This window comes from Chiloscyllium plagiosum, unplaced genomic scaffold (assembly GCF_037043375.1).
Source record: "Chiloscyllium plagiosum isolate Xiang-an unplaced genomic scaffold, Cpla_swu_hap1 HiC_scaffold_18, whole genome shotgun sequence".
Classification (NCBI taxonomy): domain Eukaryota; kingdom Metazoa; phylum Chordata; class Chondrichthyes; order Orectolobiformes; family Hemiscylliidae; genus Chiloscyllium; species Chiloscyllium plagiosum.
The window spans coordinates 119,872,474-119,944,562 of record NW_028270156.1 but is presented as its reverse complement, the minus strand read 5'-3'; the positions used below and the strand labels follow the sequence as shown (position 1 = coordinate 119,944,562).

General features: G+C 41.7%; 1 non-coding gene across 1 annotated transcript; it reads left to right on the top strand.

Moving 5' to 3' along the window:
- Nucleotides 1–34,423: 34,423 nt before the first annotated feature.
- trnar-acg (transfer RNA arginine (anticodon ACG)) lies at nucleotides 34,424–34,496 on the top strand. Its single transcript has one exon. It is a non-coding gene; the product is annotated as a tRNA-Arg (tRNA).
- The last annotated feature ends 37,593 nt before the right edge of the window (nucleotides 34,497–72,089 follow it).

The following is a 72,089-nucleotide window of genomic DNA, read 5'->3' as shown; positions in this document are numbered from 1 at the left end:
CCACTTTACGATCACATGAAAAACCCAACAGTAAAAGCAATAAATGCAATGGCTGAGATTGGCGAGGAACAGCACTCCATGCACAAGAGGACAATGAACTGAGATTGGAATGAATCGTCATCTTCGTTGCCCTCATTGGCTGTGGAGATTCCATCATTGAGAATGTTGAAGACTGAGTTCAATAGATTTCTAGCAAAGATGAAATGTACAGGCGATAGTACACAAATTGTTGAAATGTGAGTCTCAAAAACAACGAAGTTTCACATCCTTACTATATCAGTGCAGCGGGACAACGTAGTAACAAATGTTGAACACTCACAACTCACCGGTTCCCATGTCTAGAATCAGAGAAATTCAGTGGCGCTGTGGCGAAGATCCGATCGGAAATTGGGAGTGGAATGAACGCATGGATCTCTTCTCCATCTGCAAGTGACAAAGTCCGTGAGCATCCATTCCTTCTATGAAGGCAGAGAGGCGCGTGGAACGCCCAGGCTGGGAGCTCCAAACTCGGCTGGAGCAACTTCTGTTGACATGGAATAGGGAGCATTGGGAGAAGAGGCTGGGAGTTCTAACCTCATCTGGATACAGTTCAATTGACATGGTGCAGGAAACATTGGGTTGATGGAAAGTACCCTGAGCCATTTCAATCTGAACTGAAATAGTTTTCGGCAGCATACATTTTTGTGGATTGAGGGAGGATCTTCCCCAGGGAATTGTCAAATTGAAAATAAACATTTTGCAAAGACTCAGCTCGTGTGGGAGTATCTGTGTATCATGAAATGGATGAAATATCATTGCACTCTGACATTTCTCATATTCTGACACTGCAGTCGACTAATTTTCTGGAAGGATATTTTTAAATTTTTTTGTGTATTATTCAATTTCCTGCAAGCTTGTTCTGGTCTGGTCATTGATATAAAATAAGCAACCAGAAATTAGCATGAAGTTAGGATTCGGTTCGAGGTCCCGTCGAATTACGGAAGAACAATGGGAGAGTAGAGGTGAAATTTATCCGAACAGCAGTGATCAAATTGAGTGGGTGGGCAGACAAAGGATGAAAGGAAGCTTCATGGGGATAAATGTGTTTTCTTCCACAATGAAACGTATCGCGTAACAAAGTGGTGACAATTGAAGTCAAGCATCGTGGGTGATAATATTTGCTGGTTTTGTGAATGTCTCACCTGCACTGACAGGAATGGAGTGTATAAGTCCTTCTAAACAGAGTGAGACAGGGAGAATGTAAACACAGCAAGCTCCAACAAAACAGATATATTTCTTCTTTTCTGAACTTCAGTCCCGGACTAAGATGATCTTTGTAAAATTATTTTACACCATGTCATGGGAGGATTTACAGATTAGAACACGGAAACCAAATTATATATCAAGATTAAATCATACCACTTTATTCGCTAAGACAAAAGCAACATGGAAGTTTACCTTCTGACTCGCAGTAATTCTTGCACAATATCATAAATTTTTTCCCATTAAACTGGAACAGCTGTTCTTCCTCTAACGTCCTAAACATATTAAAACATTGGTATTTTGAACAAATCACACCTGAGTCGTTTTTGATCTCTGTGGAACAAATTCAACTTCTCCACACTGAACTTAGATATAGTATTCCGCATTTCTTTGACTGTTCTGATAAATCTCCTTTTCGATTTCTCCACAGACATTCACATTCTTTGTCGAGATCACCTGTTTGCGCAATCCCAAATGCTGTGTATTCATATGGGTGATGTCATCACAAACAGGCAATTGCTCAGTAAAATCACCCTGATTCCTGGGTATTTCCTCAAGTGTGAACGTTTGCTTTGACCACAGTGCTTCTGATTTCGTTCGAGTTGCCGGGTCCAGCATTTAATTAGCAAGAGGAAATCAAATAAATTACTTCAGTAGTTTTTACTAATAATCTACTGTTACAATCTGACACAACCTTTTGTTCTGTCCACTCTACTACCAATCTTGATCTCAGCTGCATACTCACTGACCATGTTTTATACATTTATATCTAAATCATTTGTATGAATGAAAAGCGAAATTGGGCTCAGTATTGAACCCTGTGGAACACAGCTGGTAACGGTCCTCCAGTCAGAACACTACCTTCCACCACCGTTCATGCCTTCTACCATTAAACTAATTTTATCTCGAATTGTAAATATTAAGTTAAATCCATGTTAAAATTTAATAAACCTTGTGGAACCTTTTAAAAGGATTTATTAAATTCCAACTGAACAATGCCTAACACTTAGTCCTCATCACTATTCTTTGTTACGTCCTCAAATAACCCAACCATGTTAGTGAGAAATACATTTCCTCGCACAAAACCAAACTGATTAGCCCTATTCCGTACTCGTCTCTCAAAATACTTATAAATCTGATTGCCCAGAATTGCTTCCAACAACTTACCCACGACCTTAGCAAGCCTCACAGGTATATCATTTTCGTTTTCTCCATTCATCCCTTCCTCAACAAAACTACACACTATTTATTGGGCACATCACTCGCAGTAATAGATGTTGCAAAATATTTCTACCAAGTGCTCAACTGTTTATTTCCCTTTTTCTCATAAAGCCCTTGCTGCCCGAGATCAGATCGCAGAGAAATATCCAACTTTATATTTTCCAAGTCTTCCGGAACTTCCTTTTTTCAATCTGAACTACTTTCAAAACATCAATGTTTGTAGCCTCCATTTCGTTCACTAATATGAAATGAACATTTAGTATCTCTCCCTTCTGCTGAGGTGCAAGACAAATGTTAGCTCTTGCATCATTCTGAGTTCCGATTTGTTCTCTAGCTCTGAACGTACTTATAAAATATCTTTACTTTATCCTTAGATTTATGTGGTAAAGCTATCTAATATGCTCGCTTTGCCTTCATGATTTCCTTTGAAGAATGCCCCTCTACTCCTCATATTGTTCAAGAGATTGACTTGAGATTGCATGTTTACATGGAAACTGTGATTTTAAAAAAAAATAATTTCTTAGACGACAAGTCCTTCATCCCTGCGATCAACGTTGTTCTAATAGAATCCTGACAATGTGCGAAAAGGCAAATCAGCTCAAGATGAACCCATGAAACATACGAAGATCATTGCACATAAGCTCACACCTCTATCTGATTCGTGTAACTCTGCATTTCCCATGGCCAAATTACATCAACAACGTATTTTCCTTCAGTGGGGGAAACTGACGTAGACATGGAAAGAACGTGCAAACTGCAGAGAGTCGCCCGATCAAGAAATTGAACCAGCGTTGCTCAGGCTGGAAGACAGCAGTGCTACCACTGTGTCAGCCATTGAAAACCTCCTATCCACTACTCATAATAAATCTCCCCTGAGACATGAGGGCAAAAGCTATTCCAGATAATCCAAATGCTTCTGACGAGAGCCTCTTATCGCGTCAGTTGAAAACCTCTGCAGTTGGTTCTTAACTCGCCTGAATGAATGCCGACATTACATTTACCCTCCGAACGGCCAATAGGACCTGCATGTTAAACATAAGAGAAACCTGAACTAGATCTCTCAAGTGTCTTTAACCGAGGGATCTCTGAAGTCTTTCCCCGTCACAAAATGTCCTATGCCTCTAATCATACCATTATGTTATGACTCTTTTCCACACAGTGTTCTAACTGCAACAATTTTTTATCCAAGCAATCAGCAGGTCCATGTCATTCTGCAGCCTGCCCACTTCCTCAAAACCATCTGTCCTTTCACCTGTTGTTGTATATTCTGCAAAATATCATCAAAACTCTCAGGTCCTTTGACCCGATCAGTCACACATAACGGGAATAGTTGTGGTGCGAAAACTGACCATTGCTGAACCCACACGTCACGCGCTGCCATCCTGGAAAAGAACCCTTTCACCCAACTGTTTTCACCCGGTCAGCCAAAACTCAAGCCATGCCAGTACTTTGCCCCTGACACCATTGACCCTTATTTCGCAGATTCTGATACTGCACCTTGACAAACGCCAGCTGCGAATTCAAGCTGATCACATTCACAGAATATACTGTTGCTCACTTGCTCATTAGCTTCTCATAGGATTCTATTACATTTGTCCTTAAGAACCTGTGTTGATGCTTCAAGTACTACGGAATCGCATCCTGATATTGACCTCTCGTACGGTATTGAATACAAAATGGTTTTGTTTCACATTTATCTAAAATATTAAAACTTGTTTTTCAGTCCTGCATGTCACGAACAACAATGTCCAATCGCAGTTGAACTCTGCGCTCTGAGCTCTCTCAGCAGGCTCGAGGAGTGAGTGAATTCCTTCCCCCAGTGGATGTCTCTGCGGTCTCAGCAGGGTCGATGAGTGAGCTAACTGTTTTTCTCAAATGAAGCATGAATATACGTTCTGCCCACTGCAAACTCGCTGGTGTACTGAGAGTTGAGATGATCGCCCGAACCGAGTCCCACCGTGAAAACAATTGAAGTGTCTCTCAACTTGTGAAAATGTCGATGGAACATCAGTCCTGCAGGGAATGGAGAGCACATCCCACACACCGGATATTTGATAGTCTCTCCACAATGTGAAGACGTTCATGATTAAATGATCCGAAGGAACTTGTATAGTGATTACCACAACCTCAGCATTTGAAGGGTCTCTTCTTTGTGAATACGTTGATGCCATGTAAGTCCCCAGGAGCTGGGCGGGAAGATAAGTGATTAGTATTTGAGTGCGTGTGTGAAATGGTCTGTGGCTCTGAGACTCAGAAGGCAAAAGGGGAGAGGAGGAGAGCGCTCGTTATAGGGGACTCTCTAGTTAGAGGGACGGACAGGCGGTTCTGTGGACATGGGCGAGACTCACGGATGGTTTGTTGCCTGCCGGGTGCTAGGGTCCGAGACGTCTCAGACCGTGTATTCAGAATCCTTAAGGGGGAGGGTGTGCAGCCAGAAGTCGTGGTACACATTGGCACCAACGTTATAGTTAGGAAGAGGGGTGGAGAGGTCATTCAAGAGGTCAAGGAGTTAGGCTGGAAGCTAAAAGCCAGGACAGACAGAGTCGTCATCTCTGGGTTGTTGCCGGTGCCACGTGACAGTGAGGCAAAGAATAGGGAGAGAGTGCAGTTGAACACGTGGCTGCAAGGCTGGTGTAGGAGGGAGGGCTTCAGATATTTGGATAATTGGACTGCATTCTGGGGAAGGTGGGACCTGTACAAACAGGACGGGTTGCACCTGAACCAGAAGGGCACCAATATGCTGGGTGGTAGGTTTGCTAGCACTCTTCGGCGGGGTTTAAACTAATTTGGCAGGGGGATGGGATCCGGACTTGTAGTCCAGCAAGTAAGCTAGCTGTGTGTCAGGATGCAAAAGACTGTAGGGAGGCTATGGAGAAGGTAGCACTGACAGGGACTACTTGCGGACACAGAGACGGGCTCAAGTGCGTATACTTCAACGCAAGGAGTATCAGAAATAAGGTGGGTGAACTTAAGGCATGGATCGGTACCTGGGACTACGATGTTGTGGCCATCACGGAAACGTGGATAGATGAGAGACAGGAATGGCTGTTGGAGGTTCCTGGTTACAGGTGTTTCAGTAAGATTAGGGAGGGTGGGAAAAAAGAAGAGGGGGTGGCATTGCTAATTAGAAATAGTATAACGGATGCAGAAAGGAAGTTTGAGGGGGATCTGCCTTTGGAGGTAGTATGGGCTGAAGTCAGAAATAGGAAAGGTGCGGTCACCTTGTTGGGTGTTTACTATAGTCCCCCCAATAGCAGCAGAGATGTGGAGAAACAGATTGGGAAGCAGATTTTGGAAAGGTGCAGAAGCCACAGGGTCGTATTCATGGGCGACTTCAACTTCCCAAATCTAGATTGGAAGCTCTTTAGATCAAGTAGATTGGATGGGGCGGTGTTTGTGCAGTGTGTCCAGGAAGCTTTTTTAACGCAGTGTGTAGATTGTCCAACCAGAGGGGAGGCCATTTTGGATTTGGTACTCGGTAATGAACCGGGACAAGTGGTGGGCTTTTTAGTGGGTGAACATTTTGGTGATGGCGACGACAATTCTGTGACTTTCACCTTGGTTATGGAGAGAGATAGGTGCGCACAACAAGGTAGATTTTATAATTGGGGGAAGGGAAATTACGATGCTGTAAGGCAGGATTTGAGGAGCATACGTTGGGAGCATAGGCTGTCAGGGAAGGATGTGGTGGAAATGTGGAACTTTTTCAAAGAGCAGATACGACGTGTCCATGAAATGTATGTACCTATCAGGCAGGAAAGAAATGGTCGTGTGAGGCAGCCTTGGTTGACGAGAGAGGTTGAATGTCTGATAAAGAGGAAGAAGGAGGCTTACATAAGGTTGAGGAAACAGAATTCGGACAGAGCAGTGGAGGGATACAGGATAGCCAGAAGGGACCTGAAGAAAGGGAGTAGGAGAGCTAAGAGAGGGCATGAAAAATCCTTGGCGGATAGGATCAAGGATAACCCCAAGGCATTTTATGCGTATGTGAGAAACCTGAGAATGTCGAGAACGAGGGTAGGTCCGATCAAGGACAGTAGTGGGAGACTGTGTATTGAGTCGGAAGAGATAGGAGAGGTCTTGAACAAGTACTTCTCTTCAGTATTTACGAACGAGAGGGACCGTATTGTACAAGAGGAGAGTGTGAAATGGACTGGTAGGCTAGAAAAGATACCTGTTAGGAAGGAAGATGTGTTGGACATTTTGAACAACCTGAGGATAGACAGGTCCCCTGGGCCTGACGGGATATATCCTAGGATTATGTGGGAAGCAAGAGAGGAAATTGCAGTACCGTTGGCAATGATCTTCTCGTCTTCACTGGCAACGGGGGTGGTACCAGGGGACTGGAGAGTAGCGAATGTTGTGCCCCTGTTCAAAAAAGAGAATAGGGATAACCCTGGGAATTACAGGCCTGTTAGTCTTACTTCTGTGACAGGCAAAGTAATGGAAAGGGTACTGAGGGATAGGATTTACGAGTATCTGGAAAGACACTGCTTGATTACGGACAGCCAGCACGGATTTGTGAAGGGTAGGTCTTGCCTTACAAGTCTTATTGAATTCTTCGAGGAGGTGACCAAGCACTTGGATGAGGGTAGAGCAGTGGATGTAGTGTACATGGATTTTAGTAAGGCATTTGATAAGGTTCCCCACGGTAGGCTTATGCAGAAAATCAGGAGGCATGGGATAGAGGGAAATTTGGCCAATTGGATAGATAACTGGCTAACCGGTCGAAGGCAGAGAGTGGTGGTAGATGGTAAATATTCAGCCTGGAGCCCAGTTACTAGTGGAGTTCCGCAGGGATCAGTTCTGGGTCCTCTGCTTTTTGTAATTTTTATTAATGACTTAGATGAGGGAGTCGAAGGGTGGGTCAGTAAATTTGCAGATGATACGAAGATAGGTGGAGTTTTGGACAGTGAGGAGGGCTGTTGTCGGCTGCAGAGGGACTTAGATATGATGCAGAGCTGGGCTGAGGAGTGGCAGATGGAGTTCAACCCTGCCAAGTGTGAGGTTGTCCATTTTGGAAGAACAAATAAGAATGCGGAATACAGGGTTAATGGTAGGGTTCTTAGTCAGGTGGAGGAACAGAGGGATCTTGGGGTCTATGTACATAGATCCTTGAAGGTTGCCACTCAGGTGGATTGAGTTTGTTAGAAGGCCTATGGAGTATTATCGTACATTAGCAGAGGGATTGAATTCAAGAGTCGTGAAGTGATGTTGCAGCTGTACAGGACTTTGGTTAGGCCACAGTTGGAGTACTGTGTGCAGTTCTGGTCGCCTCACTTTAGGAAAGATGTGGAAGCTTTGGAGAGGGTGCAGAGGAGATTTACCAGGATTTTCCTGGAATGGAGAGGAAGTCGTACGAGGATAGGTTGAGAGTTCTCGGCCTTTTCTCATTGGAACGGCGAAGGATGAGGGGTGACTTGATAGAGGTTTATAAGATGGATCAGAGGAATAGATAGAGTCGACAGTCAGAAACTTTTTCCCCGGGTACAACAGAGTGTTACAAGGGGACATTAATTTAAGGTGAGGGGTGAAAGGTATAAGGGAGAGGTCAGGGGTGGGTTCTTTACCCAAAGAGTGGTGGGGGCATGGAATGCACTGCCCGTGGGAGTGGTAGAGTCAGAATCATTGGCGACCTTTAAGCGGCATTCGGATAGGTACATGGATGGGTACTTAATCTAGGTTAGAAGTTCGGCACAACATCGTGGGCCGAAGGGCCTGTTCTGTGCTGTATTGTTCTATGTTCTATGTAGTCACGGCCTGGGCGTTGAAAAGACCAGTTAGTAATGTTGATGGGACTTCACGTCGATCGGACATTTGCAGCAAATCCCACAGTTGTGGAATTGAAGACGTCTGTCCTCTGGGTGAGCACGTGGATCGGACGCCAGGCCCCCAGAGGTTCTGAAGGACTTTCATTCATGTGAGCACATTTCCCATGCATCAACTACACAGAGGTATGATAATATTTTCGGAACTCTGAACAGATGAAAGGTTTTTCATGGATACGAGCATGGTATTGGATAATCCAATCACAGGACGTGTTATCGCATTTTCCGCAATCCAAACATTGAAATGACTTCTGTCATTGTGATCGAGCAGGTGTCGCAGTAGGTCAGAGAAGGAGTGTATTTCTTCCCACACATTGAGCTTATTCTTGATGACATTGCATTCATGGGGTTTCAGCTCAGATGGAGAAATGAATCATCACTTGTCTACAGTCTCACTTAAATATGACTACAATTGTAGTTTGTGAGCTCTGGTGGAAGCAGAAGCCTTGTCCACACACACAAGTGAACGATACTCTCCCACCGTAACCCAGAGCCTTTTCCTTCCATGTTCAAACTCTGATCAAGTTCTGTTTTGGATAAATTGCGCGACTTCATCTTATCATGGTGGACTGATTGTTTATTAAAAATACCCCTTCTAATATGCGATATTGATACCATATTTTTTTTTAAATCTAGAGAATGAGAAAGTGTCTCTCACAGACAGTGGATTGTGCCTGATGCTTGGATTGAAGTTAAGGGATTTAGGCACCAACAATTCGACAGGAAATTTGCAAGAATCTTTTAGACACACAGCCTCCACCTCTGCGAAGGAGCAGGTCAACAGGTGGATGTGATCACCATCAAATCTCTGTTCGCTCGAGGTCAAACACTGTCCGGACGTCTCTGATATCATGTCCTGTTGGAGCAGACATTACCTACAATTGAATTGTGCAAAAGTGAGGCCTCTATCTTCAGTCCCCAACACAAATCCACTGCCTCGCCACTGAGTAGAGATTGTGGACTTGGAAAGGCACAGCAGGGCAGGCAGCACCCGCGAAGCAGGAGAATCGACGTTTCAGACAAGAGCTCTTCATTTGGAATGAGGCTCTTGAGTCAAGGCGGTACAGAGACAAATAGGAGGAGATAAGTTATCTGAGAGTGTGATAGGTGGGTTGAGGTGTGGGTAATGTAAGATTGGTAAGATATTGAGGTTTTTTTATTCATTGTTTTTTCAAGAGTCAATTTGGGAACTTAGAATCGTGGGAATGGAGGCGAGGTCATTTGAATGTTCCTCCTGCCGAATGTGGGAGGTGAGGGTCATGACTAGTGTCCCTGCAGACTACATCCATTGTGAGGAATAGGAAGAGATTGGAGTTCAACATGTGGCTACAGGGAAGTGCACCCAGCTCCAGCTCCACGAAAACCGCGTTAGGGAACTGGAGCTAGAGCTGTATGAACTTTGGATCATTCGGGAGGCAGAGAGGGTTATTGAGGGGAGTTACAGGGAGGTAGTCACTCCTCAGATACAGTAAAATGCAAACTGATTACAGTCAAGGGACGGAAGTGCAACTGGCAGGCACTGCAGATCTCCCCTGTGGCCATTCCCCTCAACAATAAGTATACCGTTTTGAATACTATTGTGGGGGACGACTTACGAGGGGAAATCAGTGGGGTACCGGGCTACGGCACAGTGTTTATCCTTGCTGGTTAGAAGGGAAGGGGGGAGAGGAGCAGAGTAGTAGTCATTGGGGACTCCATAGTTAGGTGACAGATAGAAATTCTGTGGGGATGGAAGAGACTGACGGTTGGTGTGTTGCCTCCCAGGTGCCAGGGTTCATAATATCTCTGATCGTGTTTTTGGGATTCTTAAGTGGGAACGGGAGCAGCCACAGGTCATGGTCCAGCAAGCACCATCGATATAGGTAGGAAGAGAGATGAGGATTTAAGGCAGAAATTCAGGGAGCTAGGATGGAAGCTTAGAGCTAGGACGAACAAAGTTGTTGTCTCTGTTTTGTTGCCCGTGCCTCGTGCTATTGAGGTGAGGAATAGGAAGAGATTGGAGTTCAACATGTGGCTACAGGGATGGTGCAGGCTGGTGGGTTTTGGATTCTTGGATAATTGGGGCTCTTTCTGGGTTGCTGGGACCTGCACAAGCAGGATGGTCTTCGTCTGAACCAGAAGGGTACCAATATCCTAGGGAGGGGATTTTCGCTAAGGCTATTGGGGGTGGGTTTAACTTAATCAAGCAAGGTGATGGGAACCAACATTGTAATTCGAGTATACAAAAGGTTGAGAGTATGGAGATCCGAAATCAAGTATCAGTGATGCAAGATGGCACCAGCAAGCAAGGTGTTGGTTTGAAGTGTGTCTACTTCAACGCCAGGGGCATCCAAAATAAGGTGGATGAACTTGCAGCATGGGTTGGTACCTGGCTCGCCAATGTTGTGGCCATTTCGGAGACATGGATAGAGCAGGCACGGGAATGATTGTTGCAGCTCCCAGGATTTACATATTTCAGTAAAAACAGTAGGCGGCACGGTAACACAGCAGTTAGCACTGCTGCCTCACAGCACCAGACGCCCCAGTTTCAATTCCCAAATTGGGCGACTGTCTGTGTGAAGTTTTCACATTCTCCCCGTGTCTGCGTGGGTTTCCTCCGGGTGCTCCGGTTTCCTCCCACAGTCCAAAGGATGTGCAGGTTAGGTGAATTGGCCATGCTAAATTGCCCCGAGTGTTAGGTGTAGGGGAATGGGTTTGGGTGGGTTGCTCCTCGGAGGGTCGGTGTGGACTTGTTGGGCATAAGGACCTGTTTCCACACTGTAAATAATCTAATGCAATCTAAACAGAAAAGATGGTAAAAGTGGCATTATTGGTCAAGGGACAGCATTGCAGGTGCAGAGAGGATGTTTGGGGACTCGTCAACTGGGGTAGTATGGGCTGAGGTTATAAACAGGAAAGGAGAGGTCACGCTGTTGGGAGTTTTCTATCGGCCTCCGAATACTATCAGAGATATTGTGGAAAGGATAGCAAAGATGATTCTCGATAGCAATGAGACAGACAAGGTAGTTGTCATGGGGGACATCAACTTTCCAAATATTGATATGAAACACTATAGTACGACTACTATAGTTGGATCCGTTTTGTCCAATGTGTGCAGGAGGGCGTCCTGACACATTATGTGGACAGGCCAATAAGGGGTGAAACCACATTAGATTTGGTACTGTGTAATGAGCGCGGCCAGGAGTTAGACTTGGAAAGAGGTGAGCACTTTGGTGATAGCGATCACAATTCTGTTATGTTTACTTTAGTGATAGAAACGGACAGATGCATTCTACTGAGCAATATCTACAGCTGGGGAAAAGGCAATTACGATGCGATTAGGCAAGATTTAGGCATATGGGGAAGGAAACTGCACATTAGAAATGTGGAGCTTAATCAAGGAAAAGCTCCTGAGTGTCTAACTTAAGTATGCACCTGTGAGGCATGGAGGAAGCTGTAGAGCGCGAGAGCTGTAATTTATGAAGGAAGTTGAATCTCTGGTCACGATGAATAAAGAGGTTTATGTTCGAATGAGATGTAAGGCTCAGTTAGGCCGCTTGAGGGTTACAAGACAGGCAGGAAAGACCTAAAGAGTGAGCTCAGAAGAACCAGGAGGAGACATGAGACGTTGTTGGTGGATAGGGTCAGCATAAACCCTGAGGCTTTCTACAGGCATTTAAAGAATAAAAGAATAACAAGAGTAAGATTAGCGCCAATCAATGATAGTAATGGGAAGATGTGTGTGGAGAATAGGGCACGGGGAAGCACTAAATGAATATCTTTCGACATTAATCTCCTAGAAAACGGCCATCTTGTCGAGGAGAATATTGAGATACAGACTACTAGACGAGGTGGGATTGAGGTTCACAAGGAAGAGGTATTAGAAATCCTGCAGAATGTGAATGTAGGTAAGTCCCCTGGAACGGACGGGATTTACCATAGGATCCTCTGGGGAGACAGAGAGGAGATTGCCGAGCCTTTGACATTGATCTTTAAATCGTCATTGTCCACAAGAAGAGTGCCAGAAACTGGAGGAAATCAAATGTGTTTCACCTGTTCAAGAAGGGGAGTAGAGACAACCCTGGTAATTACAGACCAGTGAGCCTTACTTCAGTTGTTCTTAATATGTTGGAAATGGTTATAAGAGACAGGAGTTATAATCATCAGGAAAAGAATAATTTGATTAGGGATAGTCAGCACAGTTTTGTGAAGGGTAGGTCGTGCCTCACAACTTTTATTGAGTTCTTTGAGAAGATGACCAAACAGGTGGATGAGAGTAAACCGGTTCACTTAATGTATCTGGTTTTCAGCAAGGCGTTCGATAAGATTCCCCAGAGTAGGCTGTTGTACAAAATTCGGGGGAATGGGATTAAGGGAGATATAGCAGTTTGGATCAGTAATTGGCTTGCCGAAAGAAGACAGAAGGCGGTGGTTGATGGGAAATATTCATCCTAGGCACCAGTTCCAATGGTGTACCGCAAGGGTCGGTGTTGGGTCCACTGCTGCTCCTCATTTTAATAAACGACCTGGATGAGGGCGTAGAAGGGTGGGTTAGTAAATTTGTAGACGACACTAAGGTCGCTGGAGTTGCGAATAGTGACGACGGATGTTGTAGTTTACAGAGAGACAGAGATAAGCTACACAGCTGGGCTGAGAGGTGGCAAATAGAGTTTAATGCGGGAAAGTGTGAGGTGATTCTTGTTGGTCAGAGTAACCGGAGTGCAAAGTATTGTGCTAATGGTAAGTTTCTTGGAAGTGGAGATGTTCAGGAACAGAGATCCTTGAAATTTGCTACCCAGGTTGAGAGGGTTGTTAAAAAGGCATACAGTGTTTTAGCTTTCATTAATAGAGGGATCGAGTTTCGGCACCATGAGGTTATGCGACAGCTGTACAAAATTCTGGTGCGGCCGCACTTGGAGTATCGTGTACAGTTCTCTTCACCACATTATAAGAAGGATGTGGAAACTTTGGAAAGCGTGCCAATTTCCTCGGATGTTGCCTGGTATGAAGGGAAGATCTTACGAGGAAAGGCTGAGGGACTTGATGTTGTTTACGTGGGCGGGAAGAAGGTTGAGAGGTGACTTAATAGAGACATATAAGATAATCATAGGGTGGTAATTATTTCTGATGTAAAAGCGTGAAGTAGTTTTCTCCAGGGCTAATCTGTTTGAGTTTGAAATTCCACATCTGTGTTTCTCCTTCGAGGAACATGTGGATAACAAGCAGCTGACGCGAAGAATGCTCCAGTTTGGCAGGAAGAGCAACATGAGAGAATAGAAGCCATAGAGCAACGGGGAAACAGTTGGGGAGGAGACGTACGGGAAGCGGCTTAATGCTTCTCTTCCCATGTAACGACAACACAACCAGAGGAATCCAAAGTAAACAGGCAGGATGATGGGAGATTACAGGAAGCCAGGCTGCCTCAGGAGGTATACGTTCAACGTGTATCAATTCTAAACGGCTTGGCCTGTCCTCGAATTGCAGCCTGCTGCCTGTTCACATCTTTGCTTACGTAAACAGGCTCTGGTTTTCAAGTCTAAAGTGAAGGAAGAAGTAGCCAAATGGTTAAATTCCTAATTTTCTGAAAGTCGGTCCCTACTGAGGCATTTGTCACTCTCGCAAGATGTGTCTGTGGTAATAGAAAGAACTAAAATTCCACCGAATCGTTTAAAAGAATTGACGTCTTCATTGGAATCATCTTGCAAAGCAAGTTTATCTTCTTAAACACGGTTTTCCTAAATATCTCTCAAAAATGTGCTGTTTCTGAGTACTTTGTAGCCAGAACATTTGTAAGAAACTCATTCTGTTTGAATTATTTGTGGCACTTTTTAATATACCGATTAATGTCTCCGATCGATGAATGCAACCGAGAATGACAGAGTCAACCTCAGACCGCTGTCAGAGGAGGGGAAGAGAGGAGGGGAAGATAGGAGCGTCTCGCACGCTGCTCTTGTGCACATTATTAATTTCAAACCAATCCAATACCTGCAACCCGTGGGAGTTTTAAGGAAACAATTAAAAAGAGCCCCGTTTCAACTCTGTGAATCTTTAGGGGAATGAAGGATGAACTGACCGAATGAGCAGAGACTGTCAAGGTACCTTCCCCTTCTTGAAGGAGCAAGGACATGAACTCTGATGTTCTCGAGGCATGAACTGATCTGATATATTGAAGCATTTCCATCAGAGCTGCTCCACTGTCGTTGTTGTCACTCTCAGCAACAATATAACCTGATTACCTGACCAGGCACCCAACCCTGGCCACAGTGAAGAAAACACCGACCCTTAACCAATACACCACCAGTGCTTCCTCGGAAGCTGTTGAACTGATTTTTAATGCCAAAGCATATGGCGTTTAATTTATCAGTACGTAAGTTTGAGCAAGTCATCGACTGGTTACAGAATGGAAAGAGGCCCATCATCCAAGTTTTCAGCTCTTGGCCTCTCCCGTTGTGTTCTCAAATGTTTCAAGCACTCGTCGTAATGCTGTCATCCAGGCACGTTTTGCAATGTATCCGACTGAAGTTTAAGATGGATAACCTGTGTTCACACCCCCTCGGTGATCTAAACCCCATTTCACTTACAGAGGCAAACACACAGACACGTTCTGGCGAAGTGACTGTGGCCTTTGGAGAGATCAGCCAGAAAGTAGGATTGCACTCAATTGGCTTATTTTGTCCCATTTCAAATTTCAACACCAGAGTTTGGTTGCAGCAAAGAGAGGAAGCATTCAGCCATTCCCCTGTCTGTGTTCCTCCCCTATCTAAGCATTGAACTACGGAGGCAGTGTGCTCTGAGAGAAGGATCCTCACTCTTTAGAAAAAGCAACATAATAGATGATTGGATAGCCCGTGCATTAGAAACCAGTCGGAACAAAACCAAGACAGAACTGAAGGCATCATGAGCAGAAGGATGGGAGACTGTAATGCCGAATCAGACAGTGCCCATGTTGATAGAAACAGCGACTGTCCCTGGAAGTCCAGTCATTTGGATTCCGTAATCTCACAGCCATGGCCTGCGAATCGTTAGCATTTACTGTTACCAATATGAAATGCTGCCTTCCCCTTAAAAGTAGAATTATGACCTGGACATGCACACATAAATTGTGAAATTGATATAAATTGATGTTTTATTTCTTCCATATTTGGGCTGAAAGTGTAACATATAAATACTTAGATGATCATTAAAATCCAATATTTAAGCCAGTTAGTGTTGTCACAAAACTACAAAAACCAGAGGAAGAGCTGGGTTTTGCATGACTGAAGGAGGTGACTGATCCTGCTTCCGACCCACTTTTCATCCCTTTTGTCCCAAGTTCAAGTGCAGAAGCCAAATACTGGCAATCTGATATATATTTAAAAAAAACACAGAAAATGCTGGAAGTATTCAGCTTGTCTGGAAGCTTCTGAAAGTGTGGTAGAGGTCAACACCATCACAACCTGATTATCTTTACTTTGTATTCACGATAACTAATGTCCAAGTCACAACTCATTCAGACACTTTTCCTCATCTTTAAAATGTATGCACGCTTTCAGTTTGGGATGAGAATCGTTTTGTCAATTAATTCAGTACTGACAGGATAACCGTTTAAAGCTGTATGAAACATGTTGCAAACGGTCATACCAGACAAAATGAGGTGCCACGTGAAGAAATATGTGTTTCATTCAGGAAAGTTAAAATAGAATTGTTCACAGAAAATTGTAGTGAACTTTCTGCCGATTTTTTTGATGAGGTAAGAAGAAATCTTGATGATGCTAATCCAAAGCGATCAGATAAATGTAGCTTGGCAAAACAAAAGACAAACGTTCTGTGAGACCGCTGTGCATGAAACCTGGGGATGAAGGAATAGAAGGGATAGTAGCAATATTGATCATAAATTGGCTGCGTGAAAGGTTACTGATGAAGGGTGCCTGCCTGAAACTTCGATTTTCATGATCCTCGGATGCTGCGTGACCTGCTGTGCTTTCTGAGCACGACTCTAATGCTGACGCTGATCTCTAACATTTGCAGTCCTCACTTTCGTCTGCGGGAAAGGGAACAGAGTCATCATTAACAATTGTGTTTTGAACTGGAAGAATTTTTCAAGCGAACTTTGATTGAGCATTAGTGTGTGGAAGTTCGGGTTAGATTATTTTCGACAAGCAGCATTCTCTGATTTATCAGACCGCCCAGCGAGCCCATGAGATTCTCTGATTGGTTGGAGGACCAGTGCCTCCAGCTTGGTCCTGTAGGACCGCCTCTTCTTCGCTGTTGAACATTACACGTCATCACTTGGGATGGATCCTGCAGGATGCATACGGTTAACATGAAGTGTGAGCATGCTCGCGGCGAGTGCTCAATGGAACGAAATGTTGTTGTCTCCAATCGACAATCGTTAATTAAGGCTAAAGGGGAGGGAAGCGCCAGATGCTATAGCCCAGTTAGAGGTTACAGGTTTGGTCATGAAATGATTTTGGAACCAAACATATTTTATCTGGGATCGCCAATTAAGCCACAGAGAGCATGAGTCTTCTTCTCAGAAACAGGCCCCCGTCAGCGACCGCTATTCCTGTTTCAGTTTTATTTTTTTTTAATTTATCAGGTTACGGTGGGTTGATCTATCTTTAGTGTGAAGAGCTGAAAATAAGTGATATTGTTTGAAATGATTGCGGTGGTCCATGAGGATGTAATGTTGTTGGGAGGCGCTTGGGAGTGTATTAGTGACTGGAATTGGTGGGAAAGTGTACCCCATGAACACCTCTATCACTGACCTTGCTGTAAATTTGTCAGAGACAGAAAGAATGGAGCAGGAAGTGGAGAGATAAGGCTCCTGAGCAGGATAGCGGGTCGCGGGAGTTTTGGAATTTGGGGTCATTCGTGGCCAATCCCTCAACAAAAACCCGACCCATTGTTTTTCTCACTGCTCCCCTTCCCCTCACTTTCCTACCACTCCCTCCACCCAACATTAGCAACATTTTAAAGACGTTTACTTATTTCATACATACTATCTCGCTTTTGTCAGAACATTCAGCAATTTGAGAACTGAATTGAAATTGAGATATAGAACAGCCAGTGTACGAATCTCAAAAGTTACTTTGCACCTCCTCGAATTGCTAAAGTTCGTATGCTAAAATTGCTCCCCGATTACTGTTTGATAAGTACTTACAGAATTATTTTTTTAAATCTAGACAATAGGTTACTGATATCCGTGTCAGTTAAAACAATTGGTTTTCATATCCCACCTTTAACAGAATGGGAATATGAAATATTAGAACTGGCCTGGCTTGTTGTGATGTTTGATCCTTCTCTATAATTCAGTATGATCTTATATGATCATTCCGCACAGTAACCTGCTACTTCTTTAGGCCTACACCTTATGATCCCTCTTGCCTCAAAACTTTAGATATCTTCATCTTGTCAACATTCCACATTCTGGCTTCAATTACGTTCCGTGGCATCAAATTTCACTTAGTCACCAGTCATCTCAGTCTTAAATGGACTACCCATATTCTTAGAAATGACGCCACCTCCCAACCCTCTATGTTTTGGACGCCCTGGTCATTGAAAGCATCCTTCCTGCATTTACCTTGTACGTACCTTTTAGAATTTTACTCGTTTCGGTGACATCCTACTTCATCATTCTAAACTTGAGTGATTTTCATCCAAACGAATCCTCATACGTCAGTCCTGTCATCCCATGAATTAGTCTAGTAAACGTTTATTGTGCCATCTCCGAATGGAGAGCATCCTTAATTAGATAAGGACCACTGAACTGCACTCTCGGTTGTGCTGTCAATAAGACCCTGCACAATTTCAGCAAGTCTTCCCTGCTCCTGTGTTCAAATCCTCTCAGTACAAAGGCAAACACCCCGTTTGGCTTCCTCACCTGCTGCTGCTCCTGCATGCTTAAGTTCAGCGATTTGTGTACAAGAAGACGAGATCGCCTTTCCTATTTTAGTTTCGTAAATTCATGCTGGCTCTGTCCAATCCAATTACTGTTTTCCAGTGTTAGGCTAACTTTTCTGTCATTCCATGTTTTCTCGCTACTTCCTTTTATAAATCGTGGCGTCATATTAACTGACCTCCAAACCCTAGATATTGTTTCAGAGTCGATAGAATATTGAAATATGACAATTAATTTACTCTATGTAGACTCCACACTCTAGTTACAGAACGCATTCACTGCATTTAGGGTGACTTCATGTACACTGCTGTTTGATTCGCAGTTGGTGGAATTTACTGTCTTTAATCTCATCAATTTCCACAACACTATCTCCCTGATAATACTGATTTCTTTCAGTTTCTCCCTCTCCTTTTCTTCCCAGCACATTAGGAATATTACTTTTATCATCTGTGATGACAGAACCAATATACATATTTATTTGGTGTGCTATATATTTATCCCGCATTATAACATTCTCTGTTTCTCATTGTAAGGGATTTGTTTTCAATAATCGTTTTTTGTTTTCTCAATTCATATACCTTCAGGAGTTTAACAATTCATTATATGCTTACTGCTAAACGAAATTTTCGTTCTGTATTAATTCTTACTTCATCGTCTGCTGATGTCTGATGTTTGTTGCTATTTTCAGCCAATTTGTAAGGCTCCTTGAGTGCAATACTATGAGTAATATCGCTTGTTAGCCATGACATGGCCACGTTTCCCGGTTTCTTTGTGTCAGACAGGAGTGAGAAGCAGTTGCAGTTCCTGCAAATGTTTTTGAAGTGCTTGTCATCCCTTTAAGTTCTGTTCCCCAATTCGTTGTACCTTGCTCACGCTTCATATCAGTATCATTTCTTCTATTTAGATTTCGGCTCATAATCTGAGTCAGCTCTATCACTCTCCACCTTAATGAAGAGTTCTCTCACTGATTTATTCACTCTTCCTGAGGGACAGCATAGAGATAGATTGTCAATTATTCCTTGACATATATACAAATAAAGCTTTGAAATCAAAGTTGACATATTCCCAGGCCTGCTGACTCATTGGAGACAGAGAGAGAGAGAGAGAGAGAGAGAGAGAGATCGCGCGATTTGACTGTTGGTGCTTGAACCTGAGAGTAGTTGTGCCTCAGGCACAAGGTGAAAATGTGGGGACTTCATGAGACCAGTACGAGAACTGTGCACATGCTGCTGCTGTCATTCTTCATCAAAATATCGTCGACCAGCCAACTAAGCTAGCTCACCAATAGCCATTAAACAGTACGTAATCAAGGATGCTCTGTCCTCCATTTGTGTCCTTAATGTACCGACTCAGAAAACCATCTCATACATACACCACGTAAGTCTCCTCCATAGTATTGTTACTGATATGACTTGCTCAGTCTATGGGCAGGTTGAAGTCACACGCAATAGCGAGAAGGCCACAAGATAAAGGAGCAGCATTCGGCCATTCAACCCATCGAGACCTCTCCAATATTTGGTCATGGTTGATACGTTTCTCAACCTCATTCTTCGGCTTTCTGCCATCTCCTGTAACTGTTGATCCTCTTATCAATCAGGGACCTATCTATGTCTGTCTTGAAAAATTGCAATGACTTGACCACTAAGCCCTCTACGGCAGAGTTCCAAAGGATGACTCGCCTCTTGCTGAAGACATTCCTCCGCATCTCACTTCAAAATGGTCATCCTTTCTCTCTATACTGTGCAGTCGGCTCCTGGTCTCTCGTGCTAGTTCAAAAACTTCTCCACAGCCACTTTAATTGCCCCTCTCTTTATTGTTTAAGTTTCAATCAGATTCTCCTCAAACTTCTAAACTGCATCAAGTACAGCCCCCGAGTTTTCAACATTTTATGACAAGCATTTCTTCCCCCCAGGATCATTCTTTTAAACCTTCTTCGGACCCTATCCAATGTCATCATATCTTCTGGAGTATTGTGGACAGTTCTTGTTTCCTCGTTACGAGAAGGATTTTATTATATTGGAGAGCGTTCAGAAAGTATTTGCCAGAATTATGTCATGAATAGAAGTCTTCTGTTATAAAAATAGGCTGTGGTTTCTTTTTCACTGGAGCAGAGGACTTCGATGTTTGGCCTTCTAGAGATTTGTGAAATCAAGAGGAGCATAAATAAGATTACCATCAAAGGTGAGGGAGATCGCATCCAGGGGCATATGTTTAAAGTACGAGAGGAACATTTATAAAGGACATGAGTGGCAGCTTTTGTTTTACCCTTTGGTCACTGTGTGCAATAAACCGCGAGAGGAAGTGATGGATGCAACTATAGTTAAATTATTTAAAAGTCATTTCGATAAGTAACTGATTAAGAATGTATTGGAAGTTTTTGGGTCAACGGCAGGCAGGAGGGTCTATTTTAATTTGGCAATGAGTTCTGCATGGTATATATGGAGTGAATGGTCTGCTAAACTGCTGTATGACTCTGAAATACCCTTAGATATCGGACCTAGTCTGACCACGACTATATAAATGCTCAACTGCACATCTCTGCTCTTGTATTTGAGGCCCCTTGATATAAATTATAAAATTGAATTTTCCTTCCTGAATTCCAACTGAACCTGCCTGATCTCGGGCTCCCAAATCACATTGCGCTTCGGATTTCTGAAGTCTTTCCGTGAACAGAAATTAGTCGAAGCCTGCCTTCTTCCTCTCATACTGCATAACCTGACTCATCCCATTTTGTATTGCATTTGCCACTTATTTGCCCCCTCCCTGCGCCTGCCCAGCATCTTATGAAGTTTCCCAGCTTTCTTGACACGACCTGTCTCTCAAACTACGTTTGTGTCAAGTGCAACTGTAGCGAAAATGCACTCTGTTCCTTTGTCCAGATGTTTAACGTGTAACTTGAATAGTCATGCTCTCAACACCGATGGCTGTGCAAGTCTTAAAAAATCAGTAGCTGCCATCCTGTAAAAGACCCCTCTGTTCTCACTCAGACAGTCAGCCAATCCCCTCCTTGTCACTAATAGCATGCTTTTACCTTATTTAGCAGTATGCCCTATGGCACCTTATCACAGGACTTATGAGTATTGAATTAGATCACGTCCACTGGCTCTGCTTTGCCTAACTTACTTGGTACTTCCTCAAAGAGATCCAGCATAGCTGTCGGACATGACGTCCACTTGATGAAGACATGCAGACTTTGCTGTATTTTACCATCCATTTCCAAGTGCTGTGCAACACTGTCGTTAGCATGGCCGACAGTAGTCTGTGTATGCCTCTCCACTTTCTTTCAGCAGGGGTGTTGCAATTAAAAATTTCCAGTCATCTGGGACCCACCCTGACGCCGATGACTCCTGACTGATCACGACCAACGCGTCCACAATCTCCACAGCAATCTCCTTCAGAAATCAGGAATGCAGTCCATCTGGTCTCAGTGACTTAATCCTTTAAGACCTTGCAGCTTCCCTGGCATCTTCTGGTTATTGTTGGCATTTCATTCACTTCTTCCCTACGTGCCTATTAATTCGCAAATTTTGTGGTTGTCTTCCATTGTGAAAACTGATACAAAGTACGTGTTCACCTGCACCATTTCGTTGTTCCCCATTACGTCATCTCCAGTGCACCAATTTGCACTCTTCTCTCTGTTGTCTCTCTACCATTCAGGCGCTCTGCCTGTATTGCTGATGAAGGGCTTTTGCCCGAAACGTTGGATTTTCCTGCTCCTCGGAAGATGCCTGAACTGCTGTGCTTTTCCAGCACCACTCTACTCGAAAATCTGGTTTCCAGCATCTGCAGTCATTGTTTTACCTTACTATTCTCTCTGTAACCTTTTAAATATGTGAACAAACTCTTGCACCATTCTTTATATTTCAAGTTCACACGCTTACGTACTAAATCTTAATAACTCATCTTGCCATTTCGGTTGTTTTCTGCTCGTTATTGAACCCTTCCAAATGATCTACGTTTCACTAATCTACACCAGATGGTGTTTTTCTTTTGTTTCTGTGCTGTCCCTGTCTTCTCTTGCCAGTCATGTTTGATTTATCCTCTCTTAAGCATGTTCAGGTGGCGTGAGCAATGGATCCGGTGTGACTAGGCGCTGACGGAGTGCCATTTGGACTTGAGATAACGTCCGCCAACTTCTACAGTATAGCACAGTACATGGAACAAGACTGTGACCAGGACACAATGATTGTGAATTTCTCTCCTGGACTGGTAGAGAAGGGTTTACGAAACTGCATTTACAGTGAGTTCAGAGGAGAGTATTTACACACACCAAACCCAAACCAAGGTATATTTGTGTCTTCTGAACTTCTTACCTGGATTGACAGTGATGAATTTTAGATACCCCTTTTTGTTATTTTACCATAACTCTTGTCGACTGTGTCTTTATGAGTTTTCCACCAATTACCATCCCCAGAGCCTGTGACTGTCACAAATCTACTCCATTTTCCTTCTGCTTCTCAGATCATAAGGATGAAGAAAACCTGCTTCATTTTTATTTCCTGATGTCTGTCTGCGCACGCTAAAACATTCATCTACCTTCTTTCCCTGCACAAACCCGACCAGCTAAGTTATTGCAGCATAGCCTGTTTTATTAAAAAATATTTCAGCTGCTGCAGCATTTTGCTATTATTTTCTTGCAGGTGTTTCTCACAGCACTGAGTCTAAAAGTACAGATGTTCCAACGATTAGCTGCTTTCTTACGGAGTGGCGAATGCAGAAACAGATCCATGGCAGCCTGTGTGAGTCTTTTTTTCTTTAATTTTAGTCGCAATTACTGAATGATTGCAACACAAGATAATTTGGCGCATCGTGCCAATGCTGGTTCCCTGATCAGATTAGTTCACCCCACTCTCCAGCCCTTTCATGAGCAAGACTGGCTGATATTGTCAATCTCCAATTGCCCGTGTAGACGTCGATAAATGATCTTCTTGAACTGCTGCAGTCCACGTAGTGCACGTGGTCCCAGATTACTGGCAGGTGAGGAGTTACAAGTTAAACATCTGGAAATGATGAAGGAATTGCAATGGATATCCAAATCAACAACATAAGATTATAATTCTACCCCGTCTTCCATCTGTCAAAATGTCCAAAATGATTCACAGGAATGTGAAAAGGCAGCACTTGACACTGAGCCACATAAAGAGTTGTTTAGACACTTGACCGAGCATTTTTGAATGGGTTCTCTCTCAATTATATTCTTGAAATCAATTTTACAGGGTATTAGAAGGATTGATTTGCACCCAGCAAATTTGGATCAAAGATCACAGCAGAGTCTGATGGAGTCACATCATTTATCCGAACCTGAATAGTATGGTGTTCTGAACAGGAAAGGTACAAACTTCGTTCAAAGTCGGGAGAAACAGAGCACGTGTGTGTGGGCGAGACTTCAGCTGATCATCTGGCCTGGCAAGACGCAAAGCGAATCAGCACAGTGAGATACTATGCAAATGTCAGGATTGTGGAAAAGGAGAAAGTGAGGATCGCAAATGCTTGCAATCAGTGTCGAAGAATGAGGTACTGGAAAAACACAGGCCGTCAGTCAACATCCAATCAGAAGCCCTTCATCGGGAGATTAAATGTCCCAAATATACGAAACAAGGGACAAAAAAATAAGAACAGGAAAGAGGTCGTACTTCAAAAGTTAACTGGACTAAAGTTTGAGTCAATTAGACCAGACAGGCTTCATCCCAAAATGTTGAAGAAAGAGGAAGACAATGAGAGAATGTGGATGCGCTGGGAGTCATCTTTCAAGTTATGTAATCTCTGAAAAGCCTCCTGTGGAGTGGAATTCACGTTGGAACCCCACAGTTTTACTTGTTCATTAAGTTTTTTATCCGGTCCCACAGAACATCACAAAACACAATGGGGTTGGAGAAAACGTGCCAGCATTCATTTCCAGCTGGTTTGTGGGTGAAGTACCACAAGGATCAGTGACAGCACTGCTGCCTCACAGTGCTCGAGACCGGGGTTAAATTCCATCGTCACGCGATTGCCAACATGAATTGTGCACATTCATAGTGTCTGCGTGGGATTCCTGCGGATGCTGCTGTTTCTGCACACAGTGCAAATATTCACGGTTTAAGTGAATTGCCCATTATATCTAGGAATGTCCAGGCTTGGTGGATTGGGCATGCGAAATGCAGCATTATAGGGAGAGAGTAGGGCTTCATTGCATTGGAGAGATTCTATGATTCAATGCTTGAACCAAATTGTTCCCAAACATTATACATGATTTGGACATTTGGACCTCTTGTAATTTTTCTAAACTTGTTGATGACATCAACTGGATGGGAATTTACATTGTAAGGAGAATCGTGGGAGCCTTCAAGTGAAGTTTGACAGCCTCAAGAATGAGTCAGTAAATGGCAGTTGATCCATAACACACGATAGCTCCACAAAGAATATCAATAATCTGGTTAAATCTGACTACCTGTTCGCAACGTATCATGAATTTTCATCATACCCTTGATTTTCTTTCTCCAAGTGCCTTGCTCAACAACTTTATTAAAAAAATAGATTGAGAAGCTTTCATGTGACAGATGTTAAGCTAACTACTTGTCATTTCCTCCTTGACTTCCCTTCTGTTCTGACTAAATAAAACTCACTGATCTGCATGGGTTGGAGAAATTGAGGACTGCAGATGCTGGAGATCAGAGCTGAAAATGTGTTGCTGGAAAAGCGCAGCAAGTCAGGCAGCATCCAGGGAACAGGGGAATCGACGTTTCGGGCATAAGCCCGAAGAAGGGCTTCCTGAAGAAGGGATTATGCCCGAAACATCGATTCTCCTGTTCCCTGGATGCTGCCTGACCTGCTGAGCTTTTCCAGCAACACATTTTCAGATCTGCATTGGTTCCCACGATGACTCTCCACTGATTTTATAATTCTCAGATTTGTTTTCAAATCCATCCATGGTCTTGCACCCCATTAATCCACCACTGCTTCCAGCCTAATATTCCTCTGTGCTCTTCCCACTCCTCTACTTCTGCTCTCTGTATTCGCACGCTCCTTACTCCCCCACTGCCAAATATGGATTTTACACTGAATGAGAGAGTCTGAAGCAGTGTTGCATTGCACTAAACACTACAGGCTACTGCTCTTGGCGGTAATATGGAGTTCTACCTCATCACCATGTTATCCAAAAAAATTAGATCAATTCATTCTCATGACTATGATGTAGATTCCTGCAAAATACTTGACTATTTTCTGTGTGCTGGCAAGTACAGTATCTTTCTCTATCCCCTGTTTCTCTTTGACTGTGACATGGCACATTTTACTGCTCCTTTATCCACTTATAACTGTCCTTTGTTTGAGGTCTGTATTTCTGGCTTTGTGTGCGGTTGGCCAGTGACAACCTGATGTGCAATTCCAAATTGTTATGAAGTTGAAAGTGTGTGCTGTACCTTTAAGAGAGGTAGAATGATGTTCTGCACCGAGAGCTTACGAGAGCAATGTCAGAGTTTACTGGAAAATTGAAAATATGTAACATTTGGCTGTGAAATAGGTACCTGAGTTGGTTGCTGTTTTGACGACAATTCAAATTTAACCAACGAGATTCATTTACGTGTCTGTAAATTAAAAGCCAATCGATTTTGAATTTATTATTCTGCCAATATCGAACAAATGAGATAATCCGATTTGGGGGTATAAGAAATGTAGGCATTTTGAACGTCAGACAGAGTTACTGCCATCAAGGGAGAACTACAGGAGGAAAAGAAAAGCCAAAAACAAAAAGACCGATTGCGAAATGAAGGGAAATGACTCTGGCAATTTGTGCAGCTAACACCAAACGAATGTTTGCATGAAAGCTGCTGGGTTGCGCTGTTGGATCTTATCATCATCACGATCACATGTGCCCCACACGCTGACAATTGATAACTCGGCCGAATCTCAGTTCATCTGCTGCTGAAACTCTCATTTTTCCCCATTTGATATCATTATAGGGGACTTTAAATGAAAAGGCTGGCGATTTTGCTCGATTGAAAAATTGCAGTTCTGAGAAATGATGTTTTAAATGAACATCAAACGCGACTGTAAAAATTCAGCGAAGGAACAAAAAATGCAGTGACACTGGTGGAAGAGTGCCACAGAGACCAGAAAAACTTAGTGGTATAGTGGAGCGAATGGCAGTTAATCTCTCAATAATGATCAAATAAAAGGGTAGAAATAACAGTGGATTTTCACAACTCCAATGTAGTGTGTCATTGTAATGCGAAATGATTTTGAAGTGATTTCAAGAGCACTGTTTTGATCAGTCATGGCAAGACAAACAAGAGCAGCACAATAGGAGGAATGGCGTCGGGAGAGCATCTTGGTAGTAGAGATCACAAACCAGTCAGCTTAACGTCAGACTGAAGGCACCTCGCACAAGAATTAGACTAGTATTTTTGACAAGGTGTGTGTTTATTTTACAATGGCAAACTGGTTAAAAGATAAACGTCTGTGGCATTAATGGAAACGTCGCAAGTAAGGTGCCATACTGGCTTAGTGGCAGGAAATCAAGACGAATTGTTAACATGTAATCTCTGGTCCATGCCAGTAAAGTCTCTGACATGATGATTGATTTCACAACCACTGGGAATGAAATGGATCGAATGGTTTCCTGTTCCCGATGATGGGATAGGACACGTTTACCCATCAAGAGTGACAGCAGCAGCACAGACAGAATGGTCCCGATGTGCACGTTAGATTATGGAATGCCTCAGTGAAATGGCAGGAGCGATGTAAAGGAGGTTTAATGGGCTTGTAAGGGAGGGAAATCTCTGAACGTGCGTGGGTTTGAATTCTGATTTATGAAATGGAGAATTGTTATATTCCACATAAGTAATCAGTGTTGCAGAATATCATATAATCTCGTGTTCCCAGGGCTAAACTAAGAGAGACTGAGTGGCGCAGCAGTGAAGATCAAAGTGGAAATGGGCATGAGGATGAGCCCGCTGTGACGGTATAAAAGTGCATGAAACGCCGGGGCTGGGACTCCAACCTCACCTGTCGTACCTTCTCTTGACATGGAGCAAGGAGCAGTGTGATATCAGATTGGGACCTCCAATTTATATGGAGCGGCTTCTGTTGGCATAAAACAGGGGGCATTGTGGCAGCAGGCTGGAAGTTCCAACCTCACCTGGAGCAGATTGTATTGATAAGGAGCACGGACCGATGAGACGTCAAGTTGGAGAAAGGATACTCAGTTATTTTAATCTGAATTAAAGTAGTATTTAGCAGGACCCATGTTTGTAGATTGAGTGAATATCTGTCCCAGGGAAATCTCGCAAAAAGAAGGGAAAATGTGGCAAGGATTCAGCTCGTGCAGGAGAATCTGTGCAGAAAGAAACGCAGGTAATATTTTCTTTTTCTGCCTTTTATCATAAGACTGACTGCGTATTTGGTTAAATTGCAGAAGTGATTTTCAGGTTGTGCCATGATATTATATTTCCGGAAAACCCATACAAGTCATTAAAGCGAACAAAACTTCCAAAAATTAACGGTAAATAACTAGATCAAATGGAGAGGACAGAGGGTGGTGCTGGAGGGTTGTTTTTCAGACTGGAGTCCCGTGACCAGTGGAGTGCTACAAGGATCCGTGCTGGGTCCTCTACTTTTTGTCATTTAACTGGAGTTGTGGTGGACAGCGAAGAGAGTTACCACAGAACAGGATCTTGACCAGTTCGGCCAATCAGCTGAGAAATAGCAGATGGAGTTTAATTCAGATAAATGTGAGGTGCTGCATTTTGGGAAAGCAAATCATACCAGGACTTCAACACTTAATGGCAATGTCCGAGGGAGTGTTGCTGAACATACAGACCTTGGAGTGCAGGTTCATAGCATCCTGATGTTTGAAATTTAACTTGAAAGTGGAGTCTCAGGTAGATAGGATAGTGAAGAAGGCGTTTGGTATGCTTTCCTTTATTGTTCAGAGCATTGAGTACATGAGTTGGGAGGTCATGTTGCGGCTGTACAAGACATTTGGTAGGCCACTGTTGGAATGTTGCGTGCATATCTGGTCTCCTTCGTATCGGAAAGATGTTACAAAATTTGAAAGGGTTCAGAAAGAAATGAGGATTCTGTCAATGTTGGAGGATTTGCTAAAGAGGGAGTGGCTTAATTGGCTGGGACTGTTTTCCCTGGCGCATCAGAGGCTGAGGTATGACTTGTTAGAGTTTTTCAAAATTATAAGGGTCAAAGATATGGTAAATAGAAAGAGTCTTTTCCTGGGGTCTGTGGGAAAAAATTAGAGTGCATAGTTTTACGGTGAAAGGGGAAAGATATACATGAGACCCACTGGGCAAAGTTTTCACACAGAGAGTAATAAGTATATGGAATGTGCTGCCAGATGAAGTGGTGGAGGTTGGTACAATTGCAACATTTAAGAGGCATTTGGATCGATATACGAATAGAAAGGTTTTGGAGGGATATGGACGGGGTGATGGCAGGTGGGACTTGATTAGGTTTGGATATCTAGTCAGCATGGACGAGTAGGACCAAAGGATCTGTTTCCATGCTACGCATCTCTCTGACTCTATGACTCTATTTGATGTTGACATTATGCTCGCGTTTATCTTGATTTATGGAGGAAAAGCTGGAAACTAATGTTGAAATTTACAGGATCAACGATGATCCCATTCAATGACTGAACAGACAAGAGGCTGAATAGAAGCTTCATCATGACATATATGTTTTCATTATGAATCGCGCTGAAACACAACGTGGGGAGGATTGGACGAAAGCAGTGGTGGTGATTTTCTTTCCTGGTTAAATTTTTGAATTTGACTGCTATTTCTCCAATGGATCATTGGAGTGAAGCAGTAACGGTGATTATCTTACCTGGTTATTCAACTTGTGATACATGCCCAGTGGGTCTCATGTGTATCTTTCCCCTTCATTCTGAAGCATGAAAGCGTGAAGAACATATGGGGCAAGTGGCGCAAAGTCTAACGTGCCTGACTCAAGATGAGAACATTGTAGATTTCACTCCGCTCTAGCTCGAGGTTAACACAGGTATTCATTACACTCACAACCTAATCTTCCTCATTTTTCTGAAGCTGAGATGAAGTTTGAGCTCCTGATATGCAGACACGAGAATCTCCTTCAGTACACATTCTGGAGAACATCACAGTCAATGTCGCAGCGTCATCACAAGTGAGGAAGACCAAATAGTCCCACACACTGCGAATCGGCACTTTACAATTTCACAGAGCCATCGACCCAATCGCTGCGGCTCATAGTAATGGCAAGGAAACAAAATAAATATCTCAGTCTCATGTTGGTTCATGGAGTGCCGAGGCACCTTCTCCTTCTTTAAGAGGCTGGGACATTAACTCTGATGTTCGTGGAGACATTGATTGATTGAAAGGAATCCTATCACAGATGCCCACGCTGTAGATGCTGAACAAAACAGCCCTTACTGGGAATTGAACCCGGGCTGCAGTGGTAAAAGTGCCAATTCAGAACCACGACACGACCAGGGACGAGTACAGCGGTCAGAGGCACGTAGTGTGACAGCCCTCAAATGTGTTGGACGCGTTCTCTGCAGAAACAACCGCTTCACTATCCTCATTCCATTGTCCATCTCTTTGCCTTGTATGCCTTAGCATCACAAATACAGATTGAATATCTCTGAAGGTTGTGTTGATTTCATCACAATGAGTTGCAGATTTATCCACCATCACTGGTGGATAAAGGTTTTACTGCTTATCTACTGAAAACTTTCTGCCTCGTACATTTACTCGACACCACTTGGCGTTTGTCCGAGAGGACACATTTCTTTCTGCCGAACATGCCTTTATCTCTCATTGTTCTGCACATTTCAATCATGTTTCCTCACAATCTTCTCTTCACCATTGAAATTAGAACAGAAAAACTGATCGTTTCCAAAAAAAAACACCCTTTGCTGAATATGCATTGTGTCATTTTCCTGAGCCTGATGTTCCAGTGATCTCCGGAACATGTCAGTAAAAATTCTTACATGAGCACTGATCTCACAACAGCAGTATGTAAATGGATCGATTGGTTTTAAGGTCCTAATTGTGGGATTGGGTCACGTTCGCCCAACAACATTGACTGCAGCTGCACAGACTGAACAATGTCAATGCGAGTGCTTGATAGCCAAATGCCTCAGGGAAATTGGAGAAGGAACCTAAAGCAGGGTTACTGATCGTGGGATGGGGAGAAATCTCCGAGAATTAGTGCGTTTAAATCCTGATACATAGACAGCAGAAATGTGAAAGGGCCAGGGTTTGAAGGAGCGAAATCATCACCTCGACAAATATTTTCATGTCAAAAAAGATTGATTCGCTCCTGCTTTTGTGAAGCCTGTCTTACTCTGCATAAAACGGGAACAAGTGACAATACTGGAAGTCAAATTGGAGATGATCTTTCTGCTGCCACTACGCAAAGCACTAACCACTGCACGATACCGGCACTGCATGGAATAGCATGATGCAAAAAGCAGTAAAGATAGTGGCAGAGGATATGTAAGGAACAGGACTACATGAACAGTAGTAATACTTGACAAACAGTGACTGAGAAATGCAAACTCATGGTTGGTTGAATGGTTAACTTCGGTATCTCTAGAGCCGATGGATATTTCATCACTTAGTTTGTTGAAGGCGAAGGTTGATATAGTCCTCCAGAAAATGAAAGCATCAGGGAATAGTGCAGGGAATTGCTGGAATGTATTTCTGCAAAAGAAATGTAGTTTACCATCGGTTACTTTAGCAATTTCGTCATACAAGGAAGTGACCATTGCTGTGGAATATCATATAGTGCCAGGTTTCAGGCCTGGAATAAGAGAAACTGCGTGGTGCAGCAGCGAAGATCAAACTGGAAATGCGGATGGGGATGAGGCAGCGGATATGTGTTCAGAAATGAAATCATTGAGTGTGAAGTATTTCACTGAAAGTACAGAGTGAATTGAAATGCCGGGGACTGGGAGTTCCAACATTGCGTGGAGCAGTTTCTGTTGACGTGCTATACGTCGCATCAGGCTGGGAGCTACAATCTGAACTGCACCAGCTTCCATTGACACGAAGCAGGGAGCACTGGGATATCAAGCTGGAATTCCAACTGTAACTGGAGCAGATACTATTGACATCTGCACTGAGAGAAATTGAGGTAATGTTTTCGGTCTCTGAGCTATCTCATATGGCTAACTCTGCTCTGGGCAGAAAGGGAATTTTTTTGCTCATTTCATTTTATTGAATTTCTTGTAAACTCGCACAGGCCGTTAAAATACTTTCAGACTTCGAAAATTAGCTTGAATACGATGTTGTGATTAGGCATTAGTTGATCAAAAGTGATGGAGCAAAATCAGTGCAGTGAATTTGAAATTCATCAGATGAGCGGAGATCCCATTGAATGGCTGAGTAGACACAAAGTGAATGGAAGTTTCATGAGAATGAATGTCTTTCCGTGACAAAACCTCCCGCTGCACAAAGAGTGGATCATTGGAGTGAAGCAGTAACGGTGATTATCTTTCCTGGTTATTCAACTTGTGAACATGAGTACGATTGGTCATGTCCGTGTTTAGATCACAACTCTGCAGAATGCCAACCTCAAGCATGCGCGAGCACAATGTCACAATGGATAATGCGCATGGTTATGGTCCAGAGATTGTAGTTAAAGTTTCGACTTGGTTCAAGAACAAGACTGGCAGGCTTCAAATTCACATACAAGTTAATTTACCGCAAATGTAGTACATACAATGGGCCAGTGGCACAATGGATAACATACCTAACTACAGATCTACTGTGTGAAGCTTCGATTCCAACCTGGCTTGCGGGCAGCGCTGACTTTATTGCACTTAAAACTGACTGTTCTGAAACCGAAATGATCAAAACAAACCCCACTCCCGGACTGAGAATCAAAGCCGGGTGACAGCGAAGAAAGCGAAAAAAATGGACCTGTTAGCCCACCATGGACAGCTATACGAATACCACGTATGTGTAGAATGACAGCCCTCAAGATCGTTGTACATGCTTTCGTCAGATGCAATCGCTTGACTATCTTTATTCATTTTCATCACTTGGCCTTGTATGCATTAACAACTCAAGTTCAGATCCGTGTATTTCTGAAGGTTATGTGGGTTCGCCTCTGCGCATCCCTTCAGACAGTGAATCCAGATTCAACCATCCGCTTGCTGATGAGATTTTTCTGCATATCTCCTCAATCCTTTCCACCTTTTAACTTCAGTTTACGCCCCTGTTGATCGGTCAAGAGGAAACGTTTCTTTTAGTCTGCACTGTCCATGTTGCTCATTACTTAGTGCATATGAAACATGTATAATCACAGTTTCCTCTGCCTTAAGAAAACAACCCCAGTCAAAACAATCTGTCTTCATCACCTAAACTTTTCAACTTGGTAAATTTCTGCAAGGTTTCCAGTGCGATCACATGACTCCTGTAATGTGAATTGCAGAACTGCACGCAATATTTCGGGGGAACCGAATGAACAAATGAAATAATTTACTGGAGAAAGCCACAGAAACTTGTCGTTTCCAATAAAACATCGTTTGCTCAATCCTGCGCTGTGCACTTATCCTGAGCCCGATGTTCCAGTAATCTATTGTCCGTGTCAGTAAAAGCTGCTCCATGCGGATTAATTACAGAACAGCTGCATCTAAATGAATTGAATTGCTTGAAGATGCCGACCATGGGTTTGAACACTTTCACCCAAAACAGTGACCGCAGTAGTACAGAATGAACAGTGTAAATGTGAGTATTATATTGCGCAGTACCTCAGTGAAATGGGAGGGTAGACGTTTAGGCGAGTTAGTTCTTGTGCGAGGGAGAGATTTCTCCGATAAAGGGTGGTTATGATATGTGAAACGCAAAGGTGTGAGACAGTGGGTGTTTGAAGAAGGAAACTTATCACCACGTATTTTCATGTAAAACAAAGATTGATTTTCTCAGCGTTTGCTAAGCACATATTACATGGAGTAAAACGGGAAAATGCCGATTGCTGTCACTGTGATTCGAGCAGAACTTGCTGTGTTTACAATGCCAAGAAAGAACCATTTCATGATCCTGGCGCCACATGGAAAAGCACGATGCAAAAAGCAATAAGGATCGTGGCAGAGGTTATGCCAAGAACAGAACCACACGCACAAAGGAAGACTTGTCAAACAGTGACTGAGATGTGGGAACTCAGATTCGGTTGAATATATAGATTCTATGTCCGGAGAGTGTGTAGAGATTGCAACACTGAGGTTGTAGGATATTACATTTGCGAGATATCTATAAACTTCAAATGGTCATGGGATACTGCAGGGTATTGTTGAAATGTATTTCTCAATAACACTGTATTTTAACATCGGTTACTTAACCAATTTCCTCACTCATTTACATAATCATATAATGGCATGTCATATAGTCCCAGTTCAAGGGCGTGGAATCAGAGAAATTGAGTCGCAGTGCACCCAAAACTAATTGGAAATGGTAATGGCATTCAGCGCGAGCATGTGGCTGCGAAAATGCAATCGGTTGAGCGTAATTCCATTCTCCGATGTTACGGAGGCGCGTGAAATATCGAGGCTAAACGGTCCCGCCTTAACGACAGCGGCTTCAATTCCCACGCATCAAGAAGCAGTGGGACATCAGGCTGGGAGCTCCAATTTCACCTGCAAGAACTTGTATTGACATGGAAAACGGAACTTTGGGACAGCAGCTGGTCGAACAGTTAGTCAACTATTTTAATCTTAAGTAAGTAGTTTTCAGCAGGATACTTGTTTGTGGATTGTAAGAATATCTACAACTGGGACAGTCTAAATTACAAAGAAGAATTCTGCAAAGAGTCAATTCTTGGAGAAGCATCTGTGCAGAGTGATGCAGAGGAATGTTTACGTCATCTGCCGTTCTTATGTGTTTGACTTTGCACTGAATTCATTTCCATGAAGGGATATTTTTGCTCAGTTCACAGTATTCACTTTTTTGCATACTCGCAAAAGTCGTTACTGTACTCGAAACCTCTGAAAGTTAACTGGTATATTACATGTGGTGATTAGGCTCACGTTCACGTCAGTTATGCTGAAGAAGTGGATTCGAAATTCATCAGATCAGCAGTGATTCCATTGAGTGACTGAGCAGACATTCATTCTGCTGAATGGAAACTTCATGAGGACATATGTGTTTTTAGTTGGAAAATTCGCTGCTTTGAAAGGTGATGAAGATTAGACTGAAGCAGTGACAGTGATTATCTTTATTGCTTGTTCAACTGGTGAACATGACTGCTATTAACCGTGTCCGTATTAACATCACGGCTCCTGAGTGTGCGTGTATGCATCGGGCCAGTGGTGCAATGGATAACGCGCCTGACTACGGATCAGGAGACTGTAGGTTCCAATCCTACCTGGCTCGCAGGCAGGGCAGACGTTAATTCTGCTTAAACAGTGATTTTTCTGAAGCCGGAATAAGGTATGAGCTCTTCATCTGCAAGAACGAGAATGCCCTCATGAAATTTCCCCGAGGACATGAGAGTCAATGTTGCAGCGTCATCACAGGAGGGAAGCCGAATAGTCGTCCACGTTTCTCAAGGGCACCTTTCCATTTCATAAAGCCATCGATCGAATAACTGTTGCTCACTTTGAGCATTTTTCGAAACTCTTTGGCCAGTGGAATCAGAGAAGAATGAAGGGTTAACTGTCCAACTGATCTTTATAGGGAATGAGTTCCTGAGTCTACCACCCGCTGACTGATAAAGTTTTCCTGCCAGTCTATACAAAGCTTTCTGCATCTTATCTGAAATCTACAAACCCTGGTCATAGAGAAAGAGCAAATGTTTCCTTCAATCTGTAATTCCTTGCTCCTCATTATTTCGTACACGTCAATCATGTCTCCTCACAATCAGCACTACTCTGAGAAAAACAACATTTTGAAAGTCTTGTGTTCACTGAAATTTCTTGCCTGTTTTTAACAGTTCATTGAGTGGAGTAGTCCCACTGCTAACATTCAGCACAAACTTTCAGTAAAAGCCACTCAATGCGTGGAACCGTAGTCCTGCTATTTTCGTCAACAATGTGTAAAGGTCCCCTGCAACTTTCGTTTTCGCATGCCGTGGGGCTATTTGTCCGTGTTCAACGATATATCCCAGTTGGCGTTACAAAATTGCTTTTGATCTTTCTGACAAAGTTCGCTGCCAGTAACGTTTGAGGAAGTCCAACTTAGAAATGTAAGTTGCTCCTCCAATCTTTTCCACACAGTCCTCCAACCTCAGATATGTATACGCATCAGTCTTTCTAAAAACATTGATTTTGTGATAGTCCACACATAACTGTTGGGTCTTATCCCGCTTTGGCATCATGATGATGGGTGAACTCCATTCATTGAAACTCACTTCGGTTATGCCATATTGGTGCATATGTGACATCTCCTTATGAACTTGTAAAAATTTAAAGGGTTATGCCTGCAAGATGTTACAGAATCAGAACAGCATCTCCTATATTTACATCATCTACAATTAGATTATTCATTCCCAGTATATTTCAGCAGATCTCCCCATGCAAGAGTAATAACTCTTTCGATTTTCTTCTGGAAGATAACTGAATAACTTTACCAATTTTGGACAACTTTTGCATTGTCCACTTTTATTTCAGGAACATCCAATGCAGAATTCCCTGACATTGAGGGCGGCACGGTGGCACGGTGGTTAGCACTGCTGCCTCAGTTTTAAGAAGAAAACGAACAATTAATATGAGAACTTCAGTGAATTTACAGAGGCAACTCTCAGTTTTTGCTCTGATGAGCTGATAAATAATTTTAATGGGCATGAGCTAAAAATGTTTGCACCTACAGTTTAACAAAACCCAGTTTAGACTTGTTTTGCAATATTTGGGCTGAAAACCTGTTTGAGAAAAGCAAAAATCAGGACCATCAACATCTCTTCATGTTAGAACCCGTGGTCTTTAGGAATAAAGAATATATATTGCTTTGAGCAACCAGTGTTGTGTGTAATTACTGCAGTTATTGGATGGAATGATAACCAGATACTTACTGAGATGCTTGCTTTCAGGAGCAATAAGATAGTTACTTAGATTATTCCACTTAATAGTAATTAGCTGGTCATGAAGACATTTGTGTGGCTTTATGTGAAGTGTTTTATGTGATCATGGATTTCAATAAGATTGAGATAGTTTACAAAATTTAGGAAGAGGTTGACAACTCAGTGTTAAAGATATGTGAAGTCAACAATTTGAAAAATAATCTTTGGTAGAATTCCTTCTTCAAACACAATTAAACCATTATGCAAGAAGTGAGATAAATGTGAGGCATGCAAGCTTCAAATGACCACACGCCCATATTTTCAAAATATATTAAACTTTCATTCAATATGAATAGGTGAATGGAAAATAAAGGCAAATTCTCGACGATTGATAAATTGAACAATAAGTAGAAATTTAATTTGATCAATACATAAGCATAATTAAATAATTTGCAAAATTGAATTAGAAATGGAAGGAATCAGCTGACTAATGATTAATAGGAAGTTACATTTCATTATTTTACAGCAGAAGAAATCAATTTTATTACACCTTTATAATAATGGAGAACAATGATTTATGTGCTTGAAATGTTTGAATTTAGTGCTTTTTCACTTTTATGACTGCAATGTTCTCAAACATCTTCCATGAATTTAGGTCCAGGAGAATTACATACTGCCTTTTCGTGGGAACCTGAAGAAAATATCTTCTTTTGAATCAAAGGGAAAAATGGGTGGAACAATGGTTAGCACTGCTGTGTCCCAGCGCCAGGGACCAGGGTTCAATTCTCATCTCGGGTGACTGTCTGCATGGCATTTGCACATTCTCCCCATGTCTGCGTGGGTTTCCTCCCACAATTCAAAGAATCACGGGCCAGGTGAATCGGTCATGCTAAATTTCCCAGAGAGTGATGTACATTAGTCGGGGTAAATATAGGGTAGGGGTTTGGGTGGGCTACTCATTGGAGGGTCGGTGTGGATTTGTTGCGCCGAAGCGCATGTTTCCATACTGTAGGGAACCTAATCTAATGAACAGCAGACCGTGAATTAGTCATTCAATGTGACTGTTCACGTGAAGACAACTTTCCTTCATTTCAAAAAAGTTAAATTTTCAAACTTTAAAAAATATTGCTTAATGAAACAGCAAAGAGATGTTTTGTTTATTTTTTGTTGTGTGAAACATCATGAATTTTAAATTATTTTGTAGCACGAAGAATAGTTAATTCTTATTGTGATTATAAACACAATAAATGTTAGTATTGAAGTGAAAATAATTAAATGAATTCAACATTGTTTCCACCATTAAAATAAAACTTGATACTCGCAATGATTGAGAGATTATACACTGCAATATTTTTATATTTATTCATATACTGAGTTGTAATTCCACATTGATGCAAGATAATGGATTGTACAATTATTAGAAATTTGCAGCAAGAGGATTATCAAAATTCTATCAGTTAGTTTAAGAATAATGAGAAATCTCAAATTGCTGTTTGACTGAGCAATGTATAGAAACAAACAGGAATTATTCCAACTAAAGGTAATTATAGTTCTCTGAATTTTTTTAGTCTGAGTTTATTGTGATTTTTCAAATGAGCAAATATCAGACAATTACAAAGAGTGTTTGATTGGCAGTCATTGGTTCCATTGTGGGATAGTTGACCTGAAAAAAAAAGATTTTTATATTGTAGCATTCGTTAAACTTAACTTAAAATTAACTTAAAATGTGAATTTCACTATATTTGTTAGACTAATTGAAATACTTGTGCAATTATTGCAGTGATAATGATTGGACAATTAATGTTGAAATGGAAACAAATAAATTGATTCAATAGCTTAACAACACTTTGCTGCGATGTTGATTGCATAGTCATGAAGGTTGGTAAACAAAGGAATACAACATAGGTTTAAAGACTGAACAATAAAAAAGAGCCATTCAGTGATTATTGGACAAAGTTTTGTTTTTGTTTTAAAACTTGTAACGAATCAGGATCATCAACATCCCAAAAATGTTGGTGCTAGCATCCTCAGCCATCTTCAATAAAAAAAAGACTATTGGTTTTAACTGCATATATCCTGTGTAATTACTGAATTGAAATGTAAGATATCGATTGAATTCATTGGATGGAATGACCAGCAAATGTTTACTGTGGTTCTTGCTCTCAGGAACAAGAAGAAACTTAGGTGATTCTACTCAACATTAATTATATGATCACCAAGACCTTTGTGGGGCTCGATGGGCCATGTATTGATTTCAATTACATTGAGATATTTTGTGTGATATAGGAATGGATTAATGATTGGGTGTGAAAGATCATAATTAAAGTAACTGTTTTAAAAATTTAATCGAATTCCTTTGCGAATCACATTTTAAAACAACATGTGATAAGTGAGATATTGGCAACATCGATATTCAAGTGAACACACTCCAATATTTTCAAAGCATTTCAATTTCACACTAAATATGAGTAGGCGAGTGGAAAATAACATGAGCTCTGACTACATCAATTGAAGAGGAAGGAGAAATTTAATTTGATCAAAAGTTGGAGCAATATTTTGTTGTATTATAAAGGTAATCACCAGACTGAAGGGCAATAGGAATTGGCATCTGTTTCATTACTGAAGGAGAAATCATTTTTTAAGTCTTGTATAGTAGAGAAAAAGGACTGATGTACGTGAGGTGCTGAAATGCACATTGTTTATGTATTAAATGTTTATTGAAACTCTTGCAGGATTGAATTCCCAGAATATTTCATATTTGAAAATTTCTGAGCTGATTGGCAGTAAAATGTTATTGATCACCTTATGGATAATAATGGGATTCTTTTTTAAAATTCCCTACAGTGTGGAATCTAGCCTTTTCGCTCAACAAGTCCACAGAGACCCTCTGAAGAGTAACCCATCCAGTAGCATTTCCCTCTCACTAATGCACCTAACACTATACACAATTTAGCATGCCCAATTCACTTAACCTACACATCTTTGGACTGTGGGAGGAAGCCAGAATGCCTAGACGAAACCCACGCAGACACGGGGAGAATGTGCAAACTCCTCACAGACACTTGCCCGAGACTGGAGTCGAACAACGGACACTGGTACTATGAAGCCATAGTGGTAACTACTGAGCCACCGTGCCGTACCAATGCTTGACAGATATGTTAAACAAAAAAAATCATTATTTAGATATTTTAAGTTTTAAAAACTACAATGTTGTCAAATTTAAAATTTACAGATACTACAATACATACATATTTTTGTTAGTGACCTGATGATAATAACTTGCAGAGTTCTGCAATTATGGGAATGAACAAGAGATAGAAGCAAATCCAATGCTGAATTGAAAAGCAAATCACTCTCCGCCTCGATATTTTCGAACCAATATTCTGAGCTGCTCTGACCCATGTCTGTTGAAGGTGGGAATTCAATCCACGCCTTCTAGTCTTGTAGTCATGATTTGGAGATGCCGGTGTTGGACTGGGGTGTACAAAGTTAAAAAATCACACAACACTAGGTTATAGTCCAACAGGTTTAATTGGAAGCAGACTAGCTTTCGGAGCGACGCTACTTCATTACCTATCACCTGATGAAGGAGCATCGCTCCTAAAGCTAGTGTGCTTCCAATTAAACCTGTTGGACTATAACCTGTTGTATGATTTTTAACTTTAGTCTTGTTGTAGAGACATTGCCAGAACTACACAAGAGCCTTTCATTATGTTCTCACCAAGGAAGGGTGGGGGTATTGTCACATTCTCACTGTGGTTATGCAAATGAAAACTAAACAAGATTCATTGCGATAATTGGCCTGATTCTGAGTGTAATGGATTAACAATGACGTAGTAATTCAAATTAATAACGGTACAAAGCACAAATGGTTTTAATTAAAAATTAATATCATGATAATTAAATGAAATACATGTAGACTTAATCATGTGATGTTGCAAATTCATTAAAACTATTCAATATGTTTAAAGCATTTGTTCTTATAATAAAAAGACAATCAGAAATTTTTGCAGCATTAGGAAATCAGAAAAAAAGTGTTATTCAATGTGACTATTCAGTTGCAGCCAACTTCCCTTTCTTGCAGTACTGTACAACATTCAACAATTCATAATTTACTCTGATTGATAAAGGAAAGAGCAAACAGCTGTAAATTATTTTTCTTGTTTACACAAAAAACTCACAAAAGTTGAACTAATTTTTCACATTGAAAATATTTAATTCAGTGTAATCCGAAATGTTAGCATTGAAGGAAAATATAATCAAATCAAAACACACATCGATATTCACAATTATTGGGAGATTGAACACTGCAAATCCTTTTCATCAGTTGATGTACTGAGCTATAATTCCACTGTCATACCCCTTAATGTACTGAGCAACTATAAGATTTTATCACTAACTACACTATTAACATGCGATGAGTGAACTGAATATTATTAAGAAATCTCTCACTGCTATTTGAACCAGCAATGTGTATAAATAAACAGTATTTATTGGATAAAATGTCATTAGATATCTCATAATTGATGATTCTGTGACTACTTGACTGTTCAAATGAGTAGCAATCAGTTATTTCCAATGAGCATTGGATGGAAAATTAATGCTTTTGTTTTATGAACTTGAATAAAATTGTATTATTGGCATTAAGAAATAATGGATTAAGGTAAGATATGAATCTCAGAAGTTTTTTGACAGGTTTCTAATCAAACTATCAGTGAAAAGTTATGGCTCAGTACATCAGTAACTATAAACATTTTAAACACATGCATGAAAGATATTTGTTAATTCAGAACAAAAATTGAAAAATTACCTGTGCAAATGTCATTGACCGTATCTTTCAATTATACTTAAGTTTGTTGTTTACCTATTTTCTTCCTAATTCTGACAGTCACGGTTAAATATTCATTATATTAAATGTCATGTGAGTTACACATGATTTTACTTAAAATGAGCATAGAACTTTGACCTGTGCAGCAAAGGAATGGATACTTTGCCAATGACATCATCCTGAACATGGTGCCAAATGAAACTCCTCCCTCTGCCTGCCCTTGTCTCAAAACCCTCCAGTCTTTCCATATTCATGTGCCAATCTAAATGACTTGTAAACGCTCCAATTGTATCTGCCTTCACCACCACCCCTGGAAGTCCATTCCAGACACCTACCACTCTCTGTAAAAATATATTTGTCCCTCCCATCTCCTTTGAAGTCCCCACCATCCACCCACCCCATCCGCTGCCCCACCATCTTAAGTGCATGCCGCATATTTTTTGAAATTTCAATTCTCAGAAAAACATTCTGACTGTTAACCCGATCTATGCATATAATATTATTCATGATTTGATCAAGTCTCCCCTCAGAGTCCACTGTTCCAGAGAAAATATCCTGGCATCTCGTTATAGTTCATACCCTCTACCAAAGGCAGCATCCTAGTAAGCACCCTCTGCACCATCTCCAAAAGCCTCTACATCCTTCCTGTAATGTGGCACACAGAACTGAACACAGTTCTCTAAGTATGGCCTAAACAAACTCTTATAAAGCTGCAATACGACAATCTGACTCTGGTAATCAATTCGCTGACCAATAGAGATAAGCATGCCAATTGCCATCTTTACCACCCAATCTACTTGCGTGTTCTATTTAAGGGAACCATGGACTTGAATTACACAATTCCCATGAACAACACAGCTATTCACGGTCCTGACTTTCACCACATACTTTTCCTTATTATTTAATCTCTCAAAGAGCAGCACCTCACACTTACCTGGATTAAACTCCATCTGCTATTTGTCCGCCCATTTCTGCAGCTTTTCTATGTCCCACTGTAATATTCCACAACTCTCTACACCATTCACTATTCCCTCAACCTTTGCATTGTCTGCAAACTTACTAATCCATCATTTATATTTTCATCCAAGTCATTTTTTGTACGTCATAAACAACAGAGTCCCAGTAGAGATCCCTGTGGAAGAACGAGGGAAAAATAGAATTCTTGAATAAATGAGACTCTTGAATGACAAAAGAATTGTGATCAATAATCCTGAATGTTATTAAAAAAACAATATTTTAATCCTCAGTTTACCAATCTTAATGAATATCTACCCAAGATCAAAGCAAACTGCTTTGAAAATATTGAATCATTTTAATTGTTGAGTTCTAACATTATCTTCCTTCACAGAATGAGGTGTCGCTGTCGAGGCCAGCATTTATTTCCCATCCCTAATTGCCCAGAGGACAGTTGAGAGTCAGCCACGTTGTTGTGGGTATGGAGTCAGACCTGCCGTGGTGGGATTCAATTCTGGGTCCCCAGAATATCATCTGGATCTCTGGATTAACAGGCTACCAATAATGCTACTAAGCCATTGCCTTCCCTATAAAGATTTTTTTTTCATTTTAATTATCACACCGTAATGAAATTTTGTCTTTGTAACAAGCATCATGACATTCCCCCTTTAATTTTAATCCATTATTTCTTAATCCCAGTATCATCATGACATATTAATATTTTTTCTGGTCAACACACCAGCAATCAACCAAAGATTTTTCATCCAACACTCATAGTAAATATCTGATACTCTTTCATCTGACTACTCGTTTTAATGGAAGGATTATTAATCAGCTTTATCAATTATAAGAAGTCTAATTAATTTTCACAACAATATTTCAGTTCTCTCCAACATATTGCACAGTCACATTACAATACACATTTTCTCATTATTCTTAAATTTGTTTTCAGCTATTTTAAACCATTTTCTTGCAAATAACGAACAGGTTTAAATCCAATATATCCAGCTGTCGATGTGGAAGTATGGCTTAGTACATTAACTGACTCAAAAAATCATTGCACTTTACCATCTCCCAAACGTAGCTAAATTTACTTTTATGGGTGGAAACTTAGTTGGATTGATTTGATTATATTTCACTTCATTGCTCACATTTATTGCAGTTCTTGGTAAAAAAATCCATTAAATTTCCAATGATTTCATCAAATACCACCTGTTTGGAAAAAAGGGAATTTGCTTTCAGCTGGTCTGTCATCTTTCATCCCTTTTCATTCACATTGTTTTTAAATTTTTAGTTCAATGGATGGAAAAGTGATTTGAAGATACGGAAATGTTAAAGCTTTTATCCCAAATTATTTGTCAATGTACAATATTTGCAGAAGTGTGTCACAATTCTTCTTTCTACCAAATGTCATGGATTGTACCTTTCACTAACAAGGGTAATCACATTCATTTCTATGCAGGTTCTGTCTAATACTGTTCCAAATGTCTAACCACTGATTGCGGTGAAAATTTGACAAATTTTAAGTTACCATTCTCTCCAAGAAATACAATGGAAAAAAAAGAGAATTCTTGAATCGCCTGCATTTTTTAATGAAAACATAATTCTGTTTGAAAATGACCATTAATTTTATTTCAACCGATCAACCTAGTTACCTTGTTTTAATCCTATTTACTGATCTTTATGACTATTTAATCAACATCAAGGTAAGCTACTTGAAAGATTGGAACAGTCTTTTTTTAGAATTCTAACATGTATTATAAAATTTTCAAAATTCTGTTTGTGCACTTAGAAGAATCAGAAATTTAATATTGCGATGTGATTTTGCAGTGTGTAGAAATGAACAGGAATTATTGCAGTGAAAACCTAAATTTCCAAGGGTGAGATCACTGTGATCATTCATATGAGCAAAAGTCAGATACCTGTATTTACAATGAGTTTTGGATGGTACGTCATTGATTCTATTATGGGATAGTTGACCTGAAATGAAAATGCATTTTTATATTGTAGCATTGTTCCAATGGATTAAATTAAACAATGGCCTAAATTAATACGTGAATTTCACTATTCCCTTCAAAGGACAAACTTAAATTATTCCAGAATTATTGTAATAATGATGACTTGATAATTAATATTGTAATCTGAACAAATATATTTACTAATATTTTGAAAGCACTTTGCTCTGATGTTGATTGGATGTTCATTAAGATCGGTAAACTGAAGAATAAAATATATTTATGGATTAAAGAAAAAATGAGCCATTCAGTAATTTTGCTCAAAAGTGCAGATGATGCAAAAATTATGTTTTCGTTACTTGAAGAAACATGCATTGTTAATTGATGTAATTTTGCAGCGCACATGGTCCAAAAAAGCTAACATCCATTTAATGTGATTTATCAGATAAAGATTACTTTCCTGTTTTGCTTTTTTTTAAAGCAGTACTTTCAAGAATTCGAAAATGATTATATTTGTTCAACTGAACAACAAATCTATGTGACTACACTTCAAGCAAAAAAACCAAAGGAAATTTAGAATATTCTTAGCACGAGAATTATGTAGCATTCAAACAAAATAAATGTTTGAATTGAATTTAAATATAATCAAAGCAAGTCAAACAAGATTCCACTATTACAATAAAGAGCAATTTGCATTCCATTATTGAACTAAAAATCAACTAGGATGGCACTATTACCATAAAAATCAGCATTTGCTATATGTGTTACACCAAACAGTGCGATATGTGTACATCAGTTGATGTACTGAAACATAATTCCACACATAAAACTGGATGTACTGGATTTGAACAAGCATTAAATATTGGAAATAAGAATGAATGTGCATTTAAATCAGTTAATGCCAAATTTAAATTGGTGAGATATCTCAAATTGCTATGCAACTGTGTAATGTGTAGAAATGTACAGTAATTCTTGGCGTGAATAGAAATCGAACATGTCTTAAGTAATAAGGCTGAACATTTATTCATAATTATATTGCGCATTCACATCGGAAGGGATAACATGTTTACTATGAGTGGTGGATGGGAAATCATGGGTTGTTTTTGTGGATGTGTTAACCTGGTAAGAATGATTACAATTTTTCATTTTAATATTGATGCCAAGAAACAATGGATTAAACTAAAATGTGAATCTCATGATGCCTGTCACAAAGACTAAACTAAATTACCATCTGAGTATTGGAATGGCAATAAATTGATAATTAATGTTAGAGCTCTGGCAAATTAAATGATTAAATATTTTCAAATTAGTTTGCTCTAATATTGATTAGACATTCATTAAGATCAGTGAATTGAAGATTAAAATGCTGTGGTGATGTTTTGGAAAAAAAAAACATTGAGGGATTGTTAAACCGTATTATTTTGTCATTCATCATTCTCAGTTATTCAAGAATTCTTTCTCTGCTTTACTTTTCAACAAAAAAGAATACATTTCCTGTAATTTTTCATATCATTAATATTTAGACATTCAAGCCACAATTAGGATGAAAATAAGTAGATGAGGAATATGGGTATCCTATAAAGATACACAATCACTGACTTTTTCAATATTTGGCCTGAATAAACAAATGAATAACTTTAATGGAGATGTGTTGAAAAATCTTGCAGGCATTGATGTACTCAGCCACAATTACACATTTGCAATTGATGATTGGGATGGAAAATTATTGGAAATCTTCCAAATATTCAGGAATATCATCACATACATTTTAATATTAATATCCTCAGGCATTAGTATTAAATAGTGATTATTAATCTGAGCAACATGTAGTGTGTAAATTATCTTTCGCAGATCACTTGGATGAGGTGATAACCAGATGCGTGCTGTAGATATGCAACCCAAGCATATGTTACCTACGAAGCATTTTCCACTGAACAGTAATTACACGGACTTGAAGACAGTCATGTGTTTTTATGTATCACAGTGTTTGTGTGTACATTGATTTCAATAATGTTAAGCGGTTTTAAATGGTTTGGAAATGATTAATAGTCGAGTGATAAAGGTTCTAAAGTGGCCATGAGCTGGATTTAAAGCTTCCAGCAGGGTGACTCCAACACTCTTTGATATTGCTCTGGTGGAGAAGTGTAAAGTGCTGAGACACTGGCAGGAAGTCAAGATGACAGCAAGTCTGGACGAAACTCCTCCAAAACACAACTATTGAGCTGGTTGCAACTGGAACCCCCTGAAACTTTGAGATCTCTTTGACTTGGGTTTCCACTGTTCTCTGCAGCCAACTGATACTATCTGCTGTTTCATTGAGTTTAGCAAATTTTCTACTCAGCCCAGTTACTCCAGCTTGGGTGAATTTAGAATGTCCAATTTAGGATCGATGGTCATTTTACCTCAGTGCAGAGTTAAAATATAATTCACATTTATAATAACAATTAAGTAATAATTATTCAAAGTTTTTGAGGAGATTTGTCGCTCGGATGCTCGTTGTTGTGGTTCTGTTCGCCGAGCTGGGAATTTGTGTTGCAGACGTTTCGTCCCCTGTCTAGGTGACATCCTCAGTGCTTGGGAGCCTCCTGAAGTGAAGCAAGATGCGCTTCACAGGAGGCTCCCAAGCACTGAGGATGTCACCAAGACAAGGGACAAAATGTCTGCAACACAAATTCCCAGCTCGGCGAACAGAACCACAACAAGTAATAATTATTTTAGTCATTTAACAAATAAAATGATTCAATATTTTCATGCAGTTTACACTGAAATTGATTAGATACACATGAAGATCGATGAACTGAGAATTTGAATGTGTTGGCAGGATTGGTGAATTATAAAAGTGTATACGAGAAGGAATTGTTTTTTTTCATTCCAATGTATAGGCTGTTCAATATTTCTCTATGTCCTTCCATTTGTTTCCTTGTAGAGAATACTAATTTCTAATACAAATAATTTTACTATGACCAATGATTTGACATTTGAATTAGAGTTAGAAAGAAAATGAGGAGCAATTAACAGGAATGTTTAACCGAATTAAAGACACTGTAAATTAAAATTACAGTGGCAACTTTAAGTATTTGCTCTGAATAGGCAATTAATTATTTTTTAATGGACACGAGCTCAAAACAATTACTCAGGCAAAATTGGACAATTTTTGTGATATTTGGACTGGAAAGCAGTTTGAAAGCTTGCTACAAATTAGAACTATCAACATTTCAATCTTTTTGCTGTTGCATCTTTGATAATTCATGTTATAGTATGACTATTGCCTTCAGCAACAGGAATCGTATGCAATTACTGAAATGCAATATAAGATATCGATTGCATTTATTGGATGGAATGACAACCAAATGTTTACTGAGATTATTGCTCTCAAGAACAATAAGATACTTACTCAGATTGCTCTACTGTACAGTAATTATGGAATTCCTTCAGCGTGGAAACATTTTATTCAGCCCACCAAGATCATCCCACCCAGACTCATCTCCCTTCCATATCCCTGTAACCTTGCATTATAGCCACGAAGACCTTTGTGTGGCTTTATGTGCAATAGTTTGTGTGAGTATTGATTTCAATAACATTGATATATTTTATATGATGTAACAACAGATTGATAATTGGGGGTTAAGATCTTAGTTAATGTTTGGCTTTTACTGGAATTCCACCAGGAAACATTCTTAATCCACAATGTAACAAGCAAGATATGTGACAGATATGAAAAGCTTACTTTCAAATGAACACACTCCAATATTTTCAAAGCATTTTAATCTTACAGTCAAAATGAACAAGTAAATGGAAAAATAAAAACAATTTTCTGACAATTCATAAACTGAACAACAATTTAAAAATTATTTTGATGGAAGGACAGAGTAATATTTAGACGAATCACAACATTTAGTTACAAAGTAGGTAATCAGTTGACTGACAAGAAATAGGTAGTGGGATTTGTTAGTTTACTGAAGAAGAAATCAACTTTATTTAAAATTTATCGTATGAAAGAATAATGTTTCATGTGTTTCGATATTTTCAAAGGGGCAAGGCAAACAAAAAAGAATGATCAATTGGATTTAGACATTTTGACCTTTAGACTAGATTAGATTCCGTACAGTGTGAAAACAGGCCCTTCGGCCTAACAAGTCCACACCAACCCTCCAAAGAGCAACCCACCCAGACCCATTCCCCTCCATTTACCCCTGACTAACCCATCTAACACTACAGGCAATTTAGAATGGCCAATTCACCTCACCTGCATATCTTTGGACGGTGGGAGGAAACCAGAGCACCTGGAGAAAACCCACGCAGACACGGAGAGCATGTGCAAACTCCACACAGACAGTTGCCACACAGAATTGAGGCAGCAGTGTTAACTACTGAGCCACCGTGCCACCCAAATTCTGCACCATTCCTGCAACATTCCCAAATATTCTTCAGGAACTTATAAGCAACGTAATACGATGCAGGTCTCCCCCACTATCCGAACGTAGAGTATTGCAATGAAACCTTTCACAAGCTGCAATGGCGTAAATCGAAAAAGCATTAACTTGTATGGGAAAAAAAGTCCCCCAATTTATTAAAAGCAAAAATCCACTTCGGATTTCTTTCAGCGAGAGAAAATAGGTACTAAGGTAATTATTTTGTAAAAGCAAAGTGGCGTAAAGCAAACTTTTGCAAAGTGGGGGATACCTGCACATTTATTTCTTGGTAATCTGACAAAAATAACTATCAGATTTTGTGATTATTGCAACGAATAATAGATAGAAGCAGATCTAATGTTAGATAGAAAAGCAATTCAATCTGTGCTTAGGTATTTTCTAATCAACATTCACAGCAGCTCTGATATAGTTCAGTTGAAGGTATGATTTGAAACCTTGCCTCATGGTCTTGTAGTAGAGACACAAGGACAGCTCCTTTGAAAATGTTCCCACCCAGGACGGGCAGGACTGTAATGGCACATTTAATGTGGTTACTCAAATGAAAACTAATCAGCTGTTTATTGTAGTAATTGGAGTGGGAATTAATTAGGTAGTTTCTGTGTGTAATGGACTGGAAATGAAATAGCAGTTTACAATAATAATAGAATATAGGAATGATGGTCTTAAATAAACAGGAATCTCATGACAATTCTTGAAACAACAAATTGACTGTGTGATCATTGTATGCTGATTTTTTTTAAAAAATGCATCAGTCGTTCAATGTGAATATTCAGCTGAAGACAATTTCTCTTCCTTCCAAGAATGTACAAAATCTACAAATTCAAAATGAACAGTCTTTGATAAAGAAAGGAACAAACAGATGTCAATTCTACTTTCTGTACATAAAAGTGAGATGAATTTTAAGTAAGTTTTACGAATGAGAAAAGGAAACTCTTATTGCTCGCATTAAATGGAATATAACCAAATCAATTCAACTTTGTTTCCTCAGTTAAAATACAATAAGATATTCACAGTAATTATGCTGTTATACACTGCAATACCGTTACATTAATTCAGTACTGAGACATAATTCCACAATTATACCCCTTACAGTGAAGGGATCTTGGGCCAGGAGTTGGTGGAGGTATGGGAGGTACTTAATGTATATTTTGTTTCAGTATTCACTAGTGAGTAGGAACGTGTCCTTTTTGAGGACAGCAAGAGGCAGGCTGATACGCTCCAACAGGTTGATTTTAAGATGGAGGATATGCTGAAAATATTTAAAAACATGGGGATAGATTAGTCTCCTGGGCCAGAAGAAATGAAACTAAGATGGAAATCATGTCTGACAAATTGATTGAGTTTTTTGAAGAAGTAACAAAGAAGATTGATGAGGGCAGAGCAGGAGATGTGATTTATATGGACTTCAGTAAGGTGTTCAACAAAGTTCCCCATGGGAGACTGATTAGCAAGGTTAGATCTCATGGGATACAGGGAGAACTAGCCATTTGGATACAGAACTGACTCAAAGGTAGAAGACAGAGGTTGGTGGTGGAGGGTTGTTTTTCAGACTGGAGGCCTGTGACCAGTGGAGTGCCACAAGGATCGGTGCTGGGCCCTCTACATTTTGTCATTTACATAAATGATTTTGATGCGAGCATAAGAGGTGCAGTTAGTAAGTTTGCAGATGACACCAAAATTGGAGGTGTAGTGGACAGTGAAGAGGGTTACCTCAGATTAAAACAGGATCTGGACCAGATGGGCCAATGGGCTGAGAAGTGGAAGATGGATTTTAATTCAAAGAGACCTTGGAGTGCAGGTTCATAGCTCCTTGAAAGTGGAGTTGCACGTAGATAGGATAGTGAAGAAGGCGTTTGGTATGCTTTCCTTTATTGGTCAGAGTACTGAGTACAGGTGTTCGGAGGTCATGTTGCGGCTGTACAGGACATTGATTAGGCCACTGTTTGAATATTGCGCACAATTCTGGTCTCCTTCCTATCGGGAAGATGTTGTGAATCTTGAAAGGGTTCAGAAAAGATTTACAAAGATGTTGCCAGGGTTGGAGGATTTGAGCTACAAGGAGAGGCTGAACATGCTGGGGCTGGTTTCCCTGGAGCGTCGGAGACTGAGGGGAGACCTTCTAGAGATTTACAAAATTATGAGGGGCATGGATAGGATAAATAGACAATGTCTTTTCCCTGGGGTCGGTAAGTTCAGAACTCGAGGGCAGACGTTTAGGGTGAGAGGGGAATGATATAAAAGAGACCTAAGGGTCAACGTTTTCATGCAGAGGGTGGTACGTGTATGGAATCAGCTGCCAGAGGATGTGGTGGAGGCTGGTACAATTGCAACATTTAAGAGGCATTTGGATGAGTATATGAATAGGAAGGGTTTGGAGGGATATGGGCCAGGTGCTGCCAGGTGGGACTAGATTGGGTTGGGATATCTAGTCGGCATGGATGGGTTGGACCGAAGGGTCTGTTTCCATGCTGTACCTCTCTGTGAGTCTATGACTCTATTGTAATGGGAAGCGAGGGAAGGGATTGCTGTGCCTTTTGCAATGATCTTTGCATCCTCACTGTCCACTGGAGTCATACCAGATGGTGGAAAACATTATTCTCTTGTTCAACAAAGGGATTGGGAATAATCCTGGAAACTTTCGACATGTCAGTCTTGCATCAGTTGTGTGCAAATTATTGGAAAGGATTCTGAAAGACAGGAGTTATGATTATTTGGAAAAGCATAGCTTGATTAGAGATAGTCAGCATGGCTTTGTGAGGGGCAGGTTATGCCTCACAAACCTTAATGAATTCTTTAAAATGTGACAAAAAACATTGAAGGCAGAGCAGTGGATGTGCTGTATATGGATTGTAGCAAGTTGTTTGATATGGTTCCCACGGCAGGTTCTTTGAGAAAGTGAGGAGACATGGGTAATAGGGAAACCTGTCTGTCCAGATAATAAATTGGCTGGCCCATAGATGACAGAGTGACAGTAGATGGAAATTATTCAGCTTGGAGGATGGTGACAAGTGGTGTTGTTTTCTGGGACCTCTGCTCTTTGTGATTTTTATAAATAACTTGGATGAGTAAGTGGAAGTGTGGGTTAATAAGTTTGCCGATGACACGAAGGTTCGTGGAGTGGTGGATCGTGTGGAAGGCTGTTGCAGGTTGCAATAGCACATTGACAGGATGCAGAGTTGGGGTGAGAAATGGCGGATGGAGCGCCACCTGGGAAAGTGAGAGTGATTCATTTTGGAATGTCAAATTTGAATGCAGAATACAAAGTTAAAAGCAGGATTCTTGGCAGTGTGGAGGAACAGAGGGACATTGGGGATCATACCCATAGTGCCCGCAAAGTTTCCACTCAAGATGATAGGGTTGTCAAGAAGGCGTATGGTGTGTTGGCTTTCATTAGTTGGAGGATTGAGTTTAGAAACCATGAGGTTATGCCACAGCTCTATACGGCCCTGATAAGACCACACTTGGAATATTGTGTTCAGTTCTGGTCACCTCATTTTGGGAAGGATGTGGAAGCTTTTGAAAGGGTACAGATGAGATTTACCAAGATGCTGCCAGGACTGCAGTGCATGTCATATGAAGAAAGGTTGAGGGAGCTCGGCCCTTTCTCATTGGACTGAAAGAGGATAAGAGGTGACTTGATATAGATGTTCAAGATAATGAGAGGCATAGATAGAATGGATAAACAGACAATTTTTCCAAGGATGGATGTGCTGATCACAAAAGGTAATTTTCGGGTAAATTGAGAACGTTTTAGGGGAGATGTCAGAGGTAGTTTCTTTACAGATAGTGATGGGTGCGTGGAATGCCCTGCCAGTGGTAGCCGGAGAGTCAGATCCATCAGGGACTTCTAAGCGACTTTTGGATAGGCACATGGATGATTGTAAAATGAAGGGTATGGAGGTTAGTTTAATCTTAGAGTAGGATAAAAGGGCATATACTGTGCTGAATTCTCTACATTCTATGTACTGAAATGAACAATGATTATGTAATATCAACAAAGAGATTTTCAAACTTCTATTAGGGCACTTCAGAATAATGATAAATCTCATCTTACAATGTGACTGTGTCATGTGTAGAAATGAACAGGAATTGTTGCAGGGAAAATTAATGTTTTCTAAATTTAAAAGGCTGAGATTACAGCGATCATTCAAATGAGCAAAAAAATCAGGTTTTTACAATGCGTGTTGCATCAGAGATGATTGATTCTTTTGGAGATATGTTGATAAAATGGATTTTTAACTTACTGTATTGGTGCAAGGAAACAATGGATTAAATTCAAATATGAATCCACTGTACTTGTTAGCAAGATTTAGTGAAAGCATTGTGTAATAATTGTAATGCCAATGACTTAATAATTGCTGTTACAATCTTGGAAAAAGAATATATTGTACTATTTGTCTTACCAGTCAATAAATTAAATTAAAATGTCAACCTCAGTATACTTGTTATCCAAGGGAGAAAGTGAGGTCTGCAGATGCTGAAGATCAGAGCTGAAATGTGTTGCTGGAAAAGCGCAGCAGGTCAGGCAGCATAAGCCCGAAACGTCGATTCTCCTGTTCCTTGGATGCTGCCTGACCTGCTGCGCTTTTCCAGCAACACATTTTCAGTACTTGTTATCCAGACTGATTTAAATTATTATGCAATTATTGTGATGGTAATCACTTGATAACTAATGCTGGAGCCTAAACGTCTGGACTGGGTCAGCGGCAGGTGGTGAAGGAACCAACAAGAGAAAAAAATACTTACTTGACCACATTCTTACTAATCTGCTGGCTGCAGAAGTATCTGTCCATGATAATATTGGTAAAAATGACTACCGCACTGTCCTTGTGGTGATGAAGTCCCACCTTCACATTGAGAATAACCTCCATCGAGTTGTGTGGCACTATCACCGTGCAAAATGGGACAGACTTCAAACCGTTCTAGCAGCACAAGACTGGACATCAGTGAGGTACTTTGGGACATCAACAGCAGCAGAAATGTACTCCAGCACCCCCATGGCCTGGCATATCCTCCACTGAACCACGACCATCAAGTCAGGGTATCAACTCTGATTCAATGCAGACTGCATGAGGGAATGCCAGAAGCAGCATCAGGCATATCAAAAAATGAGGTGTCAACCTGGTGAAGATACCAAACAGGACTAATTGTGTGCGAAACGGCATAAACAGCAAGTGCTAGACAGGACTAAGCAATCCTACAACCAATGCATCAGATCTCAGAACTACAGTCCTTCCACATTTAGTTGTAAATTGTGGTGGACAAGTAAACAGCTCACTGGAGGAGGAGGCTTCACAAATATCTCCATCGTCAATGATGGGGGAGCTCAGCACATCAGTGCAAAAGATAAGGCTAATGCATTCGCAACAATCTTCAGTCAGAGGTGGCGAGCGGATGATCCATATTGGACTCCTGCAGTGGTCCCAGCATCACGGATACCAGTCTCCAGCCAATTCGATTTACTCCACGTGATGTCAAGAAGTGGCTGGAGGTACTGGATACTGCAAAGGCTACGACCCTGAAACATTCCAGCAATAGTACTGAAGAAGTGTGCTCCAGAACTTGCTTCTCTCCTAGCAAAGCTCATCCAGTACAGTTACAACATTGGCATCTAACCGACAATGTGGAAAATTGCCCAGATATGTCCTGTAGACAAAAAGCAGGACAAATCCAACTCGGCCAGTTACTGCCCAATCAATCAGTCTCTTCTCCATCATCAGTGAAGTGATGGATGGGCTCAGCAACAGTGCTATCAAGCAGCACCTCCTCAGGAATAATCTGCTCAGTGACACCCAGTTTGGATTCCCCAGCGTCATTCAGCTCGTGATCTCATTACTGCCTTGGTTCAAACATGGACAGAACAGCTGAATTCCAGAGGTGAGGTAAGAGTGACAGACCTTGACATTAAGGCTACTTTTAACTGAGTAGGGCATCAAGGAACTCTCGCAAAATTGGAATCAATGGGTACCGGAGGCAAACACTGTGCTGGTTAGATTCATACCTGGCACAAAGAAAGATGGTTGTGGTTGTGAGGGTCAGTCATCTCAGCTCCAGGACATCTCTGTGGAGTCCCTCAGGGTAGCGTCCTCGGCCCAACAATCTTCAGCTGCTTCATCAATGACCTTGCCACGGTCAGAAATGGAATGTTTGCCGATAATTGCACAGTGTTCAGTACCATTCTCAATTCCTCACGTATTGAAGAAGTACATGCTCAAATGAAACAAGATCTGCACAATGGCAAGTAACATTTGCGTCATACAAATGTCAGACAATGTCCATCACCAATGAGAGACTTTCTAACCACTGCCTCTTTATATTCAAGAGCATTACCTCACTCCATCCCCCACTGTCAACATCCTTGGGGTTACCATTGACCAAAAACTCAATGGACTCATCACATAAACACAATGGCTACAAGAATAGGTCAGAGACTCGGGTACTGTGACAAAGAACTTACCTCCTGGCATCCAAACGTCTATCCTCCATCTACCAGGCACAAGTCAGGAGTGCGATGGAATACACTCCACTTGACTGGATGGGTGCAACCCCAACGACACTCAAGAAGCTTGACAGAATCCAGGAAAAAGAAACCTGTTTGATTGGCACTACACCTACAAACATTCAATCCCTCCACTGTCGGCGATCAGTAGCAGCAGTGTATGTAATCTACATGATGCTCTGCATAAATTCACCGAAGCATCTTAGACAGCACATTCCAAACCCACATCACTTCCATCCAGAAGGACAAGAGCAGCAGGTACTTGGAAACATCACCACCAACAAGATTCCCTCCAAGCCACTGACCACCTTTTCTTGGCAATATATATTCGTTCCTTCACAGTCGTTGGTTCAAAATTCTGGAATTCCCTCCCTAATGGCTTTTTGGGTCAAAATCCCACAACAAGTGGACTGCAATGATTCAAATAGACAGTTCAGCACCACATTCGACAAGGCAAATAGTGATGGACTATTAATTCTTGCCAACCAGCGATGCCCAAGTTACACAAATGAATTTTTGAAAAGCAATTGAAGGAATCACTGAGGATGGCAAGGGCACAAAATGTACTCTGTGTTGAAGATTTCAATGTTCACCATCAAGAGTGGTTAGGCGGCATACTACTGATGGAGTTCGTTGGGTCCTAAAGGACATAGCTGTGAGGCTGGGTCTGCAGGCATTGGTGAGAGAATCAACAAGAGGGAAAAACATACTTGAGCTCATCCTTACCAATCTGCTAGCTGCAGGTGCATCTATCCATGATGGTATCAGTAAGAGCGACCACTGCACAGACCTTGTGGAAACAAGTCTCACCTTCAAATTGAGAATAACCTCCATCGTGTTGTATGGCACTGTGACCGTGCTAAATGGGACAGACTTTGAACCGATCTAGCAGCTCAAGACAAGGTGTCCATGAGGCGTTACGCCCCCAGCAGCAGCAGAACTGTGCACTAGCACAATTTGTAACCTCATGGTATGACATATCCCCCACGCAACTATGACCATCAAGTCAAGGGATCAATCCTGATTCAATGAAGAATGCAGGAGGGCATGCCAGGAGCAGCACCAGGCATACCTAAAAATGAGGTGGCAATCTGGTGAAGCGACCAAACAGCAACCTTGTATGCCAAACAGTATAAGCAGCAAGTAACAGAGCTCAGTGATGCAGTGACCAACAGATCAGATCTAAGGTCTGCATTCGTGCCACATCCAGCCGAAAATGGTGGAGGACAATTTAACAACTCACTGGAAGAGGAGGCTCCACCAGTATTCACATCGACAATGATGGAAAAGCCTGGCACATCAGTGCAAAAAATAAGGCTGAAGCTTTCTGGGAGCTAAATATTCAAAGACGTACATCCAAATGAAAAGACAGGTGGGAGTAAGAGTGGCTGGGGTTGCCTGATGAGTAAGAAATGAAGGTAAATTAATAGCAATAAATGAAGTGGAGTCAGATAATGTAGATTCGCAAAGGTAAAAACACGATAATGGGAGTTATCTAGAGAAGTCCAAACAATAGTGAAACTTGGGGCATAAGATACATGAGGAGATAGGAAAACCGTGTAAGAAAGGCATGGTTACAGTGATCGGGGGGATTTCAATATGCAGGGGGACTGAGAAAATCAGGTTGACATTAGATTGCAAGAAAATTAATTTATGGAATTTCTAGAAGATAGCTTTACAGAGCAACTTCTGGAACCCACTAGAGAACAGGAAATACCGGATTTAGTGTTGTGCAATGAGGTAGCCTTGATAAGGGAGCTTAACGTGAATGAACCCTGAGGTGGCAGTGACCCTAATATGATAGAATTTACTCGGCAGTTTGAGAGGGAGAAGGTGGAATCAGATGTAACTGAATTACAGCTGAACAAAGGCAACTACTGAGACATGAGGGAGAAGCTGGAGAGAATTGACTGGGAGAAGAGCCTAATAGGACAGATAATGGAACAGCAATGGCAGGGGTTTCTGGGAGTAATCCGGGTGACACAGCAGACATTCATCCCGAGGAGAAAGACACGTATTAAAGAGAGCATGAGGCAATCATGGCTGACTTGGGAAGTCAGGGACAGCATAAAAGCAAAAGAGAAATCACATCATGTGGCAAACTGCAGTGGGAAACCAGAGGATTGGGAAGCCTAGAAACACCAATGAACGACAATGAAGAAAAAAATAAGGAGGGAGAAGATTAAGCATGAGGGAAATCTAGTCAGTAATATTAAAAACAAGATTGCCAGAGTTTTTGGAGATATACAACGTTCAAAAGAAGCAAAAGTGGACATTGGGCCGTTGGAAAATAAGGCTGGCAGAGTAGTTACGGCTAACAAAGAAATGGATGAGGAACTGAATAAGTACTTTGCATCAGTCCTCACGGTGGAAGACACGAGCAATATCCCAAAACTTTAAGAGAGTCAGGGGGACAAAGATGAGTACGGTGGCCATTACCAAGGAGAAGATACTGGAAAACTGAAAGGTCTGAAAATAGATAAAACAAATGGACCAGATGTACTACTCCCCAGAGTTGTGAAGGCAATAACTGAAGAGATAGTGGTGGCTTTAGTTGTGAGCTTTCAGGTATCACTGGACTCCGGGCGGGTCCCAGAGGACAGGAAAATTGCTAATATAACCACCCAGTATAAGAAGGATATAAGGTAAAAGAAGTTATCAGCTGATAAGCCTGACCTCAGTCGTTGATAAATTGTTAGTTAATATTACTGACAAACTGTTGCCAACTGGTTACTTCAATTCCAATGCAATCTTTACAAACAGACCAAGTACCTTTAGGTGACAACAACTTTTCTAATAACTTTTCTCAATCTCTCTCTCTCTCTCTCTCTCTCTCCTTGTTTTTCGTTAGACAATGGAAGGAGGGGTGGAAACACCACAGTGATGTCAGATATATGTAATACAGTGAGGCATTGACTTGTAGACCCCTCGCAGTGAAGCAACACATTCACTGCATCATAAACATAAAACAACATTTCAACCCCACTCACACGCAGCGTGACAGAAATAAAATGTGGATTGGTTGGACAGGCTGGGTTTGTTTCAGCTGGAGTTTGGGAGAATGAGAGGTGACATGACTGAAGTGCATAAGATCCTGAACGGTTTGAGAAGGAGGATGTGGAAAGGATGTTTCACTTGTGGGTCATTCCTGAACCAGATGGAACTGCTTTAAAATTGGGTTTCTGCTTTCAGGACAGAGTTGACGAGATTTGTTTCCTCTCAGAAGGCTGTGCAAATTTGGAACTCTCTGCCGCAGAAGGTGGGTGCACTGAGTATTTTAAGACACAGGTTGATAGATTCTTGGTAAGGGGCGTTGAGGGGAGATGGAATGCAAATCACGAACAGATCTGGCCTGGTCTTATTGAATGGTGGAGTTGGCTTGTGGGGATGAATGGTCACCTTCTGATTCTTTCTCACATGATCAGAGGACTGAGAGCTTCGTTTAAAATACATTCACTGTATGTAGTTACCATTGGCTAGGGCAGCAATTATTACCCAGACAGCAGGTAAGAGTCAACTACATTGCTGTGGGTCAGGAGTCACATGTAGGCCAGACCAGGTAACAATGGCAGCTTCCTTCCCTAAAGGACATCAGTGAACCCAGCTGGGTTTTTCCGGACAATCGACGATAATTCATGGTCATCAATAGCCTCATATTTCTAGATTTACACTGAATTCTAATTCCACATCTGCCGTGGTAGGATTTGAATCAGGGTCCCCAGAATAATAATGGTTCAGCAATGATACCATGAGGCTGTTACCTATCTACAAAGGGAGAGTTTTAAGTTTGGAAACCAAAATCTTGATCAAACAAATGGATGTTAAGGAGAGCCTATGGAATGGAGGAGAGTTGAAGGGAATTGGGGAAGAGAATTATCTAGCCTGGATTCAAGGCAGCTGAAACGAAAGCCACCAACAGGGAGGAGAATAAAATAAGAAACTGTCAAGCAGCTGGAATTGGATAAGTGCAGATACCTCAGCGAGGTGTGAAACTACACGGATGGACAGGGTGAAGGCACGGGTAGGTTTAGAAGCAGCAAACCAAATTTTGAAATTATCTTTCTGAACGCAATGCAGATCAGGTTAAACCTGAGGTAGATGTCTTACGCAACTTGCTGTAAGGACACAGACAGTAGAATCTGAGATGATCATGAGGAAATCGAGGTAGAATTTTGGAGACAAGCTTGGACTGTATTGGAGTAGTCACGCTGAGAGGGATCAAATGTTGGATGGAGGGTTTCAGCAGCTGATGGACTGATGCTGAGGAGAGACAGTGAAAACTGAGCAAGTGACCATTGCCTAATAGGACAGAGAAACTGATCATCACCAGAAACTGACTGACCACATGGCTGTCAGTGAATCCAATACAAGTGAATAGAAACATTGCCCAGAGCCTGTTTCTGAAACATTCAACACAACCAGGAAATGGAAAGTGAATAATTAGCTGAAAACAAGGCCACTGCTCTGTTAGAGTCAAAACCATTCAATGTTGAGTTACTGAACATTACTGATTAACAGAATAGTCTAATCTGCAGAAAGTAATCTCCCAGAATCATGGTAAAAGGGGAAGTAAAAAAGCAGTGACATAATGAAACAACTGCTTGTATGAAAACAGCTCAGACAAAAGGGGCTGAATCCTCAGCAAACTGACAAACAGTTGTTTTCGCAACAGAGAGTGGCGGGAGCTGGGCGGAAGTTCAGACGGAGCGCAAAGCCGGTCGGGAAGGTAAGTGATTACTATAAGAGTGGGTGTGTTCTAAACCCCAGGTGTTACAAAGTAGGGTCTCCCTCCCTCCCTCCTCCTCTAACCTTAATTAAGAGTCCACAGACGTGCCACAAAAAGAGGGTCTAAGGAAGTTTAGATCGAGGAGTGAGGCTTCATCTCAGGACTCTTTGACAAGGAGGTTGAGTGAAGTGATTACACCACAGTTGAAGAGGGTGAAGACATGGCTGCCCAGCTGGTTCAGTGCGCTACGTGCTTGATGTGGGAGGTCAACGACTCTGGTGTGTCTGGCTCGTATATGTGTGGAAAGTGTGTGCACATTCAGCAATTGACCGAGCATATTGCAGCGCTGACGAAAGAACTCGAAGACCTTAGGCTCATCCGAGAGAACAAGATCTTTCTGGACAAGACCTTCAGCGATGTTATTACACCGATAATGCCAGAAGAGAGCAGAAGAGAGCAAATGATAAGGAAGGCAGAGAGGAGACAGGTGCAAGAGACCCCGGGAGAAGTACCTGTCAGGAACAAGTTGAAGCTTTTGGAAGCAGAGACTGATGACACTGCCAGATCGCAAGGCGGCCACGTTTGTCAATCAAAAGTTGCCGCAGAGGCAGAGCGGAAGAGTCGGACATCGCACAGAGCCGTGGTAATAGGGGACTCCATCGTGAGAGGAACTGACCGGGAGTTTTGTGGCAGCAGACGGGATTTAAGGATGGTGTGTTGCTTTCCTGATGCTAGAGTGAAAGAATCGCGGACAGAGTGCAGGAAATCCTCAAGGATGAGGGTGAAGAGCCAGAGGTGGTGGTACATGTCGGCACAAATGATGTCGGGAAGAAGAGGAGGAACATACTACAGCGAGACTTCGGAGAACTGGGAAGAAGGCTGAAAAGCAGGATATCCAAGGTGGTTATCTCCGGTTTGCTTCCAGTTCCTCGGGCTAGTGTGGCCAGAAACAGGGAGGTAATGGACTTGAACGTGTGGTTGGGGAACTGGAGCAGGAAACAAGGATTCAAGTTCTTGGATCATTGGGTATATTTTGTGGTAAACATAAATTCTACAAGAGAGACAGCTTGCACCGAAATAGATTAGGGACCAGTATTCTGACAGGCAGGTTTTCTACTGCAACACCGCTAGATTTAAACTAAGTAGCGGGGGGAGGGGACAAGCTGGATGTTTAAAAAGGAAATTGAAGGGAAAGTTAGAACAAGAGAAGTCAAGAAAGACAACTGTATTAATGACGCAGAAAACTCAGAAAGGCATCATGCTGTAAGGTTGAATGAAACAAGGGTTGATGGGAAGGGTGAGAGCAGTAACAAATTAAAAATACTATACATGAATGCACGAAGCATTAGACATAAGATGGATGAGCTTGAGGCTCTTTTGGAAATTGGCAGACACGATATTGTGGGGATAACTGAGACGTGGCTTCAAGTGGACAGGGCCTGGGAAATGAATATTCAAGGATCCATGTGTTATCGTAAGGACAGACTGACGGGCAGCGGGGGTGGGGTGGCCTTGTTAGTAAGGGATGATATTCAGTCCCTTGCGCTGGGGGACCAAGAGTCAGGAGATGTAGAGTCAGTGTGGATAGAGCTTCGAAATACCAAGGGTAAAAAGACCCCCAAACAGTAGTCTGGATGTCGGATGTAAGTTAAATAAGGAGCTGACATTGGCTTGTCGCAAAGATGTCACTACAGTTGTTATGGGGGATTTTAACATGCAGGTAGACTGGGAGAATCAGGATGGTATTGGGCCACAAGAAAGAGACTTTGTGGAGTGCCTCAGAGATGGATTCTTAGAGCAGCTGGTGCTGGAGCCGACCAGGGAGAAGGCAATTCTGGATCTGGTATTGTGTAACGAACCAGAATTGGTCAGAGACCTCGAAGTGAAGGAGTCATTGGGAAGTAGTGACCATAATACAATAAGCTTCAATCTGCATTTTGAGAGGGAGAGGGTACAGTCGGAGGTGACAGTACTTCTGTTGAATAAAGGGAATTATGGAGCTATGAGGGAGGAGCTGGCCAAAGTTCAATGGTGCAATACCTTAGCAGGGAAGACCGTGGAGGAACAATGGCGGATATTTCTGTGTATAATGCAGAAGTTGCAGGATCAGTTCATTCCTAAAAGGAAGAAAGATCCCAGGATGAGGCATGGGCGGCCGTGGCTGACGAGGGAAGTAAAGAAACATATAAAGTTAAAAGAGAAAAAGTATAACATAGCTAAGATAAGTGGGAAAACTGAGGATTGGGAAGCTTTTAAAGAGCAACAGAGGATTACTAAGAAGGAAATACGCAGAGAAAAAATGAGGTACGAAGGTAAACTGGCCAAGAATATTAAGGAGGATAGTAAAAGCTTTTTTAGGTATGTGCAAGGCAAAAAAATGGTTCGGACAAAAATCGGGCCCTTGAAGACAGAAATAGGGGAATATATTACTAGGAACAAAGAAATGGCAGAGGAATTAAATGGTTACTTCAGATCTGTGTTCACTTGGGAAGACACAAGCAATCTCCCTGAGGTAACAGTGGCTGAAGGACCTGACCTTATGCGAATTTATATTTGCCAGGATTTGGTGTTGGAGAAGCTGTTAGTTCTGAAGGTTGATAAGTCTCCAGGGCCTGATGGTCTGCATCCCAGGGTACTGAAGGAGGTGGCTCGGGAAATCGTGGATGCGTTGGTGATTATCTGCCAGAGTTCAATAGATTCGGGGTCGGTTCCTGAGGATTGAAAGGGTGGCAAATGTAATACCACTTTTTAAGAAAGGTGGGCGAGAGAAAGCAGGTAATTATAGACCAGTTAGTCTGACCTCAGTGGTGGGAAAGATACTGGAGTCTATTATAAAAGATGAAATTACTGCACATCTTTATAGTAGTAACAGGATAGGACAGAGTCAGCATGGATTTATGAAGGGGAAATCATGCTTGACTAATCTTCTTGAATTTTTTGAGGATGTAACTATGAAGTTGGACGAGGGAAATCCAGTAGATGTAGTGTACCTGGACGTTCAAAAAGCTTTTGATAAAGTCCCACACAGGAGGTTAGTGAGTAAAATTAGGGTGCATGGTATTGGGGGCAAAGTACTAGATTGGATTGAAAATTGGTTGGCTAATAGGAAACAAAAGGTAGTGATAAACGGCTCCATTTCGGAATGGCAGGCAGTGACCAGTGGGGTACCGCAGGGATCCGTGCTGGGTCCACAGCTTTTTACAATATATGTTAATGATATAGAAGATGGTATCAGCAATAACATCAGCAAATTTGCTGATGATACAAAGCTGGGTGGTAGGGTGAAAAGTGATGAGGATGTTAAGAGATTACAGGGTGACCTGGACAGGTTAGGTGAGTGGTCAGATGCATGGCAGATGCAGTTTAATGTGGATAAATGTATGGTTATCCACTTTGGTAGCAAGAACAGGAAGGCAGACTACTACCTCAATGGAATCAATTTATGTAAAGGGGCAGTACAGAGAGATCTGGGTGTTCTTGTACACCAGTCAATGAAGGCAAGCATGCAGGTACAGCAGGTCGTGAAGAAGGCTAACAGCATGCTGGCCTTCATAACAAGAGGAATTGAGTATAGAAGCAAAGAGGTGCTTCTGCAGCTGTACAGGACCCTCGTGAGACCACACCTGGAGTATTGTGTGCATTTCTGGTCTCCAAATTTCAGAAAAGACATTCTGGCTATTGAGGGAGTGTTCACGAGGTCAATTCCTGGAATGGCAGGATTACCTTACACTAAAAGACTGAAGCAACTGGGCTTGTATACCCTTGAGTTTCGAAGGTTGAGAGGGGATCTGATTGAGACGTATAAGATTATGAAAGGATTGGACACTCTGGCAGTAGGAAACGTATTTCCACTGATGGGTGAGTGCCGAACCAGAGGACACAGCTTAAAAATACGGGTAGACCATTTAGGACAGAGCTCAGGAGAAACTTCTTCACCCAGAGAGTGGTGGCTGTGTGGAATGCTCTGCCACAGGGGGCAGTGGAGGCCCACTCTCTGGATTCTTTTAAGAAGGAGTTGGATAGTGCTCTCAAAGATAGTGGAATCAAGGGTTATGGAGATAAGGCAGGAACAGGATACTGATTAGGAATGATCAGCCATGATTATATTGAATGGCGGTGCAGGCTCGAAGGGCTGAATGGCCGACTCCTGCACCTATTGTCTCTTGTCTCTAAACACAGATACCATGAGATTGTAGACTGAGATTGGAATTCTTTGGAAAAAACCCTTCCCTGCTGATGGTGTGTGCTGGAAACCATTCTCAGTGTGATCTGCCACTTCTTTCCTTTGAAATGAATTTTTGCTTGCCCTGAGAAAAGCAGGCGTATTGCTCACTTGCCCACTGACTTATAGACAAAGGAAACCTGATCAGGGTCTCTCAGATAAATTAAGGTATTAGCGACAGTCCATTGCACACAGCAAGAGTTTAGAATACAACAGATTCTAGTGAAACCAACAATGCAACGAAAAAGGCGAATTAATCTTTATACCCATGCAGCCTCTCTCAATCAAATAATCCCGGTCAATTTCTAATCGTTTTTAAACTATTCATATCAAGGTATACATATTTGTTTCCTATCCTAATTTCCTCCAAAAATATCTGATTATTCTCTTGAAAATATATTTTAGATGTTTAATTAATAATCACAATTTATTTCAAATTATTCCTAGTGCAGAACAACTTGCAAACTAAAATATTTTTTCATGTCAATATGGACACTCTATAACAAAGTTTTCAGTTCAATCATATGTCCAAATATTGTTTCGGTTCATTATTGCAGTGAATTTAAAATTAAAGTCTGTTTTTTTTTCTGATAACCTTCCATTACTTTATGCTCTGATTACAATGCATGGTCTAACAGTTGACAAGTATTGAATAACATTGAATTTTCAATGCAAGAACTGGTACAAATAATCACATATTATTGAGCTCATTTATGGTTGTTGATTTCCAGGATTATTTTCACAGTATGATCACGTTAATTTCACTCAAATACTGACAGTAGAATTTTCACCTCTATAATTATGTCGAGTGAATCTCAAATTATTCTTATTTCAAGTAAAACCAAATTTACATTTTGTTCTGTTTTATTCCAGGAATGACGGAATGTTACATTATTATGAGAAACAGGAACAAGTGAAGGTGGTGGCTCTCAGATGTGAGGCCTTAAAGCCAAAGGGCCAGATCGTAGTTATAGTGGGGGAGGTACCTAGTGCCCCGCTCTCCTCAGAAAGCAGTGAGGATGGTGACACTGACTGGAACGGGTTAGATGATAAAGGTCCCATGCATGGACAGAGGAACGGCCATGGATGGTATGGCCCACCATTCTGTAAGGCCCGGAAGGCAGTGTCTATGGCACCACTGGGCATCAAAGCTCAAACTTGGACAGACGGGAGGGGCAGCGAATCGAACTGACAGAAACCAAACCTGAACCGTTCACCTGGCTGAACGACAGATGTTGGTGAATGAACACCCAGCCTGGTAGAGAAATGGTAATAATGGGCCTTATTGGGAGAATATGGATGAATTAGTTGAGGTACACAGTCTCACCAATGATGATGTGCATACCCTCCTTCAAGCCAAGATGCCCTGACGTGTCCCGCAGAACCTGTCGCTGCAATGAGAGGTTGCGGTTGTGACCCAGTTCCCCCCAGAGCACAGCCGATCATTGGCTCCAGGCATTTACAGATATTGCAGGAACACACTGGGGAAGAGGACAGACTGAATGGGCTAAAATAACCTTGGTCACTCAGGGACCCATGGGTAATACAGAATATAATACAGAGAGGATGCCTGAGGTGTGTAAGCACCACAGGGGATTACCAAACCCCATCCTGCGATGATGAAATCAGTTTGATGTATTTAAAATGGTACTACATTTAACTGTAATTATAAACATGGGACTCCCAGTGGGAGATAATTCTAACAACATTCTGAATTGGACCATGAGTACTGAGGCAAACTCAGAAACACAGGGGAATACCCTGGGAGGGATATCCAGATCCACAATGTTACAAGGGAAGCAGGAAAGAGCACAGAGCCAGGGAATGTAGGCAGAGAGAGGGAGATAGGTGTTCACATTGTGTGTGGCCTGTATTCACATGTGCACATGCATAACTCATGAATATATATTGACGCGCTGTTAAGGGGCCAGCACCGCATTATGCTAATATGGAGCATCTTTATCAGTTATCGATAAGGATTTACTACTCACCCCCTCAATGACTAAAATAAGAGCAGTCGGAGAGGGAACTAAGGAAGCTGGATGAAATAAACCTGTCCCTATATAGACCGGGAGTATGACAAAATGTATTCAGATATGGAGGTGTGAAACTCAAAAAGGGACCATTCTGGGAGTTCCTCCTATTTATTCTAAAATGGCAACTATTGATGTCAACACGTGAATTTAAACATGGGGATGCTCCGGCCAGGACTGGGACAGAAAGAAAAGGAGAGGCAACCTCTCCGGAGTAGCTACATTCCAGGGAGACTGGGGCAGTCAGAGAATCTGGTGCGTTATAGCTCAGACCCACTCAGCGGTGTGCGTAACTCAAACAGGAATGTGGGTTATTATCTATCGACCCTGTCGAGATCGGGGGCCCTCTCACTCCCCACACAAACGGGATCTCATCAAAGCTGGGGCAGGGGAGGCAGTAATTGTGACAGTGATAGATTGACAGAAGCTGGAAATAGTCTGGGTCCATACCTGTGGACATTGAATGGCAGACGAGAGTGGTGTTTACTGACTGAGGAGAACAGGCCACCAGGATACTATTACCTCAGGGATCCCGCAATACTCCAGTATATCCCACCGATGTGTGTTTGATGGATTTAGTCACACTGATCTTACCAACACCTCATCACCTCAAGCAGTGAGAAAGAACATATCTAGGTATTAAACAGGGTATTGGAGCAGGTTAGCCAGGCCAGGCTTAAAATCAACGCACAGAGAGTGCAACTGGGAAGGTAGAGAGAGACGGAACTGGGACATCATACTGGGGAGATCAAATCAGGAAGGGAGAGGGGACAGTCCCAGCGGGAACAAAAACTATGATGATAAAATTATCTACCCACACACCGTAAAGGGATCAGGCAAACTTTAGGATTGTTTAATTATTGTGGGAATTTTGTGAGGAATTATCCAGAAATAGAGAACCATCACGAGCCCTGGCAGAAGCACGGACATTAACCAGGGATGAGGGAGGCTAAATACACACACAGGCAGCATGCCTTTGGTATAGTTCAGGACTGGGCTCGGTGAAGGCATATCACCCTGTCTGGGGGCCACATTGAGCATGAAGAATAGGTCAGAGAGTTAGTGGAAGCAGCTAACTTTCCCAGTTAAGCAGCAATAATGAAGATTAGAGCTCACAGGAAAGTAGAAACCCCACACCAATGGGGTAGTTGGTGAGCATGGGTGAGCATACGTACTGAAACGGTGGAGACATTTGAAGAGGATGCAATGGCAGTAGCTACAGAAGCAAGAAAGGAAAGTTGTAAGACATTTCCAGAAACAGTCCCATAGCAGGAGAAACAGGAATGGGAAAAGGGTGGGGCAGTAATAGGACATAGAATGATCTAGCAGTGTCACTGTATAAGACAAACATTATTAAAAACATATCATGGGCTGGCCCATATTGAGCAGGATAAAATGCAATATCGGATGATCAACTACAGGGGTGTTCTGGAACAAGAAGAATTTGTCGAAGGGGTATAGTCTGTACACAGTGTGAACCAGGGAAAACAATCAGGATAAAATGGAGGGAGCAGCAGGGACCCAGGGGCGCACGGGAACAATTACAGATGGATTTTACATACACCCCCATCCCAATCCCAGGGAAGGAAATCCTGCTGGGTCTTAATAAACAGGTTTACTCAGTGGGCGGAAGCATCCCCTGCAGATTCTGACCAAGGGGCACATGTTCCAGGAAACGAAGTTAAGCAGCTCTGTGGCCTCTTTGGTACTGAGCATAAATCCCATCTCACATACCACCCCCAGAGCTCAGGGACAGTAGAAGGAATGAAGCAGACACTGAAAGCTAGTCTGACTAAGGCCCTGACAGAGACAGGCAGGGATGGGTTAGTGTACTCCCCACAAGCCTAATGAAACTGACTTCAACCCCAGCAAAGGGAACAGAGCAACCCCCCTTTGAATTAGTGACCGGTTGGACTATGCAGCTGCCAGAGGGTATGGTAGTGGGAGGGCAGGAGATGTACAATGGCAAGGATAGGGTGAAACAATTTGTGAAAGAACTGACAAAGCAACTGCATGAGCTGAGAGGGGAAGTTGCAGACGGACAGAGAATCAGAGACTGGGAAATGGAGCTCACAAACATCCGAGCTGACAGCCCGAACCCAGGAGATCGGTCAGGGGAGAAATATTAGTGGAACGTATGGAAGAAACACATCAAAATGATGGACTTGGCTGGGGGAACCACAGAATTCCAGAGAGGGAACTCTTCCATCATGCATTAGTAAGAAGCTCTGAATAAACATTGGTCGTGCTGCTCAGCACAGAACTCAAGGCTCCTCGTTGATATTTCTCCCAGCAACAGATGTGCTGGGGTATGTTGCCAGCTGGAGGTCTGTGACCAGTGCCTCTGTTCTACAAGGGTCAGAGCTGGGACATTTGTTGTTTGTAATACATATAAATGATTAGCATGAAAATGTAAACAATTTAATTAGCAAGTTTGTAGATGGCACAAAGTGAAGAAGTTGTGAATCGTGAATAATGTTGTCAAAGGAAACATCAAGGACTAGATCAGTTGGAAGGTTATGCGGAGAAATTGCAGATAGATTTAAATTCAGACAAGTGTGACGTGATGCGTTTTGGGCGGCTCATTGTAAGAGGAATGTATACACTAAAAGGAAGTGCCCTGAGCAGCATTGATATACAGAGGTGCAAGTTCACAGCTCTCTGAATGTGGTGAAGGAGGTGGATGGCAGGCTTGCCTTCTTCTGTCAGGGGACTGAATATAAAACTGTCATCAGGCCACCTTTGCAGTATTGTGTGCTGTTTTGAGCACCGCATTATAAGGAGGATGTGGAGGCTTTGGAGAGGCTGGAAATGGGTTTACCAGGATGTTGCCTGGATTGGGAGAGGTTGGAAAATCTTGGATTGTTGTCTTTGGAAAGTCAGTGGCTGTGGAGTGATCCGAGAGGCACAGACAGAGTGAATAATCTGAATCCTTTTCCAAGTGGAAATGACCAATTCCACAGGCCATAGATTTAAGGGGAGAGGGGGCAAGTTTAAAGGAAATGAAAACCGAAAGAACAGCAGATGCTGTAAACGAGAAAGAAAAACAGAAGTTTCTGGAAAAGCTCAGCAGTTCTCGCAGCATCTGTGAAGAGAAATTAGTTAGCATTTCTGAGGAAGGGGGACTGGACCCGAAACATTAATTGATTTTTCTTCACAGATGCTGCATGACCTGCTGAGCATTTTCAACAACATCTGTGCAAGTTAAAAGGGAGTTGTGTCAGATAAGTTTCTTTTGCAGAAGGTGGTCAGTGACTAGGATGTACTTGCCTGAGAGATGGTAAAACAGAAACAATCACAATGTTTAAGAGACATTTGGACAGACAGATAAGCAGGCATGGGTTGGCAGAGATATGGATCATGTACAGGCAGATGGAATCAGTTTGGAATGGCATCATGATCCGCACAGGCATGGTGGGCCGATTATTCAGGTGCTGTACTGTTCTGTTTTCCAGGGGGTAGAATGATAATATTTTGAGTAAAATACATCTCTTCTTTAGAACACACAGTAAGTTGATGTATTTTGACAGAAGCAATGTAGAAAGGGAATATATGTTTGAATGGCACAGACACAGGGAGCAGGAGAGCAGGAATGCGGGACAATGTGTACAAATCCTTAAAGGAGAGAGAACATAAAGTGTTTTGAGTAAACGTATAGGATTCTGGGCTTCATTAATAGAGGGAATGATAACATACTCATGGAAAGGATGCTGACCATTGGCAAAGTTCTAGTTAGGTCACAATCAATCATTGCATCCAATTGTGGTCAACAGATTCCTGGTCAGGATGAGGAAGTTAAAATACCACAGAGGGGTCTGTTCCATACTTTGCTTCTCTTTCAGGATGCATTGGTGACTCAAGGGTTAAATATTCTCCTGCCAAAGTTCTTACTGCCGTATTGTAAGAGTACAAGGCCTGTACTCTTCCAATACAGACTGAACACCTCAGTAGGCGTGAGGCAGACCGTATCTTCGAAATAGAACCTCTTGGAGCCACACATGTGGATTCCACCATAACCCCAGACAGAGCAATTTACCCTTTCCAGACAAGACTGAGAGCCCTGGGCACAACCCTGTTAAACTGCCTCCTGCTGTCATTGTCTCACTTCCCCTCCATATGAGCAGAGGTAAGTGAATCCCCCATTTACTGAAAGAAGAACCCTTCTGCCTTAATCTTTTCCCATCAACATATAATCATGGACAATACGATAATCAGTTTCTGTAATCCATCACACATCATCACAGGACATTGGCATTCACCAAGATTTGTAAATTCATAATTACCAGCTTTAAACAATGTAGTGGCAATCGCCCATGTGACTGATATGCCTTTGTCTAATTCTTATTAAATATACTGTCTCTGTGGGTAAGGCAGAGGTTCGTGAAGATGAGTCTACAGGTAGACACTCAGCTACTTTAGAGATGCTTTGAAACTCTTGCCAGCTGTCCGATAATAAAGCTACTGCTGTTGTACAGGAAAATTGTGTCGTCTGGATTTGTGGAACAAAACAGACATTAACAAGGAAGAATATGAGTGATCTTCAGGGTGTGGAGTACAGACTTACTGGAGTGGTTCACTGATGAAGAAAATGCAGTCACTGGATTGATTTGAAGAGATTGCTATTTTCTTTGAAATAAACAAGTTAAATACATTTTTGATAAAGCTGTATAAGATTATAATAGACCTAGATATAGCAGACAAAAATATCTGTATTTGATAGGTGATGGCACAAGAATTAAGACCAGATGTAAGGTTTTGAGACAGCGGAAGATGAGCAAGTGTTTCTGTTGACTGTATTGGCTGGAAATATGCAGAACATGTTGCCTATTATGGTGGTGCAAGTAGAGAAGATCAATGATTGATAAAAACAATTAGATCAATTCTGAGGGAAATAAACTTGCAGAGTTTGGGGTACGTATGGGGAATGAGAATATGGGATTCTGCTACAAAGAGCCAGCTTGGATTTGATGGGCCTCTTTCTGAGCTATAATGATCTTATTTGGACTTGCTTAACTTGCTCTGGTCACCAATTAAGTTGTCATTTAGGTAAATCGGCTCAGTGTTCCTACTCAGACCAATACAGGCTGTCCCTCCACAGCAGGAGATAATGTTTACTACTTTATACTGGCTTAGTTTGGTGTGTGTGGGGGAGGGGGTGGGGGGCAAATGGTGTGTGTAACAGTCTGCTAGCATTTATCTGAAATGGCAAAACACCAGTGCAGCCAGACTAGGGATCGACTCTGGAAATGTGGGGAATGCCAGAAGTGAATTCTTTACCCATCCCACCTGGAAACTGGCCAAATCAGTCAGACTGGGGAGAAGCTGTTCATCTGCTCTGTGTGTGTGTGTGTGTGTGTGTGTGTGTGTGTGTGTGTGTGTGTGTGTGTGTGTGTGTGTGTGTGTGTGTGTGTGTGTGTGTGTGTGTTTGTGTGGTGGGGGTGGGGGGGTGGGGGAGGGCGGTGGGAAGGGATTCACTCAGGCATCCATCCTGCTGAGACACCAGTCAATTTACTGATAGCCACAGTTGAAAGATTGTTTTCTCTTTTTCACGCCAAGTAATGAACAATGGTTTTGGCAGCTGATAAAGTTGTGCACACAGAGATTTTAGCTTTGGAAATGTTCACAACATTGTTGAACATGTACAGATTCACACTGGGCACAGATTTTTATTTTCCTTTATTCATTCACAGGATGAGGGTGTCGCTGGCCCGGCTGCATTTACTGCCCATCCCTAATTGCACAGCGGGCAGGTAAGAGTCAACCACATTGCCGTGGATCTGAGGTCAAAATGTTGGCCAGACCAGGTAAGGATGGCAGCTTCCTTCCTGAAAGGGTATTAGTGATCCAGATAGGGTTTTCTGACAATTGATTAATGGTCATCATTAGACTCTAAATTCACAAGTTTTTTTTTTCATTGAATTCAAATTCCCCCATCTGCTGCAGCAGGCTTTGAACCCAGAACACTATCTCGGGTTTTAGATTAACTGTCTCGCGACAATACCACTCGGCCAATACTTCCCCACATCGCTGTCCATCTGCACAGTGAACAGCGGTTTTCTGGGTAATCACACATCCGTTTGCTCAATGATTGCAGGAGTTGGATGTTGATGGGCTATTGACATCAATCTCGGAAACATGTATTCTGGGGTTTGTTTCTGATGGTGATTGGAAACACCATCAGTCTTGTTAACTTTTGGGGATAAAAACAGTTTCAGTTAGCTTTCTGTTAAATGCATCACCATCAAGCCGCTCCCAAAACTCTCAGGCAGATTAGTTCCTTTTGAAGGACTCTCCATCTCCCCAACCACTCCATTCTCACTTC